The sequence below is a fragment of the Apis mellifera genome, linkage group LG1 (assembly GCF_003254395.2).
Source record: "Apis mellifera strain DH4 linkage group LG1, Amel_HAv3.1, whole genome shotgun sequence".
Lineage (NCBI taxonomy): Eukaryota > Metazoa > Arthropoda > Insecta > Hymenoptera > Apidae > Apis > Apis mellifera.
Window position 1 is genome coordinate 27073729 of NC_037638.1, and position 69310 is coordinate 27143038.

Consider the following 69310-nt stretch of genomic DNA (forward strand, 5'->3'; position numbering starts at 1 on the left):
GATTCAAGCGAATTTCCGCGAGAATTCGACGAATTATCGATGACGGAACGCGATATCGAACTTATCTCTTCGCGTTAAATAACGTAGTAGCGGCAGAAAGATAATCGGTTCACGTGAGTGAGTACAAGTGAGTGCGATTAAGGGAAGGATGAGGGGGGAAAAAAAGGAAGGAAGAAAAAAAGAAAAAGTGAGTTTAAAGAGAAATGGAAGGGAGTCGCTGAAAATAATTCTTATCTATATCATCAACATTCTATCTATGAGCCATTAAACTCGACTTTTATATCTGATAGCCTTGGTAATACCGATAGAGATACGAGAAGAGGACGAGCAGGACGAAAGAATGGGCGCAAAATAACGTATGATTACGGGCGCGTATTTGCGTTCGGGAGGGAGAAAGAAGAAGGAAAGGGGGAAGGAAGGGAAAGAAGCACGGGAGGAAAAGGGAAATATCGGGTTTTTCGCGATTTTCTCACGCAGATAATTTCGACGATTAGGGCAAAAAACGGGGTCCACCGCGGGGAGCGTGAGCAGGAGAAAACGAGAGACAGAAATTGTTTTGCCGTGCCGGGTATAATTTGCAGGGCCATCATGTATCATTTGCGGAAATTATAAATTCATTATTTCACAATTATTATAATGTATTTGCGAAAACGTCGATGATTTCGACAATTTCTGCCGATGCGATGCGATACGCGAAACGCGCACACAACCTTGTTGCACGATCGAACCGAATGTTATTAATGACATTTCGCCTTGGTAAAAATCTCCAATTACTACTCTTCCACGATTTCACCGAGTTGCGAAATGCAACAAATGCGGATCGATAAGATTTAAGAAGAAAAAAAAAAAAGAAAGAAAGAGAGAAAAGAGAGGATTCGTTTTCATTCGAATGAATGGAAACAGAGTGGAAATTTACCAAGCCACGCTGATAAAGAGTCTAGCAATTTTTTAGATTCGAGCAAGTGCGACAGAGACGTCGATAAATCAAACTTAAATCGATCAACGATCGATCAAGATCGGCGGAGGAATTTAATTCTAATTCCGTGTACTCGCGAGCCATCTCTGGAATATATCTATTTAGTCGTCGCGCGTTAAATCGACGTTTTACCAAGTATACGTATATCGATGGGACATCTCCTCGCGGAAGGGTCGATCAGTGGCGAGGATCGTGAAGGATCGCAGCGCGTCCCGACCAGTTTGCCGTAGTCGTCGCGACGGGAATTAATTCGTTTCGCGGTGTGAATGCGCGCACGCGTTCGCCAATGCGTTATTAGACTCGCGAAAGGTGTGCGTTTTACGAATAACGCGTCGAGGAGATGCGAGAGTTCGTTGGCTGATTTTACGAAACGGCAGCGGCTCGAAATAGCGCGGTAACAGGCTCTCGTGGAAAAGTTGGGCCCCGCACAGCCCAGGTTATTCGGGTGTACGCCACTGGACATAATGCGCTTCTTCGCCGTCTATCTTATCGCCGCGAAATCCGGCCGGGTGAAAATAACGCTCTTTGTGCAGCCCACAAAGTTTTATCGATCTCGCTTTTCGTCACTGGTGCGTGAATTTTGCCCGCGTTTCTCAACGCGCCATCTCAACACCCGTTGTGTGTACTACGAATGCACTACGACGAGAACGTCGTGTTTCGTCAAATTGCAACCCTCTTTCCCTCCCCTCCTCCCATGCGATAAAAATTTCCGCGCAGGAATTTTTCGAATAATCGTATCTGCGTGCCGTTGCGAAATCTGATAATTCTTGCCAGCTCTTTGCACAACATTTTTATTGCGTTGATTCATCCGTTAAAAGCCTTGCATCTTTTCTCGAGGCGAAAGAAAAAGGCAAATACGAATATTTCGTTGCATCTCCGTCCATAATACGATAAACGACGACGACGACGACGACTCGACGCGACGGTTCGACGCTCGTCGTAAGAAGACAAGCGAGTATTCTAAAAACCTTTCTTGCTTATTTAATCTACCCGGCTCGGCCGCGCTCGTGTCACTGCTATAATTCACGGTGGACAGGTTGACGCGGGCCAAACCTCACGAATTTGAATATGAAACTTACGACTGTCTACGGGTGGAATCTGCATTCATATTGCCCGCGCCGTCCTCCCTCCATCGCGAAAACGAAATTATCATTGACGCGATAAAAATTGCCGTGTGAAAAGTTATGCAAACGTATTTATTCTTTCGATCGTAAACATGGGAAGGCATTCGTGTATTTAAAAGACGCGCGCGTTAGACATGGATTCGAAAATAGATCGAGAGTTGAATCATGAAAGTTTCGGGAAAAAATCGATAACTGTGATTTTGGATAGGATAACAAATTACGTGGCAAACGTGTTTCTCTCGTCAATGATGTTTAGTTTAACGTTTAGTCATCGGAAATTTTCAATTACGCGTATTAATATCCGGACACGATCCAACTTGGACAATTGATAAAAAGATAAGTGGTGTCATCGCATTTCTGGTTCGACGTATTCTTCCAATTATGGGAACGCAGGCATGTATATACGCGCGGTTAAATCTCTTCCCGGAAGATTCGACTCGATCGAGAGAACAAATATTTGGACACGATATTGCCACGCGTTTCCGACGTCATCGTCACATCGTGTGAATCTTCGATGACATAAGCGAGTTGTTCTATCGAGCAACGAACCGAATTATACGCGTATATACGCTTTCCAGCGTAAGTCGAAAGAAGTATCGTATTCCAACGATGAGAATTGATTAATTCGTTCGCGACTAATTACGCGTTGAAATTTAGGAAATTTATCAAAGGGGGGATATTTTCTCGTCTCGAGAACGATTTTTCACTCGGTCACGATCGATATTCGTATACACTGGGATGAAAAATACTCGTTATCGAGACGCATATACATGATCAATGCCAAGCGAGAAGCGAGGAAACTGCGTGGGGAGCAGGGCTAATGGATGTGTCATTTCGTTATTAATCGCACCCGCTGCCGACCTAATTCAACCACGTAATCGGTGCCTCGGTCGAGTTTTGACCGGTAGATAATCGCGGTACGGGCCACTTAATATGGACCATTAGACATCGTGAACGTCGGAACAACGTCCGATACCGATGGCATCCCACGTAATCGGAAGGAATGAAATTCCCTCCTCTCGAGTCGTTCGAAAAGACCACCGAGTTACATACGCGCGCCGATAACGATTCTCTTTTTTTTTCACATCAACAACTTGTCCTCGTACCGATAACCTTGAAATTATTATATATTGAAAATTTACTTATCAGTAAATTTACTTATCAGTAATTATTAAACTATCTTATCCGTTCTCGATTCATGTCATGCACCATGTTATCTCGTATGATACGATTATATCTTTCTTTCTTTTTTTTTTTTTTTTGGTTCGTAATTTATCGATTGTTGAAGAATTTATTATCGAAAAAATAATAAATACTTATAAATATAAGGTTTATTACACAATAATGTTTAAACCGTGCGCGCGCGTAAACTAGTTTTTTAAACTCGCTTTCTTTTTCTTTCCCCCATTTACGAACGTACGCTTTCACGATCGGCCGATATCGAGCCGATGAAATCGAATTGGCCCTGGTACGCGACACGAGTGTGGCACGCATACCCGCGAGCCGGGTTTCTTTTATGCAGGCCGTTCCGCGATGCTTTTACCTCCCACTCGAGATCGAACAATTCCCACCTAAGAAGAAACACTGAATTCATGAATGGAAACGCTGTACACCTCCGTGGCTGTGGTGCGAGACACCGCCCGCGTAGCAAAAGTTCGCGGAAGAGAAAGTCCTCGATCACGATGACATCATCGCTACCATGGTCATGGTCTCCACCGAGATCTGGATCAGTGATTCGCGATAAAAATTTTTAAAAATAACCAGAAACAGCGAAGACGATTTTCAACGATTTTTTTTTAAGCATTTTCCGATTTAAAATCGTACAATATTATCGATCGACTATTGAAATACAAATATGAGATACATCTACGAAATATCGAATTCATTACTTTTCTTCGCAAGATTTGAGATTTTTTTTTGAACTTCTTATTAGACGATATTTCTTTACTTGATTTAACGATTTCAGGTATATATATATATATAAATATTTACAATTGTGTTCAATTTTATTTGCTCTCATAATATTTACTTGTCCATCGAGTTGTTAGCAATTTTTGTAGGTGGACAATCTTTTACGGTCTTTGACGTCTTACTACAATAGATCCATAAAATAAAGTTTCTCGTACAAGTTTAACGCAGGACAGAACTACAACTATTCTTCCTAAGCTAAACTCTTATTTATCTCTGATACTGAATAAATAGTCGTAGTACCGGTTTGGCTTATGTCATCTGAAACCCACTCGCGCGAAATTTTACTTTGTCCAGCTCATCCGTACTTCCTCCCATCCTATTCCGATTTTATACGAATGGAGTGGTATCGGTTCGAAAACGAGCGGTTCCTAATTACGGGTGGTCAACTATCGAGGATCGATCGATCCTCCGGCAGCAAAAGTTACGTAGGTAAGGTGTACTTACAGCCTACCAACCTACCCTACTCCTCCGCACGAACCTACCGGATCCGCCGCTTCCAACCTCGATGCCTATTTCCTCCTTCTTCGCCTAGCGCGTTGTCCCTCTGTTCTTTGAACAATGAAACCCCAGAAAAGTGGGTGACGTCACTGGTATACGGTGTCCACACGAATCCGTACCTTGTATGGATTTCGAATCTTACTTTCCATGGTTGAAGTCGCATGGCGGCAGTCGCAACTCGCAAGGGGAATTAAAGGAGAAAAAGAAAGCCGCGTATCGCGATCGAAGTAGATTTACGAGATCGTAAATGTAACCAATGGTTACGTTCCATGTTTATGCAACGGTAATGGTTTAGACTCGTCGCGAGCCATACGATAAAATTGTTAATGCTTTCTTCGTACCAACTCCCGTATTCTCGGGTGAAAATCCTTTCCGTTTAACGAAAGTCGATAATTTTTCTTAACGGTTAGAATTGGTAAACGCGTGTTTTTAGTTTCAATATGTTATCGCGCATCGATCAAATTTTATATAATTTTCGATTCTATTTAAGTTGTAAAATCTTATTTGGATTAAGGAAGGCTGCGACGAATTCGATGAATCGACGAGTTCGAGAAATGTCGTTTGCAATATTATCGCAACATTTTTTAATGGGAGTTTACGTTATTTACAATCCGAGTATAATCTTACGTAACGGAATCGCGGCGATTGGTCGGCAAGGAATTACAGGAGTTGGCGACTGTAAACAGCCGATTGGTGGATCGCTGTCCACGCCGATCTACGAAGAAGAAGAAGAAAAAAAAAAAAGAAGAAAAAATCGCAACGGATCTAGAAGTCACAGTTATGGCGACTCGGTAATCCATGCCTCTGTTTCTCTCATTAGAGAACTGGACGTAGAAGGTAATTGATACTTTCATAAACTGCCAGCATTCCCACCTGCGAATAGCTCGAGTTTTTTGTCCCTCGCCTCGTTAGAGGTGACAATAAGTAGTTACCCGTTTCCAGCTAAGTCTGTCCAATCTGTCCTCCTCCTAAAATTATATTAAAAACGATATAGAGAAATTCGACTATTTTTTATTTATTCACGTATCGTTGAACGAGACGCTTTGCATACTCGACGCATCTTAAAAATAGGCACGCATGATTAATCGATCTGTTTCACTTATATACGTAAAACCGGTAACGATAACTCGAGTCGCTCGATTCTCGAATAGAAATAAAATAATCTCCGATCCACGAGCGGACAATTAATAACGAGTAAACAGAGAGATATTTCAATACATCGTTAATATATATATATGGGCTCGATGATCCAGCCATTTTATCCAAGGTTTAAATCTATGAGTAAGAACGACGACGCGTATCAGGGATACAGTTACGCTTCGTATTGACTGCACTCAGGAGTAACAACAATTCTCCTGTATCCGCACGAACGATCCTATCTAATTATGTAAGTTACAGCCTATATACAACCTATCTATCTTTATAGATATAAATATATATATATCTATATAGGTATATATATGTGCATATTATATATATATAAATATATATATATATGGCGGAGTTTACAAATTAGCTGGTGGTTACGAGACGGCTGTAGACGAGCGTCGGCGAAACACTAATCACGGTGATTGCAGGGGAGTGGAAATCGTCGGATAATATTCCGCGTAATTGGTTCAGCCCCTGTCAACCTGTCTAGCTACCGGACGATGTCTTAACCCGACATCGCCGCATACGACACGTAAACGTGCGGGATGTACTACACATTTTCGCAAGGTATCACCTGGCATGTCTGTTCGTGGAACCTATTACGTATCTACCGCTCGGATCCAGTCTTCTACCGGTCAAATGTACGATTCCGTGTTTCTTTTCCGATTTACCTTCCGTCTCGCGTGAAGGAAGAACGAGTGAAAGATCGTAATTAAAGCGAATCGTCTATATGTATATATATAATACGGAAAAGTTTATTTTTACCGAGAGTTTCTTAAAAGAACGAATTTTGCGGAAAGTGTTAACTCAACATTTTCCCGGAACATCTGCAAGGATAAATAAATAAGTAGTAACAGGGGGAAAAACCGCTTTATATCGGTTACTAAGTAAGTACACACGCCTTGTCACGTACGCGCACACATTTATGAATGATCGATTAAAAATTGGGAACGGAAAAGGAAGAAATTTTGAAAATTTAGATGCATATTCGAGTGCATTCTGGCGAAAATAATTAATTAATTATCGCAATGTATAATTTGCCAGAGATATTCTTTTCGACGCGTGCAATTGACCAGGTATAAAAGTGGATCGCGCAGTTACGTATTACCGAACGTTAAGCGATTCTTTGGAAAGAACGTTCCAGTTTTCTCGCGGGATTCTTTCTCGGCGCGCGCGCAAGAAATTTCCAGGAAGGTGGATCCGCACCTGTCGAGAATACTGGACGATGCGAGCGGCGCGTTCGCATCTTTCAGTTGCGTTCCATCCACTTCTCTCGCCGCCGCTCATCGCCTTCCGTGGCGATCCACGTTCCCACGGGAGCGCGGATAAACGACACACTCTCTAACGCCCCTGCGGATTTGCCTACCACGAGGATGAAACTTTCTTCCACATATTAATAAGTTATAGCGGGTCGATCGGTGTTTCTTCTGAGAAGGTAGACCCGAGAGGGGCAACAATGGCCGAATTCGCCACGGGGGACCGGCCCTCGGAGATAGACTTTGACAACGCGATCGCCGGTGTTCCGTATTATATGTCTATGCCTCTAGACCGCAGATCAGATAAGAGGGATGCGTTTGAGAAACCGACCGACCGACCGACCGACCCACCGACCGATCGACCGACCGATTTCGCCGTGCTCCAGCTTCGCACGTATTTTCTCTGCGCCTTTTTTACCAAGCCGACTCGTCGTCGATCGCTATTCACCAGCGTCGCGACGCGTGAAAATCGACGAGGGAGGATCGAAGGGAAGGAAAAGGACTTGAAAATTCTGGAGACGAAAGGATCTAAAGGTAATCGGGCACCCATTGTTTTCTCGCTTTCGCTTTCTCTGGTTAACTTTCGACGAGTTTCTCGCACCGTTTCGACACCTTTTCCCGAAAGATGCACGCGAGGATTTACGCGGCTGTAAATCAAACGAGAACGAGAAAGTCGCGAGATAAGACGAATCCTTTTCAACCGAGCTTCCAATTCGAACGATCGATTCGATAAAAGAAGTAGAGATTTCGAGCGCTGAGTTGTAACGTTTGAATGAAACTCGTTGAGATGATTGGGCGCGTGTATACGCGTTTTATACGCGAGAAATGGATCGGACGCAGGGGGAAACCGAATGATTTAATTAACTTTCCAACCGGTCTCGATTCGGCTGGATTACCAGCGGGAGACTTTGTGCCCGAAAGTCCTTGGCGAACGGGCCCCGTTCGAAAAAGGTCGGTCCCCGCGACCGACGACAGAAACCTCCATGTTACCAATAATTTGCGAGACGTCGGTCGCGTCGGTGCACACGCGACTCTCCGGGAACGCGCAACGACAACGTTACAACGGCCAGAGTTAACCACGATTTCACATTCACGAGATTTATTCTTCTCGCGGGAAACACGCAAAGTTCAGTGACGCTTGCGTCACCAGCCTCCGCTTCCAAGTGCCGCTCTTAATGTCTCCTTGCTCCGATTTTTGAGCGTAAATAACTAGCTTGCTTGGCTAGAGAACCATTTGAAATGGCAGTAGTAAAATATTCCGGCTTAGGAATGTCTGTGATTTATAGCGGTACGAGTAATAATTATCGCGTACGTGGATGCAATAACCAGCGATCGTATCGACGTTACTCGTCGGGTTGTTAATTTAAGGACCGCCCCCCCCCCCCCTCTTGTGTACCCTCTATCATGCGCGATGCGACAATCAGTCACGGTTTCATCATTTTTTCCCCAAATTTCTAATTATTTCCTTCGAAAATATCCATGTATCTCGCGATTATCGCCGCGTCGCTTAAATAATGATGTAACGCGATAAAAATTGTATCGTATCAGGTTTGCTTCAAAAAACGTGATTCATCGTTCGTGGATTAAAAGACGAAAATTTTTTACCATCTCCATCCCATGTTACACCTTCGCTTCGTGATTCTCGATTAATCTCTTTTTTGATCGCGTAGAATGATCATGCAAAAAAAAAAAAAACGATGCATCGTATTTTTAATAAATTTAAAGATCGGTTTCGGTGTAACTCGACGGGTAAATGAAATTCGAGTCGCTTTTTCTTCCTAGTTCCTTCTTCCATACCGTTTTCGTTCCTAAACAGGTAATAAATAAGAAGTTGTCGAAATGAAATACCACTTTCAAACAAGTATGCAAAGTAGAGAAGAAAAAAAAAAAATCAAGTAACATTTATAACGAGTCGTCACTTTTATTATACCATTTATCATATCGCATAATCAGAAACTATACAATTTTATCTGTAAAATAATTTTAATGTAACAATTTTATCATGTCTTTAACAATTAGATACCTTCGTAAGTCTGTCATTTTCCATTTTTCAACGAGTTTTAAAAAAATGTTAATGATTACGAATTAATGATTATCCTTATCTTATCCTTCCATCGATGTGCAAAAATTTGAAAAAATTTTTTTAACAAAAAAAACGAAGACGAAAGGTGTTTCGTTTATGTTATAGTTTCTTTTTATGCATTATGGATACGAAGAGTGCAAAAAAATAAAATAAAACAAACAACGAAAATTTTTCTCAAAAATAAATTGAAACGGAACACTTTTCCGTTTAAAATAAATAATGTGATGGAATAAGCTACGATAAGATTAAGATTAAGATTATTATCATTACACTTATAATTTATACCATATACGTAAATCTCTGAAAATGCAATAATTGAAGTTCCGTTATCAGGATAATTTATTCTAATATGGATCGAACAAAATATTCGCTTCACGATGGATATATAACGGAAACTATTGACAAGTTCAACTGTATCAACAGACTGTTGTTAGAAATGCAAAATGTGTCTGAGCGACCGATTTTCCGGAAAAATACGTTCGCGCGGTTTTTCCAAAGCCAAATTTCTAGTCACGAACGAGCAAGAACTTTTTGCCAACGAATTATCAAAAGTGCAACGGTCATTTGTATATAATTATATTTTTTTTTTCTTTTAGAAAAATCGAAGAGAATCGAAAGAGATGAAAAGAATCCTTTAAACGAACGAAAAAAAAAAATAGAGAACGTTATTGTTGGTTGAGTAAAAAGTTGCAACAGCTAATATAGTGGGAAAAACGAGGTGAATTATCGGGAATAAAATCAGAAGGAATGATGTCAGAGCACAGGTAGAATTAGAGATAAACGAAAATGTTGGGAGATATCTAACGATCGAAGGCACCACCTTCTGAATTGTCAATCAGCTAGTAATACTTCCAAGAAAGTGGCGGCGTCAAAGACTTAATCTTATTAGAACGTGTGCAAATCGCTGCACGGGGATCTTATTGGCCGAGAGGAGAAGATAGCGAAGACGCCCACAACGTGCACGCTTATATAGTACTCTAGTAGTGCTATGCGGTGTTCATTCATAGTTCCACTCCAGTCTAGTCATTCATTAATCCGATACGGCGAGAGTGTCCTTACAGAGCGTGCGCTGATCACGACTCCCGATCGTTCGAGTGACCCCCTTCGAGTTCGCGCGCCCGTGCATGTGTGTGTGTGGGTGTGCTACGTCCTACGATATACTCGTGAAATCGAGAAGTACCTACCTACCTACCTACAGCTCGTCGACAAGGTGGATCAAACATCGAGCACGGAGAATGCGAATAGGTGAGAATGACTCACGATCACACTCGATTTCATACGAACGTTCTAGGAAACGAAGGAGGAGAGCTCACGCGTGGCTCCGTTTAAAATAGCCGATGCTAAGGAATAATCGATCAGCCTCGCGCCGAGTTGTAACGTCGTACAAGTAACGTCTCGATATATGTTCCTTCGTTTATTTATTTGTTCTTCAAATATTCGCGAAATATTTCGTTCGAGAAAAATTAAAATATATTTTCGAGAATTATTCTTTCACGATTTGGTCGTCCGCTTTCAAGGTGAAAATATATACGTACGACGAATACAAAGAAACAGTTAGCTAGAGAGATAAAGAATAGATTGCACGGATATACGATTTATATGTTTGTAAATGTGATAGTTAAAAGAGAGATAGTCGAGGCGATTGATTAAAGAAGATATTCCAGTTCAAGGCATGCAAGTTTCATCGATTTTTAACATCGTAAACGCGTGGACGGCTATTTTTACTTTCTCTCGTCGTAGACATCAATTTCCCGCGTCATAATCGTCGGTATATACGCGCGCAGCAGCAAGCTTTTGAAACGGGTACGCGTGTTCCATGGAGCGGAATCGGACGAGGAGAGAGATCCTTTTTATAGTCGATCGATGCTCTTTCGGGGCAGGTGGTTGATCCTCGTCGTCGAAAGTTAACGGAACTAATGGATTTCAAGCTTCTGCTCGCATCGAGGAGGCGCAAAGTCGCCTGAAGCAAATCGCTCGTGCCACGGCCACTCTCGAAAGGGAATTCAAAACGCCATTCGCGATGCTCGGCCAAACACGCGCTCTGTCCTTTTATCGTTCTTTTGTCGTCCACCACTCGATTCCCTCGGAACCGAACGAAACAAGTGGCGCTTCTTTTACGGTTTTTCTACCACAAACCAGAAATGCGACCGTCCGGTAATCTCTCTCCGAGTTCGACTCTATTCCCACTGACTTTACAACAGCACAACTGGATTTAATCCCTTTTCCACGATCCAATTACGCTTCTTTTTATTTATTTTATTTTTTTTCCCCCTCCCCTCCTCCTCTCTTTTTCCTTTGTCGTTTCCTTCGACCGCTCTCTTCTCCCACGGCTTTTTTTTCATTTTTTCTTTACGCTTTTTCCTCTTTAACTATACGATTGCACTTTTTGCCCTTGCGTTGCAAATAAATCTGCAATAATTGATAAAAGATAAAGATCGCTCTTTATTACATTGGATAAATATTCATTCACCCGCGAACAAAACTATATATATATAACGCGTTATAGATAGTTATCAAACATGAATCATTGGCTATTCTGATTGCTACTTGTCTGGTAGTAACTTTATCTTTGAAGCGCCAAGAATGACATGATGTCAATGCTATTTATGATTACACGCTGTATATATATAGCCGTCATTCTGAAAAAAATTAATTAAAAACAAATCTACAAAGATAGTTTATCTAAAGTTAAACAAATTATAATAAATTGATTGAAGAAAGGAGAAACATATATATATATATATATATATATACGATAAAAATTAAAATATCTCGAATATTTGATTTTCGTTTCTCGAGCTAAATTATAATTAACAAGAGTGATATATTCGTATTGTATTTTGAAAAAATATAATCTCAACGTGATATTTGAACGAAACGTAAGATCGAGCCTGGCGAGCATCGTAACGCTTGGATCGGTCGATTTGCTTTCTCGAGTTGAGCACCGAGTTGACGAAAGAATGGGCGAAGAAACGTGTCCGAGGCAAAAGGAGAAATAAGTGGTGCAACGGTGCCACGTATTTCCGTTCTAATGACTAGCAAAAACTTGATACCTGCATCGACACCGGTGTCGGAAACAACGACCGAGAAATCGACCGATTTCAGGAGTTAGCCTTGCGTAACGAGAGAATTTTCCATTTTTCCGAATCGGCCGCGTCGATTGTATTCGAAAGAAGAGTATATGCGCGTTTCAACCGCGTTATATAACTTAGAAAAATGTGAGAAAAGAATGAAAAACTCAGGGAAATCCCTTCTAACACACGCACGCGCGCGCGCACACTTCTTCACTTTCGATTCTTATCGAGAGACAAGTCAGTCTCGGACAATGTCAATGCAACTCGACACAACGGAGTATATCGTTTAAATAAAGCAACGTTACACGAGTATATACTTATGTGTCACGCATATATTATAGAAACTGGTATATAACATTATCAATCATTCCAACTTGTGTGAATAAGCATGACACGGAAGAATAAATAGACACATTGTCGGTGAAAAAAATTTCACAAAGTAAATATCGTTTACCGCTTTCACTTTTCTATTACCTCTCTGGTTCGACGACGTATCCCGACATCGGTAATAATAATAATCTTGTTTCGATGATTATTTATAAAATTTCGTCGAAAAAAAGAAAGGAGTACGAAAATACGATTACTTACCAAAGAAATTTAACCAAGATTTGATCAATTTATCGCATTCAATCATTATTCGATCCAAAGCTAACCGATTCAAGCGATTCGTATTCATCTGGAATGAACGAACGAATCGCATGGCGGAAAGATGCAATTCTTCCTGGACAAGTATCGAGTCAATTGACGACGCGACACGTCATAATTGGGTAACTCGATCCTTTCGAATTGACGAATCCTCGCGGTTAAGCACGGCATTTGGTGGTGTGGGAGCAGGGTTAAGACAGCGCGCGCATCGTTAAATTAAAATCCCGAGGCGAGCGGCACCATCGTCTGGCCCACCTCGGCGGTGCCTTCTAATTTGCAGCGCATAATATTCGAATAATTTGCACGCGCTAATAGGAGCGAGAACGCGGAGAGGAAGACGGCCGGCCTTCCTATGCATATAGAAAACACCTTACAGACCTTCTCGATGCAAATGCTTCCTCGCCCTGAATCATGGGCCGGATAATATTGGCCGTATCGTATGATGAGTCGTCTACTCGTACAATCACTCGATCAAAGTATGCGACGCGATTGCATCTAATCGCAGACATAATATCTTATCAGTGACGTATCCGAATATAATAAAAGGTATCGAGTGCGTTCATCGTGCGGTGTATTCGTTATCTAGATAATAATAATAATAATTGTTTGCAAATTTGCCAACAAAACTTGATAGTTTTGGTCGCGACTTCGATCGAAAAGTGTCGAAATTATTTCGTATTTATTTATCATTTTCTTTTTTTTGTTTAACTTTTTGAACAAAGTATCGTTAAATAATTGAAAAAGAGAAGGGAAAGAAAGTTTCAAAAATAATTTTTACTTTTTTAAATAGAATATATCTACGATGTTTCGAAATGTTAAAACGATCGAAAGGAGATGAATTCGTATCGAATTTAATCGATAAATTTAAAAAAAGAAAAGAAAGAATTAAGTTTGACGATACGACGAAATTCGATCAAAGATTAAGAAGCGTAAAGTCGAGTGATTCTTTGCCAATTAACGCATTTTTCACGTTTTTTTATCGATCGTAAAATCGGATATTTTAATTCTCATTATCGAGATCACGAGGTCGATGATACTATTACGTACAGACGTACGTTTCTCGCCTTCCTAATCCTTGAAGATTTCCGTCCGTTTTATTATTTCGCGATTAATTTTGAAATCGATCGTTCGCGTTATCGTACAAAATGAGAAATATAAGGTTAAACGTTGAAAGTACAAGGAAGAAGCGTCGAACTCGAACGAAATTAAAAATTTTTATCGCGCGTCACGGTGCGAGCTCGATACGTCACTCCGCGTCGAATCGTATCACACGCGTCCCTTATCAGATGCCGATCGAAAGTGCAAATAATCGCGAGAACCGCGTTCATAATTGGTTTCACATCGGTTTCACGCAACACGTTCGAATAATTCATCGATGAATCGGTGGTCGATCGTAAAGGAAAAAAAAAAAAAGAAAAAAAAGAGAAAAGGAAAGGAAAGGAAAGGGAATTGAAAATTTTCGACAAGAGAAGGGGGTTAAAGGGAATAGGAAGGTGGAATACGCGGTGCTCTATCCCCCACGCGCGAGGAACGGCGTAGATATCGGGGCGAGGGTGGCGTGCAGGGTTGGGTGGGGAGGGGACCGAAAGGTAGCCGGAGGAGCAGAAGGAAAGCAGCTGGAGAGAGAGAGAGGAGGTGGGGTGTCGTAGGAGGTGGTGGCAAAGAACAGGAGGGAAAGAGGTGGGACCGAGCGTGTGGAAGAGCGAGAGGACGAGGTGAGTAGCAGCGAGTCCGTGAGCCCGAGTGAGTAACTGGGAGTCGCAACCGAGGACCCACTCAGTCACCACGAGATCGGCAAGCCGAATGGTCAACCGCGCCGGTTCTCCCGCTCGGAACTCTGCGCACAGCTGAAGGGACAATCGAACCGACAAGGACACGTTGCGTTCCTTCGAATGTCAACTAGCGCGTTCCTTGCTCGACGCATCGTCGCTCGAACCGTGCCATTGCCGATCGCGCATCCGACGTGCATCCCACGATGTGGAGATTTCTGGTGCGCTGTTATGTCACGTTGACATCGATCTGACGCGTCTCGTTTCGTTTCGTTTCGTTTCGTTTCGTTTCGTTTCGTTTCGTTTCGTTTAGTTTCGTTCCGTTCCGTTTCGTTTCGTTTCGTTTCGTTTCTTTCTCTCTCTCTTTCGATCGCAAAAGACAGAGGGCAACGTTTCCGCGTCTCGCGTCCGTTTCTACCTACCGATTTCCCGAACCGAGGACTGACTTTCCCGGGGAAAAGACGGAGCCAAGGTGGGACCGGAAGTGCGTGAGTGGATGCGAGCAAGAGGTATCGACGGGAGGAGCCGAAGACTCTCCTGCAGAAGGCCGAGGAAGAGATGATCTACGAGCTGCTGGTGGCTGGAGCGTTCGCCCTCGCCACGCTAAGGCGGTGTGTGTACATTGCTAAATTCTACTTCCACTTTCTCTCTACTCTATTAACTCTATTTGCCTATTCTTCTTTGTACCTTTCAAGAGAAATATATTTTCGTTCCGCGATCGAGTCGCGACAACGAAACTCTCGCTCGTGCGACACGAAAAAGAAGAATAATCTCGAAATTGAACAATAATCGATAATTCGATTTTTCCGATGTTCTCGGTCGTTGTTCGGATTTTCGAGCGCGCACCCGTTTCCTCGTGCCCGCTCGTTTTTAACCGTACTTACTCGGAAAACTGCAATTTATTTCTATCATGAACATTTCGTGGAATCACTCGCAGGAAAGAACTAACGACAAGGTGCATCTAACTTCGAGTTTTGCCGTAATGTACATAATGATGCAGTGACACGTGAGGATTCCTCGCGATGTTTAAGCCAGTTTTTTTTTTTTCTTTGTTTACGCGTCTCGCACGATTAAAAAGGAATCATTAAACGAGTATATACTGTTGCGGAATTATAATTATTTCCGATGTTGAGTAATAAAAAAAAAAAAAAATTCCACGTGTCATTTTTTATTTTTTATTTTTTATTTTTTTTCTCTTCTCTTCTCTTCGAGATTAGCTTTTGTTTCGATACATTCCTCCCCTCCCTCCGTTCCCCCCCTCCCCGATATTTATGACAATTTTGATAACAACGACCGAAGTCAGTACGAGTAAACGAAATAAAATAAAAAAGCGATCAAAGATGCCAATATAATTAAACGTTTTTCGTTGTTATATACGCCTTATAACAAATAACTCGAATCGTTTTAAATGAACTCGTTAAATGAATTTATCTGACGATCTTATCGATTTCCTTTTTCATTTCTTCTCTTTCACGATTATTATATCTATTTCATCAGTTTTACGTGCAATATAAAAATTTCATTCAACTCATTTTAAAAGATTAACCTTTGATCGAGAATCGAGGTTATTTTTATCTCTCTTACACCTTGTAATTACACCTACTCGTAATTCCGTGTCGATAGATTAAGATAGATTAGACCATCGAATTTACTATCGCACTCGTTTTTAATCGGAACCAGTCGATTTTTCGTTTAACTTTATGAAAAGACTTTGAGGGAAGAAAAAAATATTCGCCTTTTAAATCGTCATGTGTAACTTGGCGATACGTATCTTTATCGATCAGTTCGGTTAAGAAAGAAAATTATCGGATATTAGACGGTCGAGTTTCGCTCGAATTTCGGATTAAATCTAAATGGATTGTTTCGCGTTATCTGTTGCGCGAATCGGACAGTAAATCGAACTTACTCGCGATAGTTATTTAAAGTCCGTTTCAGAATTAATATAAATACCCGATTACGTGATCGCGACGTGATAATTGATCTTGTTGGAAGTTAAAAAAAAGAAAAGAAAAAGAAAAAGAAAATTCGAGAAGATCGATTAACGATTCGACATCGCGAATTCATCTTCGACTCGTTTCGCTTTGAAATGAATGCGGCCAACAATTTAGAACGATTACGTCACGTATAAACACATTAATGGAAAACTTATCTCGACAGGACAGAAGGTACTATTTCTTTCTTCAATCGTAATCTCGAGTTTGGGATACAAACGAGCATAAGCGTTATTTTTCACCATGATAACGATGCGTGTGCTTTTCGTGCATTATACCATACCGATAACGGAAAGATGTATCGCTTCTATGCGCGTTATATACCGTTTCACGTTCGACCGAATAATAATCCGAACCACGGTCAGTCAATCATCGACAGACATCGGAATAAGAGAAATTAGCGGGGGAGGGGGAGGGGGAGAGTTATCGTCCGTTGCAACCAAACACGGCGTTTCTTCGGCGTGTTTATTTGGCTTGGTTATCGATGGCCAGAGAAAGAAAGGAAGGTACTATCGTATCCATCTACTTACAATCCGATCTTTTTCCCTTTCGCCCGGATATATATCTCGCTCTCGGTTAAGTTTATGTTATGATTACGAATCGAGAGGCTAAAACGATACGAAAGGCTGAATCGAATATATTTCCGATCGGATCGATTGGGGGAAAAAAATGATCTAATAACACGGTTGTAAATTAACCATCGTGGTTGGATAATACCGATCGTGTACGATTATTATTAGAGTCGGAATTCAATCCGACGTATAAATCGCCTTGAAAAACATAAATTATCTAGCAAGAGGAACGAGCCTCGTGAAACTGGTCCTTTAAAATAAATACAAATCAAAAATTTTCGTAAAACGATACTTGGATCTTGAATTTCGTGCGCAACTTATCTTTCCATCTTTCTTTATACTCCTCGAGATCCCTGTAATAGTTGACAGATTTTTTTCCTTTTCTTTTTAACTATAAAATATATCGATCTTCGAGAAGGATATAAAATTCCTCGAGATTCCTCGATATTTTCCTCCTCGAAAATTCGATCTACTTTTACCGTACACGCGTGAGAAACGACTAAATCATCATCGTCTCGGTTAAATCCATTCCGATCGAATTTCCATCGAGAGACTTTCCCTCCGCGTTTCGTAATAATTATTGGGCCGGTGTCGAAACGACAAATCCGTGGCGCGTTTGGGTCGGTTTCCCGGATTATTATCGGGCGAGAAGGTACGGTGAAAAGTATCGGTCCGGTATTGTGTGTTGGCGGTCGGTGAGCAGGCTACGGTCACCGATAGAGGCGTGCGCCGTGTTGATCCGGGACACACACGGACTGTTTGCTCGGGGTACCATCGCGGACCCTTTTTTCATGTTAGCTCCGAGTCGAGTCACAACACTAGTAAAGTTACAAAAGCCAAAGGCAAACAGATCCGGGGACGGGCCTTAACCGGTTTATCAAACACTCGTGCGGCCCGGAGGTGGTCTCTCCATACCACGTTGCTGAAAGTGACGACGAAGAAGAGACGAGAGATCTCTCGAGGACGACGACCAACACCACCCCAGCGTGCGTCCACGTACGTCGACGTACCGCTTCGTCATCTTCCTGGACGCGCACGCCTCTCTGTGCCGGCTTACCCACGTTTTCGCTCATTCGCGACGGAACGAGGAGAGAAGTTCACCGCTCTTAATCACACACGCGAGACGAAACTGATCGGAGGTGGAGTGAAACGAACGAAGGAGGAGTCGAACAAGTGCCAAGGCAAACCTTCTTTCCTTTTGTCAACCACCGCCGTCCAACCTTCCTCGATCCGTGTACATCGTCTAATCCGCGTACCTTACGCTTTCACGCTTTATCACTCGCATCGCGCCAATCCGATTGTCTCCTCGCCGATCTCGATCGCCCGTTTACATCCGATATTTCCGTACGATACGTGCTCTTTTTCCTTCTTTTTCTCTTCTCTTTTTTCATACGCGATATGCACGAAATATTCTTTTGCGAGAGTTTTCATAAAACGGGGAAGGAAATAACGATCTTGATACTTATTGTTCGAAGCGAATACACGGAACGGTAGAGGTAACGGTAACCTGTTGCACTTTAATCTTTTAGTGTGTATATATATATATATATAAACGTGTTTCTCGTAAGCATCGACTGTGTTTAAGTGCTGGCGTAAAAACGTTTGGAGACAAACGCTTAAATAGAGTATCATGAGAAAGCGCGAATAACGCGCGATGACTTTCGAGCACGTATACGCGCGGGTTTCGATCGCGATACTTTTGCGCACTTTTTTCTTCTTCTTTTTTTTTCTTTCTACCGTCCGTGAAAAAGCCGTAGCGAAAATTCACGAGTCAGGGGTGAAAGTAATAAAGCAATTTCACCAACTGAAATTATACGCTGCATTCCAATCACCGAAATAGGGTCGCAAGAGAAAACCATTCGAAATTGCACCAATCGCAATTTGTCCTTGCATCCGACCCCTTCACTTGCACGGAAAATTACACGAAACAACCGAAAAACCATTCCGTATCCGTTTTGCTACACGATGCAGTCGTAAAATTAAAAACACGATTCCTCGTTGAATCGTTACGCGTGCACCGTGTTACGCGGAGTTAACGTTGAGAATCGGCGATTCGCGCGTCGTTTTCCCAAACGACGACGATCTTTTCGCGTCTTCGCGTCTTTGATTTACCGCAAAAGAAACGAAGAAAAGAAAAATGGCGGAGAGACCAGAGGACGACTGGAACGCGTACCGGGTTGCGGTTTCGGGTTCATCAGGGTTCACCGGGCATGTTATATGGGACATATGGCCATTCCAGCGTGAAATCAAAATATTAAGCCAGTCTCCAGACTGTAGAACGACAATATCGAAACGTTATTAATCGGTGCGGACGATTTATTTTTCCACTTACTCTCGACTAGGGGATCGGTGCAAGTGAAAATTTTAAAACGCGTCACGACTTTTCATTCGCTCGCGAGAATCTAAAGAAAAAAGTGAACCGCGAAAGTATCTTTCTTAGAGAATTCTTTTCGAGATTTTACGAGATGCCGAGGAAAAAAATGTTCGATGAGCAAGAATGTTTCGAAAATGTAACATCGAATATAAAATGTAAATGCTCGCTAAAAGTGCTCGCATAAACCTGTCGTATACCGATCCAGATCGGTCACAGCATACATTTGCAAATAGTTGAATAGAATTGGTTACGCTAGCTTAAGTGCTAGCCAGAGTTTATTTAAACACCGTGCAAAACTACATTTCAAAAAAAAAAAAAAACAACGAGAGATAAATATTTATGATTATATTATATTATGTTTCGCGTTCCAATTTTTATTTTAATACAAGTATTCTCTCGTCTCTATACTTATCTCGTCGAAAATTCTTAAGACGGTTTGTATTAGCTTCGAAATAGGGGGGAGGGAAGGGGGGAATAAATAAATAAATAAAAAAACGAAAGCGATACACGATATCTATCATAACGATCTCTTTTCTTCTTTAATATTAAGAAATTTTACAACATAATGAACAGCTTGGAAAGAAAATAAACGATAGGTTTATGCGTTCGGCCGCGATCGAACTTCTTTATCGTCCATTACACGTATAATTCCGTATGCAAGGAAAAACTCCGCTAGACGTACGTCATTCGCAAAGCCAGACAGACGTCGAGGTTTACTCTTTGTCGCCTTTTTCTCTTTGTCCGTTCCTACGTATCTCCGTCTCCTCGATGCCAAGTTTTTCGTTGCTTCACATATAAAATTACTCAAGACGTGACAAACCGAAGCGTGGTAGGCGGTGGTAGACGTGCGTTCGATCGACAAGATACGCAGGCGTAACGTACATGTGTCTTCGGTATGTCATCGTGTGTCGATTCTCTCTCTCTCTCTCTCTCTCTCTCACTTTTTCCACCAATTTGTTAATCGCGAGAGCGCTCGCTCGGTTTACTAACACGGTGGAGGACGACGCGAGGCTCGCCCCAGGAGAGAAGGATCGAGGAAACCGGGCTCGAGATAAATTCAGTTTCATGCATTCTCGTCTGGTTTCCTGACGGGTTCGCCTGTCCGACTACCGACTATCGGCCACCGCGTCCGATCTCCTTCTGCCTCGAGAGATACACGGACGGACGACTGTGTTGAAACAAGGGCGATCTCGAGTCATTGTTTCAAGATTTACGACCGAATCGATAATATCAATTTGCCCGTCGGCTTATCACCGTCGGCTATACCATACCGCCATTTCGTATTTCGCAAAATACACCGGAACTAACGTATCTCTCTCCGCTCGCTATTCTCCTCGGCCGATTTTTCTCGAATCTCGACGCCAAACAAAAATATTTGCAAAATATTTCTACGATTTTTGCGTCGGTTGTAATTATAATATCAATAAAATGCTGAGATCCTTGTTCGCGAGCAAATAAAAAGATAAGAGGACGATATGTTGGCGATATAATTTATCGGAGACATAAAAAGTCCATCCCGAAATGTGAAATTTCTTTTGAAAAGCGTATTGCTCGTATCTCGGCCGAAAAGCATAAAAAGTTAATACGGAACGGTCGAAGCATCGCTATCAAATGGAGATTTATTGAACGTTAAATGTTGTCGCACACGTTCGATTATTTTTCGCGTATCTTCATTCAACTCTTCCATAATATTTACCCACGATTATTCGCGATGGCGAATTTGCCATCGCTCGGTATTTCGCTCGCGCCGAGGATTAACTACGAGGTTTCGTTGTTCCTAATGAGCCGCTAATTGCAACGATTCTACTTCCAACCAGTGGCTAGCTAATTATCTCGTATCATTTTGCTTCCCCTCTTTCATTTATACAAAAACTCGATAACCAATAATTTCATTTCTTTGATACATTTTACAATGATCGGAAAATTATAATTTCGGAATTGTAATTTTTACTCGAAACGGAAGCGCGTACAGCTTCTTAAATTTTCACGTTTCAAGAATAATAGAAAACAATTCGTAGAAATACGCGTCGTAAGAATTTTCAAAGGAATTTTCGCCGGTCGAGCAAATTCTCTCTCCGTACGTACGCAAAGATTTGAAAGTTGGTGGGAGCGAGGCGATGTTTAAATTACACGCTATACGACAAATAGCTCGAGCTTTACGAGGCCTTGGTCAACCATCTTCCACGATTATACGGCGATTATTTAACGCGCGGAGCGAGTGATGACGCGATAAAAATATCGGAATACTTTGAATCGAATCGACTCGGTTGAAGTTTGGGAAAGATTAATCGCGAATCGAGAGAGCGGATATTTATAAAAAAATCGGCGAAACTGAGAAACGAGCGGAAGATGGTGGAAAAGGACGGGCCAGAGGATGGCGAGCGTGTAATTGGTCGTATGCCGAGTTGGACGACGGAGGTATGCCCGAGGTGTGTTGATTCTCAAGTCTGGCCAATTACGAAACGTGCAATAAGCAATGGTCGTACGTAGAGTCCCAAGACACGTGGCCATCTACGATCTTTCACCACCTGACGCCATCCATCGTGCGGTTGATTGCTATTCTTTACCTCGGGGGGCCTTGCGCGCAATGAACGATGCGTTCATTCATGTCCAACTACAGGGTTGTTTGCGCCGCGAGTGCAACGCCGGATCGCGTTCCGCTATAATATAGAGACGTACGTAGCGAGATATGCCGAGATCGAGGAGGGTAACGCGAGATACGATTCGAGATGATAAAATTCGAAAAACTCGTTCTCGGGGAAACGAGAAGAATGTGTCCACGCTTCGACGAGTGAGGTAATTAACCAAACGTTGCGAACAAATTAAAAGATATGTTTTCTTTTTTTTTTTTTTTTTTTTTTTTTTGGATTAATACGCGTCTACTTTAAATTATTACCGATCGTGATAATATGAATATTTATATTTCGCTACCACTTGGGTGTGTTTCGTTATGTAATACAGCAGCTCGAGATATATATACTCCAATATGTATATATATATATATATCCAAGGATACGACACGTTCGTCTTAATTACCCGTTACGTTGCACTTTCAGACGAAATCGAAAGAGTTTATCCTTCCGTTTATCTTTCTCTACTCGATTTTTCGCGATTCGGGTTACAAAAGATTCGGGGCGATACTGGCAAATTATAATAAATCGAGCGAGTTTATCTCGTGCAACGAAACTGGTTTATCATTGGGTGAGCATTCGATCTCGCGGCCAACTCCTCGCTCCGACGGATTTCATTAATTAATTATCGAGATAAGGATCGCCGTGTAAACGAAAATGACTTGCCGTTTAACGTTGGCGCATGTATGTACCGGGCACATCTATCGATCGATCGATCGATCGATCGATCGTTCTCGCGCGTCCTTGACGAAAAAAAGAGAGACGGCGAACAATGGAGAACGCGTCTCGAGCGTGGATCGTGGGTGGAGCGAGCGGGTTTGTGCCTGACCACCGACAACTCTTTGATTCAGTGCGATCGTTGCAAAGTCGGTTCAATGATCGCCACCGTTCGCGTTCCTTCTCCGCAACGAGCCACGCACGCAACGCCTCGTAGCAACGTTTTGCCGCGAACAACGCGCACAGGTCACGTTTACACACTCGCCAACACGTGCTCCTCGCAGCTCTAATTTCCAAGAAGACTCGAGACCTAGCTACATCGTCTCGTGTTATCGGGTTACATCGAAATCAAATTTGACCTGAATAATCGATGACAAAATTTCTTACGAGCCAAACAATTCATCAACAGTACACGAGACGTTAGAATCGATCGTATATTTAACGCGAGACTTGAAAAAGAAGAAAGAAAGGAAGAAAAAAAAATCGATGCAACTATACAAACGTGTAACAAAAATAGAAATATATATATAAAATACGTTCTAACGTTAATAAACGTGACCATAACTCAAAACGCGAGACTCTATAGGGAGAGAGAGAAAGAGAGAGAAAATTAAGCGTGCTTTATGTAGACGTCTCATATTTTAATCAGCGGAGCGTAGAGGTGCGATGCGCGTTAAAAGCAATGACGCGACGACACATGGTGACAGAGTCGAGCGACTTTATGACCTCGAGGTCGAGGTCGTTATCGAGGCTTGCCGCGTTCGACAATGCGTGAAAATCGTAAAGATCCTAAAGGGACGTCGAGGCGTGGTACCGCGCGTACCCAGTTTCATCTAAAAGCCCCGCTGACGTCTCTGTATATGCGTTGCACGCCACATCCTCGTAAAGGGTCGTATAAGCTGCGCCGCGAAACTTCGATTTTACGTCCCTTCAAGAGGAACGGACCGCCCGCCGTTAGTCACACAAAAGTCTCTCCCTGCTTTCTTTCACGTGTCACGAGCTGCGCGATTTTACGGTTTCGCGTTCGGAAATTTTACTTAATCGGATAACACTGTTGCCTCTCGCCTCTAAGATTCCACTGCCTTTATTCTCCTTCGTGTTCGGCAAAAAGCCGCGTCTACGCGGTTTCTTCTTTGTTCCACGAGGAAGGGGGGAAATATGAAAAAAAGAAGAAGAGGAAGAAGAAGAAGAAGAAGAAGAAGAAAAAAAAACTCCCGGATGAATTTCCTCTTGAAAGACGAAAATCGTAATTTCGATGCGAATATCGCGAAACGATTTCGCAAGCCTCGTAAGAAAGAGATACTCAACACATTTGAATTTCCTTTTCAATGGCCATAAATTATTATTTCCGACACCGTTAAAACACAACTCGTTGCTAAATACCGTCATTCTGATTAGATTAAACGATAATCGTCCGCGAATGTTCAACCGGCGAGATATAATCCTCCGGGTTTGGTGTGAATGGGACTTTACGACGCCGGTCGTAAAGACGCGTCGCGAAATCGAACGCGCGACAAACGGCAAATTACCCACGGTCACGACCAAGCAAAACGACCACTTTCTTGCCCATTGTGCTCCATCCTGTATCGTGGATCTAACGGCCGAACGGAAGTTTAAAAAAATGTCGGGCAATTCGCTTCTAAACGCAACGTGAAATTCTCCGGGGGGCTATTCCGTCCGCACGATTCCAAATATAATAAACGTGCAAGGACAAACTCGGCTGAGCGTGAATGAACACACGGGCGTGGAAAATATTTTTCCCCGCGTCTTTCTCTCGGAATGCTGGAAGAAAGAGCGCGATCCGGTCGCCGCTGAGAACTAGACTGACGAGAATTCGCGCGCGATGAATAATGCATATTATCGCCCATTAATCACAACGACGTTTCTTTCATTCGCGTTCCTTTTTTATCGCGCCGAACGCGAGCCAATTTCGCAATCCTTCGCGCGATCCGTCTCTCCTTCTTCTCTCCAAGTTCAAGACTTGGAGAGATTCGTCCGATCGACGATAACAGCAAAGAAAGAAAAAAAATTCGATTCTCGATATAGGATTTAGAATGGTTGAATCGTTTGGGTGTTGGTCGTCGGGGATCGCGTCGGCGTCGGATCGGAAGACGCGGCGAGCCACGCCACGATCCTCGAATGGAAAAAAGGGGGAAGAAGAGCGCGCGTTCGTTGGAAGAAGAAAGGAGGAGGCGATACCCGCGCGCCTCGACCGCGATTCACTCGCATACAGAATCGGTCTCTCCGCGAGCGCTTTCTTACGCACGTGTGCGCACGCGTGTGCGGCGCGTATCGCCTGCCGACGACGATTCGAGATAATGTAATCGACGATGACATTGAACGCCGTAGTAGCCGATCGCGTGCATTCCACCGCCCTCGCCCCCCTCCCCCCCTCCCCCGGCCACGGATACGCTCGTGAAACGTCGTTCCCGATCAACTCTTGCACCGATGCCAACGGTAGGCTGTCACCTCTGGATATAAACGATGGGTGACGTCAGTATGACATCAGTGATCCATATCGTCGTAATACCGTAAACCACCTTCGTGCGTGCGTGTGCGCGGGATAATACCCGTGGTACCTTTCGACAACGTTGCGACGACAGGTAGGGAAGGAGGAGGGAAAGGGGGGCCCTCGAAGACGAACATTGAGAGAATGGCGGGAGAGAAGCGAAGCAAGAAAGAAAAGAGCGGACGGAATTGGCGGGAATCGAGGTTAACGCGCAACCCTGCCAACTTCCAATCTGTGGGCATCGCGCGGTTTATATGGGTGGGGTTCGTTCCTCCCCAAACGCGAATCTTCCCGTCCGGCGAATCCGTCACGTCGAATTGCATCGGCGGGTCGAGATAGCGGTCGCGATCGAGCTTGACCCGATTTCCCTTTCGACTCGCGGAAACGTGATCGCATCACGCGGGGAAAAATACGCGTCTGTCTCGCGTTTTATCGCGTTTGCAAATACAGGGAACAGGGATAACGAGAGCCGCTTTTTCCCGTGATCTCTCGAGACGAGAGATTATTGGTATATCGATAGTAAAGGTTAATGGATACACGCGATATCGTATCGTCGGGAGGAGAAAGCTCGACGCCTCTGCGCGCTATACTCGACGACCCTCCGCGCGCTGCGTATCGTATTAAATGTTGCGTGCCGTGCATAACCTGCCTCTTCCTATCTTGCCCACCGCGTATTCGCGCATAGTACAGCGATATTGTTGATCGTAGGTGCGGACGAGGATGGTACACCTTCGAACGCAACATTTCTGCGAGTATATACGCGTACGTATGGAGATTCGGAGAGGAGGTGTAGAAGGAAAGAAGATGCAGGAACGCGTCCCACTTACCATTTTCAATGACATCGCGCTAACCGAATGTATTCGTATCGTGTTCCACGCGTATGCAAGCTTGCCAATTTCACCATTATTTCTATTAATTATATCGCGTGTTCTCAAAAAAAAGAAAAAGAAAAAGAAATCGAATGCACTCGATATCGATGGAATATTCAACGTTTTCCAGCGATATTATTTATCAAAAGCGTATATAAATTGCTTCCTACGAGCCATGTTACTTTCTTTTTTTTCCTTTTTGAAACGCAATGCAAATATTCCTTGTTGTTATCTGTACAAATAACGTTGAGATGCTCGGCCCGAGTACAAGTGTTTCTCGGCGAAGAAAAGTACGCGCTACACTTTTGCTCGTTTCGTTTGCAAAGGTGCAACCTCACATTTATTAATGTCTTTCCGTGACGCGTTTCGCCTCGTACACGCGATTCCTCGCGCGACACGTACGTGTGACGGAGCGCATACTTATCTTCCAGGTCCCGTCGCCGTTACTTTACCAGATCCAAACGCGAAATACTCCCATTGTTGTATCGAGCGACTCGCTCCCACACTCGTGTGGCCGGCAATGATATCGCCGTTCCTTCTTCCAACACGATCTGCCCCCCCCTCTCCCTCTCTCTCCTCTTCCTCCTTTCTCCCTCGTACGAGTCGGTCGAAAGAGGCGAAGGTGGAGGCTAATCACCACGCAATCACCGCTCCCGGTGCGGCCAACTCCGACCCGTTCCGAGAAAGGCAGCAACCGCCTTTTGCCGCCCCGGGGCATTCACTACCGCTGTACCGGTGTATAGCAAAACCAACAATCTTCATCCTCGACTCCGCGGAAAAAAAGGCCTCTCTCTCTCCACCATCCACCCTCTTCTCCGCCTCTTTTCTCCAAATCACCGGAGGGCCGACCGATCGCTCTCGACTACTGGCATCCGGGGAATCCATCGCGAGAATGGCGCCGATTCCACTTTGAGAACCGATCGACGGACACACCGATACCCAACCTACGTATTAAACGCCCCGGTCAGCACCGATCTCTTTCGAACACGACATTGGCCGGAATGCGGATCATTCACGTCCGGATGGATCATCCTCCTCATAACTCGTCCATCGAGTTTCCGATCTCCCGTGTAATATATAAAATCCCGACTCTCGATCTCCAACCTTCTTCGTTCGAACGCAAATCGCGAATCGGATCGATCGAGTAACGGCGACGATTATTGGAGAAGAAGGGAACGAAGGCGAGAAATTAGAGATACGGTTGGGAGCGATGATCGTTAGAGGTATATTATATACGCGATACGGGGTTGCACCTTTAACGGCGGATCCGTACACCCACGCCACGAGTAAGTATATATGTATATACACGGTTGAAATGAACGGCGGAGAGGAATTCCGGGAGAAGAAGAGGAGGCGTGAGTTTACGATAAGATACACACGTGCGACTCGCTCCCTCCGCTCTGGTCGCAACGGGCTAATCGAATCGTGACTTATTGTCAAGCTAAGCCCATATACGAATACGTGCAGAAGGTCACGTTCGTTAGAACTTTACGGTTCCCTTTTAACGTCGCGTCGGTTCGCAAACTCGACTTTACTATACAACTTTCAACGGGTTTCCACGATTGATAGCTCCTCGAAACGTGTTCTCGGTGTACATTGTGGGCTTATTTACTTGTCGTCACAATCTAATTGACCGTATTGAATGTTGACTAGATTGTGCGGTTGATTTCCGATTCGAGACGCGTGCTTCGCCACCTGGAACAGTGTTTCCCAACTCGCGCTCTTCTCCGTCTCTTCGAAGGGGGTTGTTAAAACTGATCCTCCTCTCATTGTTAACGTTGCTGCGCGAAAATCGTATCGTTCCGCCATTCTCCAACGTTCGTTCGTCTCTCGTGGCTGTTCGCGAGCAAGTCGAGGCGCGTGGCGAGGAAAGAGGATGTCGAGGTGTTGGAAAAACGTTGGGAGACGCTGCGCTAAATGCTTAGTAAGTGAAATATCGACGTTAATGATTCAACCGATAATGAGAGGATACGTTGCGAATCGGTTAGGTTCGTGGGTTTGATTTACGACGGAGGAAAGAAAGGAAAGGGGGCGATCGTATCGATGAATCGGTGATTCGGATCGCGAGAGCGAGATCGGGTCCCGGGGTGAGAGATGCGCATCATCGAACGGCACACGTGTGCTCTCGTCGCTGGCCAATGCGCTAAGACGCGTGTTCGTTCACGCGTGACTGACGTGCGAATTGCACGAACGATCGTATCGAATCGGCCGTGACAGCTCGCGTCTGAACACACGCATCGTTTCGATGTACACGCACGCACGGGGCAATTAACGCCCGTTAATTACCCTCGTGGTGGTCCACGAGCTCTTTGTCGGCACATTTTATAAGCCTGTCGATCCTAAATATTCCCCTATCGTAGATAAATCGGGGAAAAGCCATTCGCACGAATTTGTGTTAACTCGAGTTTCCACCGAGTTTTTCCGGATCGACTTGTGCGCACCAAGTGTGTGTGTATATACGTATACACTCGACGCGTTCCGAATTTCCGATTATCCGATTATCGTTGTTTGCGTTTCGCGAGATAAATCAGATTTAATCGACGCTTGGCCCCACGTTTACGGGCAGAATCCAAGGATAACGAAGCTCGTGCGAAATATATTAACCGGCGGGGGTCTGGCCTCGTAAAAATGTTGGAGAGATCACCCCCGCACGCCTTCGGGGTGAAGTTCGGTTCAATACGGAATCGCGAAGGAAGTCGTAAGCTGGGACGTTTAATTGCGCAATAAATCCTGATTCTCCGATTTGCAACCCATTTCCTACTGCGGGGGCGACGATTGGTCGCTGTTAAATTGGCGCGTAGGTGCAATGGTAGGTACCTACTTACGTGTACCCGTGTAGCTACGCCGATTGTGAAAGTCGGAAGAGCCTCGATTCTCCCTTCTCCCCTCTCTTTCTCTCCTTCCGCTTGCAAGATTTCTCTGTCGCACCCGCGAGGCGACACGCGACCTTTTCCATCTCGCTATCCCTTCCATCTCGAGAGATCGCGCATCTCTTCAAAATTCGTCCCTACCTTTTCCTCCCTTTTCCTTTTTCTCCACAACTCGTACTTCGAAACAGCGATTTTTATTCACGGATGAAACGAATGGCGAATCACCGATGCAATTGCTATTTACGTTCCGAGGTGTCGTATTTCAAAATCGGTGAAGCGATACGAGATTTTTATTAACGATGTACCGTGGCGCGTTGCTTGAATTCAGATTGAAATTAACTCATTCGCCGCTTATGCGTCGATTGTTTCACCGCGATTCTTCGTTCCTTCCTAGTCGGCCACGATATCATACCTTTGTCATATAATAATACACGAGGCGACGATCGAATTTCATCAACATTTATATTTACTATCGCGTAAAGTATGAGATCTGACGTTGGGGGATTTTGGGCTCTGTTACAGATCCGGTGGGACAGACGATTACCTTCGCGTTCCTTGCATCGTTGCTGAGCTCGGGGCTGGACACGGTTTCAAGCGCACCCGCTTACGGCCCCCGCACAGCCGTATCGAACGCGAACAACATGGACCGGTGGTTGCAACCATGCGGCAACCCGGTCGCGATGCAGTTCAAGAAGATGCCACAGAGACACAGCGTGCACAGAACGTTGAAAAGAGTGCGGACGCAGCTCCGCGTTGCCCAGAATCACTTCAGAAAGCATCTGGATGATGTGCACGAGATATACTCGAAGGTAAAGCGTCACGTTCGACCTGACCGCGATTCGTAATTAATCGCGCTGAACCGCACCGCGCCGCGCCGCGCCGGGGAGAGAAGAGAGTGGGCGGCTCTTTCACGGAGACTCGCACGTGCGCAAAACGTCTATCCTACTTTCCGCTCGCTCTGTAATTTGCATTTGTTACGATGTTGCGCGCCACGCACCACGCTTAATTACATTTTTCGACCAATAGCGGTAGTGCGTACCTCGTGTATCGCAACAATTGTCCATCCATTTCGATAGAATCGCCGCGAGTTATATATCCGCGTTGATTATTGATAAATCGTTGGCTGTGACATTGGCTGTGAAATTATCTTTTTTTTTTCCTTTTTAAATTCAGCTATCTCATGCAACAATATTACTCGATGAAAAAGTTGAAAAATTTGATAGGAAATTATCGAAATTATCGTCGTTGCAATAATTGTTGATCCGAGTCGTTCCATATCGATAGAATCCGCCGCGAGTTATATATCCGCGTATATATCGATTATTGATAAATCGTTGGCTGTGACATTGACTGTGAAATTATCTCTTTTTTTTTCCTTTTTAAATTCAGCTATCTCGTGCAACAATATTATAATTGATAGGAAATTATCGACGAAATTATCGAATTGAAATTCGTTCGTGAACTTCGGCGAGGAAAAAGGACGCGAAGAAGTATGGAGCGCGTGCGAATTGTATTGAAAAAAAATATTTAGACGAAACAATATCTCAACTTTCACTTGCAGGTTTACTCGTTGAAGGGGCAATACAGAATGCCTTGGCTCCCGGAGAAGGAGTTCGAGTGGTACTACAGGGAGGTTTGGTGTCTCGAAAAGGGAAAGAAAGCTGACCGCGCGCTTCCACATCTCTACGATTCGCTGCAGAGGTTCGCCATCACGTTCCATCATCTGAGAACTTTCCGCCTGAAATCTAACATCAACGTCGACCTCACGATGGACAGGAGGAACGAGATTATCAATCAAATGCACAATGAGATTCTTAGGGTATGGAAAAATCTATCTTTGGCTTTTAAAAATTCCTCTTTATAAAATAATCACGCTCTCCATCCATCGATCGATCCTCGATCGATTTTCTACGTGATAACTATATAGAGGAGAGAAGACGGATCGAAGACAATTTGGCAATCTCTCGTTTATAGGTATTGTGCGAGGTGGAGACAGCCATTCTAAACTTAGGGTTACAAGTTCCCGCGGCGCATACGGCGAAAATAGTGACGGAAAGTTCAAATTGGGCGAAGGAAGCCGACTTGACTTCGATGTTGATCCAAGATTGGGGCGTGATAAGATTATATCAGGCGTTCCTAAAAGCTTGGACGAAAGCTTTCCGCAACGCGACCACGCTCGGATCAGGGACATGCGATCCTAATAGGCCGAATCCAGGAGCTAAGAACATTAACAAAGGATCTGGGCCAAAGGGTAAAAGGATATCGAAGATTAAGAAGCAAAAAAGGCCAGTTAGAAAGCATTCAGAGGGCGGTGGCCAGAATAGTTCCTTGCCTCAGGGACCAAAAAAGAGTATTCCGAGGAACAGACTGTTGAAAAACAAACAAAAGAATGGGAATGTGATGAAATTCGCCTCATAAGGTTTTCTTTTCTTTTTTACCGGATCTACCGATTATTTTAAAGGGACGGTTAACAGGCAACTTTTTCGTTTTGCGTGTAAAGCAATTCTCTCTCTTTCTCTCTCTTTTTCTTCTCTCTTTATTATTACGACTGGAATCTTTATCGCGTTTTCATATTATTATTATGTTATTAATTTAAAATCGAATTTAAAAAAAAAAACATTTAACGATATCTAATGCTTTGTGTAAGAAACGCGTAATTTCTTAGTTCCTTTAAACACGTCGAGATTTATTCGTTCGTACGTATTCTTTTTTTCATTTTTTTATAATTTCTTTATTTAAATTATTATAGTATTTGTCATCACGATCAAATTATTTTGCCTGTCAATCTTCCACGATGTATTTCTATACTCTTCGAATTGTCATTCATCTTTCTTATTTATTTTTCTTTTTTTTTCTTTTTTTTTTTTTTTCAATTATTTACGATCATTCATAGATGCTTAGTATTTTGCAATCTTGCCAGTTTGTTCCGATGGTAGAGCGTTAAAAATAGAGTTTTAGGGACAAGATTAATCGTATTAAAAGATAATCGCCGTTTTGTTTTCGATAACTGGTGTATTCGATAGCTACAAAAGTGTTTAATTAAGAATCAAGCTGTATACTAGAGACCAGTATTAAGAAATGTACTTCAGAACAGTATTATGTCATAGAACATACTTAAATAATTAGAATAGTGATTAACAATGATAAAAATGTCCGACTCGTATATGGCGCATATCGATCGATTTGTTTTACGAGATGATCGAACGATTGAAGATCGTTGCGAATATATATATATTTGAGAGTAAAACTATGTGGAAACTTTTATTCTTACTATTGCAAAATCGATCGATGAAAAAATATATTTTCTATAGTTTTGTTCCCTTCAAATATGTATCAAACATCGCACGATCTACGATCATCGATACTTACGCGCTTGAAATTTTCAGTTATATTATATATTTGTGCGTGCGTGAAAAGACAAAAGATAGTAGAAAATTTGCGTATCGAAAAAATTATTAAATCGATGCGTGAAAAATGCGAGGAGAGTTGAATTTTAGAAATTAGGGAAAACAAGATAATAATAGAAAAATTTGCGTATCGAAACGTTTTTATTGAATCGATGCGTGGTAAATGCGATGAGAGTTAAAAAAAAAAAAAAAAAAAAATTAGAAATTAGATAAAAAGTAACGAAAATCGCGATAATTGTGTAGATCGCTGCTTTCCTCTTATTGTTAGCAAATATTTAGAAAATTTGTCTAGAAAAGACAATCTCTTCGCATTGCACGCGATGCGCGCGCATTCTCACACGATAATAATTCGATATTTGACCAATCGTGACTGATTACGGATAAAAGCGTACTTTATAATCGAGAGGAAGCCCAATGATTATATATCGAGAATGATTTCGAAACGAAAGTATGCGAAACTGATGTGCCGTAAACAGTCATCGATATTAATCACCGAACAGACGATTCGTCAAACTTTATTTATTGTAGCTTTAACGTAAGCAGACGAAAGCTTAATGTCGTTTAGCTGTGATATCTTTGAGCGTACGCGGACGTACAGAGTTCCTACGTTTTATACATAGGCGCATTATATATATTTGTAAGTGACGTGCGTTTACGCGTACAATACGTACTTAGATTTAATGCAATTATTTTTCTTTTTTTCCTTTTCTTTCTTACTTTTTTTTTTTTTTTTTTTTTTTTTTTTCCACTTTTCTCCTCCAATTCGTAGAATCTCGTCCTATCGCGAACATGACAACTTTATCTTAATTTTGCTTTTCACTCGCTTTCCAATCGTACATATCGACGATACTTACCGGAATGGAACCGTTTAAGACGAGACGAGTTCGAGAATTTTCGTTCCCTTAATTCCATTCTATTGTATTTGGGCCAGATAATGAAACGACGGTTTCTTTGAAATACGAATAATATATACGAGGGACCAATTGTCGCGATTCGTATTCGCGCTGAAGATACAAGGCGATTCAAGGCGCCGTGTTTTTCTTCTTCGTTAGAACAGAAATATATTTGTATTTATAAAGACAATCAATGTTTTTGTATCGAACCGGTATTTAGCTAATACACATTGTACTTTAATAATTTTAGATATTTTTGTACTTGGTATTCACACATGACGTGATACTAAACATTTTATACACGCACACTTAGTAATTAAGGATTTCACTTGCATTTTTATCAAGTATACGTAGTAGGTATATTTATTATGGCGTACACGTAGGCGTACATAATGTTACGATTTATTTATTATATCACGTTACCATTGCGTATAATTATTTATTGTCATTTCTATACTTATGTAATCGTCTTGAATAAATTCGATGTTTTTGTATTGAACAGTGATTCAGCTTTTTATATTTCCTCAATTTATCTATAAAACATACCACACCTTTTCGATATCTCTTCAATTGTGCTTTAATTGTAAAATTTTTTTTTGTTTACTCGCAACACCGGAATTTAATAAATTGTATCAGGTTTTTATAAAACGCGCATTCATCTTTAATTCAGTTGACGTATTATTGACATTTGTCCAGGGAATAAAGATATATTACATACGATAATATTCGAGTAATTGTAATCGCAATGGATTGGCAATAAAATATTTATTAAAAAGTAATAAAATAAAAATTGACGAAGCGATAGATTTATCGGTAAGATCGGTAATTATTTCAAATAATGTGAATAAAGGTCAGAGTTCGCTTGAATGATGAGATGAGTCGAGTAAAGGAAAAATTAAACAATTTATTTATATATTATTTATATATATAAATATCGAACGTATAGATTTAATACGAATCGTTTAAACGGCTCATAATCAATATTGATTGAATTAATAGTTATTTTGATTTTACTTTTGAAAGATTGTAATTATTATTATTATTATTATTATCGCAATAAAACAGACAATTTATATTAGATTGAAATATAACGTAATAATAATCTTCAATGTATCGTTCGTTATTTATAATATTAATTTTCGATAACGTGAAATATTATTACTGATAATTTATTATTAATCGAAACTTTTCGTCATTGTCATTTAATTTTTACGTGGAGCTGTTCGGGCCTTTTATCGAAAAATAACCCGAACAACGGATCCAGTATCAGGCGTACACGAACGGTAGGAAAGTTGTAATTTATATTCATTACTATTTCCGCGCTCGTAAATGTTTGTACATGTAATGATGCGTCAACGCAACAATTTTTCAATGTATCGTATCTTTTTTTTAACATTAGATTTAAAAAAACTTATTCCTTATTTACAATATATATACATAGTAGCTATATATATATATAGATAAAATCAAAAAATATAAAAAATCAATATATATGATAAAATCAATAAAATTAAATATGAGTAATTTATATTTAATATTATGATATAATAATAACGATTTAAAATTGTTTCTGATTAAACTGATTAGATAGGAAATACAAATGAAGTACTTTCATTTATCATTTCACCTATAATTCTAATTTTAATTCCATTATTTCATATAATTGTAATCTTAATTTTGATTGAAATTATTTCATTCGAAATTGTTGGGGCAAAGTTAAAAAGGGATCGTGTGTAAATGAATCTATCGTTTGTTTCGTTTGGATATTGATGCGCGCGATTATACCCGGAATACCCGATGGCGTTAATTCAATCTCGTGTGAGAAGATCCAATTTTAGTTCGATAAATCTGCCGACGGTCTAATTATAGCATCACCATATATGGTACATATCTCTACACTACTACGTACCATATGTCAAGCGTTGATACAGAATGCGTACGCTGTGAGCGAGTAGACTTCATTCACTAGTTTTTACGTACACGTTCAACTTAATCGTTCAGCTGTCGATGCAAAAGTATTGACATCTTTGACGTCAATTTTTCCCATCGCTTTCTTACGTTCCTTTCGTTCCTCTTTCGTACCTTGCGAATATACGGTTCAAGCTTTCCTACAAAATCTAGCCGATACTTTCGTTTTACTGTTAATTTAATTTCCCCCACGAGAAATTTTGAAACGATTCTTTCCAATTTTCAATTCAAAATATTCACGAAGGATATTATTATTTTAATGTGAATCGAGTCATGAATTATGAAAGGAATATTATCTTATTACAACCGGCAAAGTTAATAATTCACGGTACGCTTCAAATTCAATTCAATCCTATATTGCGGTCTTTGATTTAAATTGTAACTCGAGCATCAATATTTTTTTATGTCTAACGCGTGGATTTCCAAAAAATTGCTACGAAATCTGATGGATTCGCGAATATGCGCGATCACGATCGCCGATTTTTCGAAGAGAATCCAAGAGATCTATAAATACGGAAGAAAGTGCGAAATTATCTGGAATTAATACATATTATTACTTACTCGAATTTTAATAAACACATCATATATATAAATTTATAAATTTATATTATAAATTTAGAAAAAGATACGATGTTATCTTGTTCTCATTGAAAAATCGAAAGGTCGTTAAGAAATTAGAAAGAATCACTAAATCGAGTTATTATGTAATTATAAAAAAATATATAGATATATCAATATAGAAATAAAATAAAAGATGATAAAAGGAAATAAAATATATAGGAAAATATATAAGATATAAATAAGATGTAAGATATAAGATAATTAATATATAAGAATAAATATATAAGATATAATTGTATAGATATAAAAATATAGATATAAAGATATTTTATAAACTATAATAAACATAGTAATAATTAAGAAATAAAAAAGGAAAAATAAATAAAATTTCGCGAGATAATTCATCGTAATTGAGAAACAAATATTTGAAACGACGATGGTGATTAAAATTGATTTAATCAATCATGTGAAGCACCGTTTCCATTGCGAAACTCGGTGAATACCCGCGGCACTACATTAGACATTTCTACCAACTGTAAAAAAATTATTCGAGAACAAATTGTGGTGAAATTATGCGAACCAATCTGGACGTAGGTGGTATTTTTGAAAAAAAAAAATCGTTTCGAAGAAGAAGACTCGGATGTGATTCCATGGAGTTTATCGAAACGGCTGAAAAGTTCGACAAAATATAAGCCGTCGTCCGTCCGTCTAACGTGCGTAGGTACGCTTGATTGTTTACACAATCTGGTATATAAGAAGGTTTGAGAATTCGACAATCTCAGTTCACAATCTCACGCCAATCGGTAGCATCGCTTTAACGAAATTGTTCCTTTCGATCGATTTTAATTATAATTTCTAATCTAAATTTCACCGAGTTCGCAAATCGTTCGATTCGTAAGAAAAAGTTTCTAAAAGTTTAATTCACATTTCTAGAAATTTCAATCTTAAACATGTTCGTTTCGCGTGGTTGTCTGTTAATCTCGATGATACTCGCCATTGCTTCCGGTGCACCTAGAACACGAATCACCAAATCGAGCACACCAACTTGGTATTTACCATGTGGCGAGACTCTTGAAATCGACGTGAACAACGAAGAAGCTAGCACCGATATAGACATGAAACTTTATATACAGAAGCTCGAGATTCAGCATAAATTGACACTGAACGATTATTTACTTCAAGACTACGAGTACTTGTATGAAAAGGTTCGAATCGGTGTTAACGAGCGTCAGTACATCCCAAACTGGATTCCTGGCAAGAAAGACGTGAACGCAATCGTAAGACTGATCAAGCCGACCTTAAGCTTGCAAACGGTGAGTATTGTTCGTTTATCATATATACACATATATATATAGAAAATCAATCGCGCGACACTCCCTTCAGATTTTCTGATAATGATTGACGATTCGATGAATTTGTTTACAACCTGTTCTATCATATATTAAAAAGTTTCTTTCTATTTATAAAAGCGTTATTAAGAAAAGTGATGGTAAGATAAATTTTTTTCTTGAACGATTTTAATTATTCGGATTATTAATCGCCGAAAGGATTAAAGCAAAAAGATCGATCGCGAGAATATTAACAAATTCTAAAAGTTATAAACTGATTAAACAATCGGGTAAAAAATTTGAAAAGTTTCGAGACGATAAAGAGACGTGTATCCTATTGATCGATATTATATTACGAATATATCTCTCCTTTCGTTCGAAGGATCGCGCGATTAATAATTAATTTGCACGGCGCGTTAATCAAGATCCTCGTTTAAACGGTTAATTTAACGGCGTTTAAGCTTACATAAATATTCATGGAGCGTGGAAAGCTGGGTAAACGGAAAGAAGGGAGGCGCGAAACTCGCGGGAACAGGTGAGAGAGAAGGTGGTCGCGCGTATTTTCACCGGCACGGCCAATTGACCGAGCACATCCCGATGTTGCAATTAATTAACGCAACGTTAAATAACAAATTTTAATGAGACGGTAATTATTATAAAGTAGCAGGGAAACAGAAGCATGCGCGACTGTTCGGCTGTTTGCGCGCGCAATGCAAGTTCGCGGGTGTACACGGTTGCTCATGTTAGCCGGGTCGGGCGGCTGCGTAATCAAGCTTGTTCTCAGCTACGATGCGTGCACACTGATAACGCATCCGTGATAACGTACAGAGCACTCTCAGATGTTTACCGCGGTTCTCTTAATTTTTTTTTTTTTTTTTTTTTTCCTTACTTTTACCACTCGATTATTTTCAACGAGTGTTTGCCTCGTTTTTTCATCTTTCGTTGGAAAAAAATTTCGAGATATATGTACACATTAGATCGATCCAACTTGTGTGAAATTCACAAAGTGTGATTCGAATTAATTAACGTATCATTAATGATTACAATATTACAATACGAGATAAAGATAATAATTCGAAAATTTTATTTTTTTAAAAATCGAATTCTACGATCAGGTCGTAGATAGAATTATTTTGAATTTTTCAATAAAATTATTTACTACATGTCATCATTCAGATGAATAATTTTGAACGGCACTGCGGCAATGAATATTTATTATATGGTTGGCGATATTCAACGTTGCGTTAAGTGATTGACAGAAAGTGAGATATAATAATTTTTCTTATAGATCGTGAACCACTTTCCAAAGTTGCACATGGACCTACAGAAATTCGCGGTAGCCTTCGAGCAATTGGTGGAAGACGAGACGGATCCGAAAATTTACAAAGCTCTTCACGCAACGCAGATCGCTATAAAGAGTATGCTGTGCGAAGTAGAAATCACTATCATAGATCTGCCGTATCTTCAGATTCCATCGCGAGTGGAAAGGACTATCATGAGCAGCACGGAAAGAGAGCCCGTGGACGAAACTAGAAGGCTCGTTCGTGACTGGGGTATACTTCTCAAATACAAAGATTATCTTCATGCCTGGAAGCACATTTTTGATCGTTGAACTAGCGCCGGAAGAAACGTTCGATAATATTATACGGTATATTCGAATCCTATCGCAAAAATGTCAATGTTGTTACATTTGTGATAATACAATGATATAGAGGAGAACAATACGACGATTGCAACAAAATTGATCGAAAATGTATACACTTCTCGAGAGTGCGATCAATGAAGAGAAATCAAATCGTGTCACAATATATGCATGGCTGACACACCAATGGATACAATTGTGATAACAGAAATTGGAGATCGTTGCGATCGTTGCGAAACTCAAATGACATTATTTAATTTATTTATTCGTGAATTTATTTATTACGATCATTGTGCATTAGCGTTAGTATTTATTATTTATTGATGGAATTATTTATTTGTAATATTTATTGATATCAATTGTACCTTCCAAGCTACCTGTTTAAAGACGATTTGACAACTTGTGATAATTATTTATTTAAGGAAATCATGTTATATCTTCTTGACAAATGACTATTGTCGATATATGAGATTATTAGACATCAGTGAAAGACAATAATTGATTTTTATATTGTTCAATATTATCGAATAAATATCGTAAGCAATAAGTGATATATTTATATATTCATATTATATTTAATAATTTATTATTACGAATTACGTATTATATTTCATAATAAAAGAAATTAAGAATTAAAAGTAATTGCGTTTGTTTTCTTACCTACATTGCAATGTTAAGTATTCTAAATTCTTTCCGAAAGATGGCTCTATAAAAGATGGCTCAATTTATTAACCACGAACGAGATAAAGAACTGACACCATCTAATTCATTTTCTTCCTTTATTTCTCTTTTCATCATTTTGGTAAAAATTTTTAACGTTATTACGGTAATAAAGAATGCAATTGTAATATTGCAATAAATAAGTGTTTTATACTAATGAATTTAATAAATTGTAAAATATTATGTCGATAAGTTAATTAATAAAGAGAACTACTCGAACCATTATTGATATAATAGTACATGACTTTGCCCGCTAAACTATCTACTAGAAGGCTTTATTAAGTAGTATCAGTAGCTATATATCGCATGTTCTAACATACCGACTTTAAGCAACGTTTGTCACGCCATCTAGCATGCAATAATCTAAGGAATAAGTACATCGAATGTATAAAACTTATTTTTTGAAGCAAATGCTATGACTTACTGTTTCAAATCTAGAAATTTAAAGATTTTTTTTTACTCGACAAAAAGTCTAAAAATAATCCACTTATCCAAAAATTTAAAAAATTATATTAAACGAATACGATATCTCATTAATTTCAACCATGAATTTCTCATAATATTAATAAACGCGTAAACTGTAATATAATCCAATTCTAATTCAATTATTGATCAATCGCAACGTTAATAAAAAAAACTCCGATGCTAATGATCGAATCTGTTGGCAACCAAATAATATTATACAATAAATCATACAATAATATTATATATTACTAAAACGAGCATAGTGACAAAATAGTAACAATGACTTCCCATTCTTTGGATCCAGACAAGATCCAAAAAATGAGAAACCATTCGTTGCAGCCCTCTTCGTGACAGTTTGTCGGGCCTCTTCGGTCTTCCTCCTTCGGGCGCGATGCCCGCTGAAACTTAAATCTAGGCTCGAGATTCACTAAACCGAAAAAAAAAACGATCGCAGCTATCATTCTCTGTACGCGCAGAATCTCGAGCGCAACGTTCGTTTCGAAAGCAAATCGCGACCGCGACCGCGAAATTCGAAAAATCGATGAGCAAAGCCAGATTGACGAGTGACATTTGTCGCTCGTCGATTTCTCAAATTTTATTCCCTGAAACAAGTTGTCACGCGAAAACGCGCCTACCCGATCAGAGACTGTGACAACCTGCCTGGCCCTACCTACTTATGATTAAACAGACACACCAGAAGTATACTACCTATCCTGCCTAGTCCTATATTTAAAAAATATGGCAAAACAGGCACACCAACACACTCATTCCACGATTCTCACGCATAACGCTCGGGCGCAAAAGCCTACACTAGGGAAAGCGTCCCGGGACGCCTCCGACACCCGAGCTTGGCACACTACTCGCATACTCTAACTTTACGTACCATTTTCCTGAAATCGACTGACGATGGTTAGCTACCATTGCGTGAAACGTGAAAAAAAATGCGTTTTAATCAATTTTAATTAATTTTAATATTTATGAAGAAAGAAATAAGTAAATGGTTAAATTTTCGTTATTACAATTTGAAATTAAAGATTAGTAATGCTAGTATTTATTGTTACATTCGCAATTTTAATTACGAATGTAATATTGCGATTATATATTGTAATTGAATTAATAATGAAGAAGAAGAAAATAATAATTGAAACGACGCAATTCCACAGACCTAACCATACACACATACACGCACAATGTGAAAAATACGTCGTGCACGATACGCTAGCGAATCGTCAATCGCTAAAAAGTTTTTATTAGCTTATGAACTAAGGTCATCATGTCCATTGCCTTTCTCCCACCCAAGTAGCACCTGGGCACGTGAGTGAGATTCTGGCAACAGCATGCAAAGTGTTAAACCTGAAAATCCTGAGCTAAAAAAAAAAAATTATTTATTTTTTATTTAACGGATTAATACTCCTTTGTAAAATTTATTTACTTTTATTTTAAACAGTAATAAATTTACTTTACATATTTAATAAATTATTAAATGTTAATTTTAATTAAATAAAGATATTAGCAAAGAAGTTATTTATGAAAATTTATTCATGAAAATGAGTAATTGATTTTAAAAAATAACCTCAGATGATTCTTTCATCAAAGCAAATTTTCGAAAATGCAAAAATAATGTTCACAACTTGTTGCTCTGATTCAAAAATCTATCTGTCGCGTAATGTCTTCTTGTATATAAGATTTGGTACATTTTTGTACAAAAGAAGAATAAAATATTTATATTTCAAATCATACTTGATTTGTAATTAAAAAATCGCGATACAAGAAGACCTATCCTAATCTAATAAATAAAATAAAATAAAGAAAAAAAGAAATGTTACTATTCACGAGTAAAATAAATACCCGTGGTCACTATGCTCGTGTAAAATTCTATTTATATAACCAGTCATTCATATCGATTTGGATCTTTCATCTTATGACATGATTGAATGACCGGAGGAACAGAAATGCATGTGACTTACCATTTGATGAGAAGAATCGTTGTTCATGGGAAATCATTGTGAAGACTGGAAAATATCTGTAACAAAAAATGGAATATTATAATTTACTAATGTCATGTTAAAGATTGAAATTCTAATAAAGTAAAATAATAATGAAAATTGGTATTTTTGAATTGAAATTTAAAAATTTAAACTTTGGCAGAATAAAAGAAGTTTAAATATATATATTTAAATTTTTTTTATTTTTCCTATCCAATATTTATTTAAAAAAATATTGCTATTTTTAAAAGAATTGTACTGTGAATGTTCCTTGTTGAAATTAATAACACCCTATAAAAATATTTGAAAATTTGTGAAAATATAGAAAATTCATAAGAAATATACAAATCATGAATTATTTTATTAATTTAATCTTTTCTTCTATTAATTTGAATCTTTATAATCTCAATTTCAATGTAATAATTATGAATTATTTATTTGCAAAAAATGTATATATACTATATCAATAATTTAAAAAAAAAGAAGTCACTTTTTTGATATAAGAATTTAAACTTTACCTCTTCTTTGTAAAATATGAATTATCATCATGGTACTCATATTGAAAATCCTTTTTCTTGCTCAAAGTAATCTTAGCAGTTGGCTTCTTATCTGTGCAAAAAAAAAAAAATTAAATCTTTAAGATAAATATGTAAACTATATAAGATTAACTATCATATGAAATAAATAATCTAATTCAAATTCTATTTTATAAGTCCATAATAAGAGTCAAATAAATGAATGAAAAAAAAGTAATAAATTATTATTCAAAAAAATAACAATTATAAAAATATTCAATAAATAATCGAATAAATGTGTATTAATAAAATAATAATATAAAAAGAAAAAAAATAACTATCAAATAAATATTACGAAATAAAAAGATCATAGCACTAAAGCAGAGTCTAATTGACACAAGTTTCGATAATAGAATACTTTGCGTAACGATTTCGATATATCGAATTATAAATCGAAAAGAAAAAAGGAAATATTCAATTCGGTTCGATAAATCGAAGTATGTCGAACATGACACAAACGCCATTAATTTCTCGAAAAGACTAAATTGATGAAAAATATTTTTGAATTTGGAATCTTGAAAAACAAAAACAAACGTACAAAAATAATATACAAGAATTAAACATACGAACGAATAAATTAAAAAAAAATTTAGCAAAGAATGTAAAATATATAAAAATATATATATAATAAAATATATAAAAATATATAAATATATGACCTGATTTTAATGAAAATTTATTACTTCTATTTCAGAATAAATAAAAAGATAAAAGAAATTTATAGTAACTATATTTTTATTAAAAATAAACAAAAACTTACCATATTTGCATAAAAATCATCAGATTCTCTTTTAATAACCATACTATATAAAAAAATTATTTCACTTTCCGTCTTCAATCAAAATCGACAAAAGTTCAAAGTATTGCTTAATTTTGATATAACATGATTAAATAAACATGTATTAGGTTTAGAGTTAATAATTAATAACAAATTTTTTTGTAATTTTACACTTCACTGGTAAAACGTGACTCGTCACCACGATTTTCAACTATAGACTGACGCCATGCGCATTACAATGCGCATAGATTCATAATGAGACTAAATTTTAACAGCTTTCTGATTGGCTAGAAATATGAGATTCATTATTTTAAATTGGCGCGAAAATTCAACTGTATTATATAATAATGTTTAATTATGAATTGTACACAATAAAAAAAATTAAATTTTACTATTTCTTTATAGCTTCCATATTGAAACACTTCCTGTTTTCAAAGTAAAACTAGTAATCAATTAATGACTGTAGAAAAATCAAAATATATAGAGTTATATTAATTAATAATATATTAAATCATTAAATTAAAATAAAATAATAATAAGGATAAATTTTATCTTAGAAAAAAATCTATCTGCAACTTAATTTTCATTTCGAATTTTTAATATTTCAAAATTTCATATTGTATAAAATTTTTTAAATTTGTACACAATTTTTACATAATATAAAATTTATTAATTATTTTATAATAATGTTATAAAAATACGAATTTGATTTCAATTTTAAAATTTTCCTATAAAAATTGAAATATAATAGAAATTTAATATAGAAATTAATTGAATTAAATCTAAAAAAATAAATCAAAACATTATAAAAAAATTATTTTTTACATAATATTACATTATTCTATTGATTGTATGTTGATGTTATTGATTATTATGGATTGATTGTATTTTATATAAAAACAAATTGAATTGAAAATTATTTTTTATTGAACATTTATGATATATAAATGTTAATTGTAATTAATTTATATGTTAATATATTTGAAAACAGTTTTTATTTTTATAATATTAATTTCTCTTATAACTGTTAAATTTTTTTCCATTAGATCTCTCTTTTTTATCTTTAAACAACAATTTTAAAAATGTATAACATTTAGATTGTTAATTTTTAATCTAATTTAGTTTTTAATTTTTAACCTATTTTTTGATTTCTAATTTTTTTAATTTATTTAATTATTCTTTCAATTTATTTAATTTATTAATTTTATTTAATTTTTAATTTTTAATTTTCAATTTAAAATTTTAATATCTTTTTTCAATTTTAGATTTTTTAAATGTATTTATTTTTTTCATTATATATTTTTCTTATTTCTAATTTTTTTTAAATTTTTTTTTAATTTTGTTTATTTTTATATTGCATTTTCTTATGTTTTATTAGTTACTTTTTTTTTTACATTGCAATTTTATCAAAATTAATTAATTGTTAAATTTTTTTTTAATTTAAATTCTTGATCTAAGCTTAATTTTTTCTAATTTAAAATAATTATCTCTTATTTTAACTTTTGTTTATTTATTTATGTTATATATATATATTATATATTATTATAATAATAATAATAGTAAATAAGTTAAATTTTTCAATATCATATATTAAAGATTTGTCAAATTTATTTAATTATTAGGATAAATTTCTGTTTATGTATATATTTTTTAATTCAATTAATATTTGTGTTAAATTCTTTTTTGATGTTTTAACTTTTGTAAATTTCTTTAGTTTTTAATTTAAATTCTTTTCTTATGTTTGAATTTTTGTTTTATGTTACATTTCTTTTATATATTTCTATATTTATTCATTATTTATATATTATAATATTAAATTCTTTTTTTATATGTTACAGTTTTTTTAAATTCCATTATGTCAAATTTTTTTCACATATATATTTTATAATGTTTTCTTAAGTTAACATTTATATTAATGTTCTTTTTTAATATATAAATTTCCTCAGATTTCTTTAAATTCTGTTTTTCTAGAATCTTCTTTAGTTTATAGTATTTAATTTTTATATTATATTTCTTTTTTATGTTTCTATATTTATTCACTTTTTATGTATTAAATATGTATATTCTTATATGTTGTAATCTTGTTACAATTTAATTAATTGTTATATCAAATTATTTTTTTATACATGTTCTTTTTGATTCAGTTAAAATTTATATTAAGTTATTTCTTTTTTTATATTTTAGTTTCTTTGAGATTTCTTTAAATATTAGGTTAAATTTTTCTGCTTTTTCTAAAATCTTTTTTAATTTATAGTATTTATTATTTTTATCTTTTATTTTTTTTATGTTTTTATATTTATTATTAATTATATATTAAAATGTTCAATGCTTTTTTTATATATACAAATATAATTTAAATATAATTAAATGTTATGTTAAATTACTTTTTTATATTTGTTTTCTGATTTAGTTAATATAATATATTAAATTCTCTTTTTTTATAATTTTTTTCTAAATTTCCTTAATTTCCAAATTAAATTCTTATGCTTTTAATTTTCTCAAATCTTATTTAATTTATAATATAGTATAATATAATTTGTAATAATTAATAACTATTATTATTATTCTCTTCTCATATTTTCATATATTTTACTCATTATTTATGTATCACAATATTATACAATTCTTCTATGTTCAGTTTTATTAAATTTAATTAATTGCTATAATAACTGTATTTTAAAATTACTTTTCTGTATATGTCTTTTGTGATTCAGTATGATATGTGATTCACATATATGTTAAATACTTTTTTCATATCTTAGTTTAGATTTCTTTAAATTTTAGATTAAATTTTCTTCTTTTTTTTAGTTATAATATAAACTAACTCTAGTTTATAATATATAAAGTCTTTTTTAGTTTATAATATTTATTATTTTCATGCGACATACCTTTTTCATGTTTTTATACTTATTCATTATTTATGTATTACAATGTTAAATGCTTCTTTTATATTTATCTTAAATATAACCTTAAATATAGTTAAATATTATGTTAAATTATTTTTTGTATATATTTTCTGATTTAATTAATAAAATATGTTCCTTTCTTTATAGTTTTTTTCTAAATTTCTTTAACTTGTTAATTAAATTCTTTTTTTATACTTCTAGTTTTCTCAAATCTTATTTAGTTTATAATAATTAACATTATTAAATTTTCCTTTTGTGATTTTCATATGTTTTACTCATTATTTACGTATTACACTTTTAAATTTCTTTCTTATTATAATTATAGTTTTATTTAAAGTTTTTTATTTAATATTATTTTAACATTAAAGTTAAATTGTTTTTCTATATTTTTAATTTTCTAAAATCTTTTTTAATGTTAATTATTACATATAATTACATTTTCTTATTATGATTATTCATTATTTATGTATTATAATGTTAAATTTTTTTTTTGTATCCTTATTTTTATTATTATTTTTCCTATATTTTTAAATTAAATATAATTAAATATAATTAATAGTTTTGTTAAATTATTTTTTATATATGTTTTTTCTAATTCAATTAATATTTATGTTGTATTCTTTTTTTATGTTTATTTTTATTATCTACTTAATATATATATTAAATTCTTTGTTTAGATAGAATGTCTTTTGCATGTTTTAAATTTTTTAGATTTATTTTATCTTTTTTTTTAAATTTTTAAATTTTTGTTTTATTCTTTAATTTTGTTCAGATTTTATTGAATATATAAATTTTTTGTTTATATTCAAAATTTTATTCACATTTTATTATTTGTTATAATTATTGATTATCATTTCATGTTTTAGTTTTTTTTCTATTTTGTTGATTTTTATGTTTATATTATTTAATTATGTTTCAGATTTCTTAACATTATTTAACTTTATTTATGATTAAATTCTATTTTTATATTTTATTTATATATTTTAATTTTATCAAATTTCATTGCTTTTATATTAAATTCCTTTTTTATGTTTCAATTTTTATAAAATAATTTTTGTTTTTTTGTTAAATTATTTGTTAAATTTATTTTTTATTTTGTCATTTTTATTTAGGTTTTAATTTTTATATTAATTTATAACTATTTTATTTAATTTATCTATTTTGTTAAATTAAATACAATAATTTTATTACAAATTTTTATAATAATGTTATTATATTTCTAGTAAATAGATTTTTAACAATTATATGTATATATAACAATTAATATGTATATATATATATATATATATATATATATATATATTTTAATTTTTGGCGCGATTTTAAGCAAATAAGTAAACCAATCATAAGTAAACCATGCATCAACCAATCAGAAAATTATTAAGTTTTAGTCACAAAATGAATTAGTGCGCATTACAATGCGCATGGTGTTAGTCTTCAGTTGAAAATCGTGGCAAGAAGATGTATCGTCGTGTATTATACAATGCAGTAAGTTAGTTTATTCTTATTATTACAAAATTTATCAATTATTACTAATTCAGTTTTTTAAATAATCCATTCAGTATAGTGAAAACGAAATTAATTAGTTTTTTTGTGTTAATTAGTGTTTCTTTGTGTCTTTTTTTTCGATTGTTCACCTACTGCGTCATTAGTAGCATTACGTATCGAAATATTTCGAGACAGAATTTGAAATCGGATATTGGTTTCTTTTAATATAATTTTAATTTTATACGTTTATTTTATGCTCTTGATCTTTATTTTTATTATATTATATTAAAGTAAAATAATTTTTTTACGATTTGTTATGAATTCATTTCATGAAATCGAATTATTAAAATAACGTATATATTGTATATATATATATATATATATATATATATATATATATATATATGAAAGGTTTTGTATATTATTTATTTTATTTTGTTTTTTTTTTTTTGGTACATTATTTATATTTTGCACGAGGTTGAAAACATTCCTTATGATATCATGTTTCCAAGAATTTAGATTCATGTTTAAACATGTTATGTCGAATTGTCGAACGTATCCCATATCCTCCATTTTGTTATTCTATAGACGAAATCGAATTGCGCAGTAACAATTGTTCGTTATAGCAATTAGACGTTTGAAATTTTCTTGAAACGTGTGTTCTATTTAGTGCGTATATTTTAATATTTTTTTTTATAGTTATTTTTTATTCATTTTTTTGTGCATTTTTATTTAATTAACATATCTTTATTCTTATTGTTGAATATTTTATTCAACATTATTGATAATTCTTTGATAATTCATTTTGAATTCTTCTTTTATCATATAATTTGAATGTCGAATTGTAGATATCTGATAAGTTTTTATTTGATTTAATTATTGTGATACTTTAACGTAATCTAATTTCATACATTTTATTTATTTATTTATTTAAAAGTTTTTATTTTTTTCTGCGCAGGTTTAATTGGTAATGATAATTCTTGAAGATGAGAAAAATTCCAACATGGACACCATGTCTTTTTTAGACTTTCTTTCGTGGTAAAATTTTACATTTCGTATGTATAAATTTTTATTTTGTTTTATTGGATTTGATTAGATTGTTGTTAAACAATTCATGAAATTATGTTTTAGTTAAAAGAAAGTGAAAAAATTAAAAATTTATGAGAAACTTTCATAATTTATCATTAGAAATTAAATTTTAACATTGATAATGAACATTTTATTAAATTTCAGATAGGAAGAAGAAAAATATCAAAGACATTGCTTCTTCTATCACTCTCCATTTTTTACTAATTTAATATTAATTTCAGAAAATATTTGTGACCGCGCGCAATGCGGTTAATAGAATCAGTGTTTGCTTCGTTAATATTGTAAATATTTTTTATTTATACAATAGCTCTGATTAAATATAATTAAAATAATCAAACGCGAAGAAGTAGAATCAGTGTTTGTTCGCCGATTATAATTTATACGGACGTGTTATTAGTTTCTTATTTTTTATTTTCATTTTATTTTTTTATTTTAAATATTCGTTTTCAATATAAAGTCAGTGCTTCTTTCAAGAGAATAAGGCGATCATCCATTACGTAAAGAGGTAATTATTCTTTTATCTATCTAAATTTTTATTTTTCTAAATAGAAATTACTGGAATTTCATATCATTATTATTACGTATTGCATATTAAATAGTTTCGTATTTCAATTTTTTCAAATAATCAGAATCGTGTTTTTAATTATAATGTTTTGTCATAGATTTCTTCCATTTTTCTATCTGATGACAACGTTCTTCTGGATGACTTCTGGATTACAATGATAGGATTCGTCGCATCATATGGTGAGTCGCATGCTTTTTGATTCCTCTGGTTGCTCATCATGTCGTAGGATGAAAGATCCGAATCGACACGAGTAATCGGTTGTATACGTAGAATTTTGCACGAGCACAATGACCACGGATATTTATTTATAATAAATATCCGCGAGTAGTAACAATTATTTCTTTTGTGTTTTATTTATTTATTTATTTATTAGTTCAGGCTAGAATCTTCTTGCACTTCGCGTTTTTGATTAATAAAATGTTAGTAATATAAATTTTCTAATACGAAGTATTAGAAATAATAATCATTATTACATAATTATTAGTGTATTACAATAATTAGTTTGAATTTGTATAATTCAAAATCCTTCAGAGTAATATTTTAAGTTATTTGATCAATTTGATTATTGTGATTGTCGTATAATAATTTTAATATAATTTATAATATTGATAGATAGTAAAGTTCAATTTTTATTCATACAAATGTGAATTAAATTTTGTGCAAGAAGACATTTCGCGACAGGCAGATTTTAGAATCAGAGCAATAAGTTTTGAACATTATTCTTATGGTTTTGAAAATATACTCTGATGAAGAAATCGCCTGAGGGTATTTCTATTAATATTTATATTAAATCACAATGAATTCTAATTCCTTTTTAAATTCAATATTAAAAATTTAATATGCTAAAATTTCAATAACTTGTTCAATTAATGAAATAAAATATGAAATTGAATCACAAATAATTTGAAATATAATTTATATAATTATATAATTTAACATATATAATGCAAAGAATATTAGCCCGTTAGATACTAAATGGATACATTAATATCTTTTTAGCTCAGGATTTTCAGGTTTAATCCTTTCCATGTTCATTACCAGGAACTCACTCACATGCCCAGGTGTTAGTTGAGTGAGGGCGAGGTAATGGGTATGATGATCTTAGCTCATAAGTTAATACAAATTTTTTAGCGACTGACGATGCGTTAGTGTATCGTGCACGGCGTATTTTCCACATTGTGTGTATGTTAGGCTGTGGAATTGCGCCGTTTCAATTATTATTTCTTTCACTATTCAATCACACTTGCAATTAAATATTGCGAATAAATAATAAATAATAGCAAGATTATTAATTCTTAGTCTCAAATTACAATAATGTACAATTTTGATTCAAAATAATGATTATAATAATGGTACCGTTTAGTCTAATGACTAATATTTTAGAAAACATTATATATTCATAAATATTCACAATTAAAAAATATAGATGCATTTTTGTCGCGTTTCACGCAATGGTCACTAGCCATCGTCAGTCGATTTCAGGAAAATGGTACGTAAAGTTAGAGTATGCGAGTAGTGTGTCAAGCTCGGGTGTCGGAGGCGTCCCGGGACGCTTTCCCTAGTGTAGGCTTTTGCGCCCGAGCGTTATGCGTGAAAATCGTGGAATGAGTGTGTTGGTATGCCCGTTTTGCCATATTTTTTAAATATAGGACTAGGCAGGATAGGTAGTATACTTCTGGTGTGTCTGTTTAATTATAAGTAGGTAGGGCCGGGCAGGTTGTCACAGTCTCCGATCGGGTAGGCGCGCTTTCGCGTGACAACTTGTTTCAGGGAATAAAATTTGAGAAATCGACGAGCGACAAATGTCACTCGTCAATCTGGCTTTGCTCATCGATTTTTCGAATTTCGCGGTCGCGGTCGCGATTTGCTTTCGAAACGAACGTTGCGCTCGAGATTCTGCGCGTACGGAGAACGATAGCTGCGATCGTTTTCTTTTTTTTTCGGTTTAGTGAATCTCGAGCCTAGATTTAAGTTTCAGCGGGCATCGCGCCCGAAGGAGGAAGACCGAAGAGGCCCGACAAACTGTCACGAAGAGGGCTGCAACGAATGGTTTCTCATTTTTTGGATCTTGTCTGGGTCCAAAGAATGGGAAGTCATTGTTACTACTTTGTCATTGTGCTCGTTTTAGTAATACGTAGTATATGTTGTATTGTATGTTTTGGCCAATTTGCATGCTGGCTCATCGTTCATCCAGTCATCATGGGCAAATCGCGGTTTTGCATTAGTGTTGCGATTAATAAATAACGGAAATAGATAAAATAATAATCGTATTTACTTTTAGCGTTGCGTTAAAAAAAATATCGTGGTTTTTAATTATGCTTTCATTATGAATTAGTTTATTTTTTTTATTTTTTTTTTCTTTTAATATAAATTTGATTTTATTCTATAATATATATATATATATAATCTATAATATAATTACGACGATTTACAATATCGTGAAATTTAAAGTAACTTTTTAGATTTATAAAATAATAATAAATTTTATATTTAATTTATTTGAAAAATTAGTGTTGCGTTGATGAAAGATCGTGTTTTTTATAGTAGTGTTTCGTTTATTTGTCCAAATTGCCCATATTTCTTCCACTTGGACTGTGGAAGTACGTTCCAGCTCCTGAATCACTTACTACAGCCAAAAAGGCTGTACAAAGGATGATTGTACGACCCCTAATTATGGCTGCAATTTTCCGCTATTAGTGTTGCGTCTATAATAAAATAGACATGAGTGCATAAAATGAGTGCATAAATTAATTTATTAGAGTTTCGTATATGTTTTCGCGAATCTTTTATCTTTTTTTTTTTTGTTGATGAAGAATTGCATTGAAAATATAATGAAACACTCTTCGCGTTTTCTTTTGAGATTTTAGCATATTAGTGTTGCGAAATAAAAAAAAATTCCACTCACGGTTTGTTCGGATTTACATCGAGTGAATAATTATTTTGGTAATCCTTTTGGTTACCTTTTCATCGTTTTCTTTTTTTAGCACCTCTTATTAAAAGTGTTTATTACTGAAAAATAACTGTTAAAAAAATATATTTTTTTCTTATCGAGGAATATCTTTCATTTCATAAAAAAAAAGATAATTGCTTAAAAAAATTTTGGTAATTTGATTTTTTTTAAATCTATTTTCCTAGATGTAAATTTTTTAATATAATAGCATAAATTTTTAGATTAGATAGAGTAGATTCTTATTTTTGAGAAATGTAATTTCGCGTATATAATTGAATCAATGGTATAAAAAATATTCTGATCTTTTTTCGGTATTTCGGATACAGGATTTTATTCTGTTTAAGATTTATTCTGTTTCTCCTATGATAAAACGTATAAAGAAAAAGGATTAGGAATTATAGGAAAAAGATAGAAATAGTATAAAAATTGGCCCTCAGCGCTATCTCTCGAATTTCTTCTAGAAATATATTTTTGATAAGATATTTTCGATACTCGAGAGATAGCGCTGGTCTTCAATTTTTATTTTATTCTGCCTTTTTTGGAGAGATATCTTTAGCGCTCAAAAGATGGTGCTTGCAGTCAATTCTTATTCTCTCTCCTTCTCCCACTATTCTTCTTTCTTGTTAGTCTTGTATAGTTGTATAGTTTAATTTGTAGCACTCTTGAGATGGCGCTGATTTCATAATTTTTAACTTAACTTTTTTTTTCTCTTATTATATTCTTTCCAAACTTTTTATTTCTCTACAAATTTATGTTCTCAAAATATGCATTGAATTTTGTACTTTAAAATATTCATGCAAATGTAAGATCGTATTAATTTAATTCTTTAATTAAAATTTCTAAATGTTAGCAAAAATTATAAAGTAATATATCTTACGTATAATTATTTCTTATAGGAAATAAACAAAATAAATCTAATTATATCATATTAAAAATTATAGGAATAAATATTTAATTATTAAATAAGTTTCCAGAAATGAAAATATATGTACATAAGTAAGTAAAAAATGTAGAATTTACTTTTATTAATGGAATGCTTTACGTATTTCCATTCATAAAATATAAACGAAGAAAGATAGTTTTCATTAAATTTCTCTAGTCCTTTTATAATATTCATTTTTAACAAAATATCCATCTTTTTTCCATTCTTAAAAAATGTTTCCATCCTTAAAAAGTTTAATAAACGATTTCAAAAGCAATTCTAAAAAATTAAACATTTTAACGAGTTAATAAAATGTAGTGAAATCTATGTAATTAATTTCTAGTTAAAAGTCATCAGGCTATCACTATCCATTTTCAACTGAAATAATCTTCCCTCAGAAACATTTAACTTTCTTTAACGATAAATATTCCTTGTACTTAAAGCGCGAAGAAAAAAAGAATTAAACGTTAATCTAGATTTTGGGATTTAAATATTCAACAATATTAAATAATAATTATGCATTTCGTATTTTTTATATATTTTTTTTATATATTATAAATAATAATTTCATTTTTCTATATAATATTTCGTATTATTTTCACTTTTTAGATTTAAAGATTTAATTTAAAACATAGTTTTTATTATCCGTGTATATTTTCATTTATCATTAAAATATATCGTTGAACATAGATATCAATTTTCTGCACCGATTATTATATTTTTCTTATTTTACACTTGCGAAACGTATTGATACCGTTACAAAATATCGAGATTAACTTTAAATACACAGATGATCCATATTTTTGCTGTATGGAAACATAGCTCGATAAATTCTCCCTTTCTGTAAAATACGAAAACGGGAGGTGTCGCAATCCCGGCTCGATAGATGCGAGCATTAATGCAACGTCTCGAGAACCGTGCACACAAACGCTAGGAATAGAATAGAATTATTCTGACTCATCACTAAGACGTAACTACGAGAAAGTAAAACTGCCAGGCAGAAAACAGTATGGAGATATTGTTTTCTTATAACGGATGCTTTGGCGTAGTTCGTCGTTGCGAAAATCGATATTCGAATTTCTTCGAAGCCGCGTTCGTTAACGAATCGCTCGGGTCAAAAATCCAAGCATTTTCGATCAAGAGGGACAAAGGAGACGACGAGGCAATGGAAGTCGCAGCTTCCCAAGAGGATCACGAAGTCTTGTGTGTGCCCGATCGTGCCAATCCCTGGCATTCAAATGCCAGCCTCTTTGTTCGCCTGTTTTCGTCACGTGGAAGGATTATACTTTGCCATGGGATTACACTACGGACGCCCGTGGTGGTATATCTTCGTGCGAATCGTAGCTCGAAGCGTGCGCCTCTCCTTGCTTCGCAATAATTAGATAGCGCAGATACGTTGCGAATTGATTCTCGTTGCGATCCAACTTAATCCAACTTAAATTCCCTGCCAATTACCACTCATTATCCAACGTTATCCAATATAATTCGACGGTGATTTATAAGCAATATGAAGCGTGAGAAAAAAGGTTTGCAAAGTGTCGGAACCTTTCTGATTCATCGATCGACGAGATCGCGAGATCGTATTCGAGAATCGACGAGGATGAACAAAAGACGAAGGTCGACCACTCGATTAGCTCGGTAATTAAGAAGCAATAATTGTAGAAAATAGAAGGAGCTTATGTAAATGAACTAATACTATTGACGATTATGACGGGTGATAATAACGCGAAACGACCATGACCGTATTTGATAGATTTTCGAGGGGCACGTTAAAAACGACGTTTGCGATTATATCCATTCTATTCATTCTATTATTTATACATTCTCTGTGTATTAATTATCGTATTGATTGGCTAACTATAGATTTATGTTGTGAGATAAAACGGCAATATTGCTAATACTTATCTATTGTTTCTGGAAAATTATTTATTTCAAAAAGGATAGAGAAGGATTAAAATTATTATTTAAAAAAGAAGAAATTGTTACGTCGAACAATTTTATATAATTCTTCATCGCACTCTTTTATCTTAAATTTAATTACGAAATTAATAATTAGGAAAAATTTCTTCCATTCGATAATATCTAAGAGTTTAGAAATTTAAAAAAAAAAAAGAAAGAAATCACGACCGACTGAAACGAAGCGCAATCGAGGAGATTCCACGAGAGATGAAAAAAAAAAAAATTCCTTTTCACTCAACGTTGAAAAGTTGAAAAGAAATAGATCGATGGTTGGACCGATTTCCTCGAATCGTTCGATTCCTCTTTTTCACTTTTTCGATGATAATAATATTTCAACGCGTCGATCATAGTAATCGTAGTAAGATTGCTCGTCGAATGGTGACGAGAAAACTGGTCTGGTCTTGAAACGCTGCCACGGCGTTTGAAAGAAGAGATGAGACGGTCGATCAAGAGTGGCGCGATTCGTCATACCCACGTGGCTGTCGTTTTGTCCACACCACTCGCATAAATCTAACAAACGGCTCCGTAAACATACAAACTTGAAAACTGGCCTGTGTTGCTTGAAGTGAGAGTAGGCTTTCGTTTAACGTACACAACTCATCAACCGGATGATCGTAATTAAATTACGAAGGTAATCAATTACAAAGACGCGCGAAGCTGTTTCGAATATTCATAACCTGCTGTTTGCTACGACGTAGGTGCGAATAAGTATCGTAATTTATCCACACACACACAGAGAGAGAAAGAGAGAGAGAGAGAGAATCGTCTTCAGTGACGAAGAATATGTCGAGAATGTTGAAATTTCAAGAAGCGCGATAAATCATCGTTTTCTGTTACTGATTAGTATACCGCGGCATAGTACACGCGGATAGTAATTACAATCATCTTTAATTGAAGTGTCTCATTAAAGGACTTAACGGGCAATTTCTCCGCTCTTGCAATAAATTATTATTTAACTTTACTCCGATTGCTATAATGAGAGCGCGATTAAGAATTCCATCCTTCTCTCTCTCACTTTGCTCTCGTCGCGTATAAAACAAGCGAGGATAAAAAAGTATTTTCAAGTATCAATATCTCGATTCATTGAATCGCGATATTGTTTGGAGGATTATTTTTACGTAATTGTCTGATTGGCGACGAGAGCGAGGATCAGTTACAGCACGCGTTTTTACCGCGTGTAATTCGAACATTCCAAGATAAATGGGAATCCTCGTGAGGTAACGAAAAGAGGAAACGATGAAATCGAAAAGTCGAAATGCCTAAACACCGAATTAATACTTATGTCACTTTTCCATTTCGCAACGTTGCTTTCGTGTCGTAAGTAAGAAAAATGCGCTCTGTGCTTGCCGGCTCAACCGACGAGTTTGGAATCCAGAAATCGTGAAAATGGAGCCGGTAGTTGTGGCGACTCGAATTCCGGCGCTATAGGTTGCCGCTACTAGTAGGAGAGGAGGGGGGCTCTCTTATAATCGCGAGGCGGCGTGTGTTTCTCGGGAATTCGATTCTAAAATTTCCAACGAAAGTTTCTCCTGATTATAATTATCTTCGGTTAATTGCATCATTCGATGCGGATTGCTCGACTCTACTCGAGGAACGAAAGCATTCATCCATCTTTCAGCCGCCGAATTCTGCGCTCTTCGAGCCGATTCACGCGCGTTAGAAAGTCTGTCCAAATCGTAGAATTTATTCGCCCGTGGATATATATATATAAAAGCGTTGGAATTTAACATACGTTTATAATAATGTATTTCGAATACCGTAATTATGCAAATATTCATTATAAACCATTATCGAACCTGAATCGAAAGTTTTCAGACGCGTATTTCCTTTCGAGAGAGCAAGTGGGAGAGAAATATTTTAGATTCGCAATAGAAACGAGAGATATAAATGGATAAAGAGACGAATATATTATAAATTGATAAAATTAAATTCTTCCATCATTCGAGAACTATACGTATGATTGGATCCAGTTGCGCGCGCGATAAAACTTTACGCTTTATCTCTTAGAGATCAAGATTGAACAATGTAATAGATAAAGGTATCTTCGATCCTCGACAATGATGTATTAATCTTCGTTTCATCGCGATCAAATAGACGGATTCTTAGGTATTTCAATGCAATTTTGTATTTCGTAACTTTCAGAAGCTTAGCAGATAATGCGTGATAAATTGAAATTTTTTTTTTTTCACCCATTGTGCATCCTACAGGCACATTTTTTACCGGCTATAGAAATCTACGTAATATTAATTTCATTCTCTCGGACGGATTTAATACCCTAATAAGATTCACGAATCGTAAATATAATAAGATTTTATCACGGACATTTATTTCCACAGTTTGATCCAGCGTTCTTAATATCACAATCTCTAAAGGTTTCGCGGTTAAACCACAAATCGAATAACTCGGCCGATCCGGTAATTTGCTTGCCGGATGATCGAAACTCTGGCACGGCAACAAAAGTCGGCGCAAGATTTTGTTTTTCGCCGTTTCGCAACGGAACATAATGCGGAATGGTAGCCAAGGTACCAAAGCATGAAACGATCGATTTCTGCTCTATCCGTTAGTCGGGCGAGGGAGCGCCAGGTGAAAAGGTTTTCTCCTAAATGCCGCCACAATCATCCGATCGATGTTTCGTATTGTACCAGATTTATACAACGGTACTATCTTCTCTCTCTCTCTCTCTCTCCTCTTTATTCTTTCCATCGTCGCAACATTTCGTTCGAAATATTTTCTTTCCTAATATTTATCTTTTCCCTCTTTGCGAAGCTTAGACCAAACTTAGACGAGAATTCTATATTTTTTTTTCCCCTCGAGATTCTTGTAAAATGTCAACTTATTAAATCTTCCACTCCAATTTGTACGTTCCTCACGTACATTCCACTTGTCATTTTCAGGACTTGTAGAGTTTTTTTTCTTCTTTTTTTTTTTTTTTTGCACGTCTCGAGGATTTATTATATCATCGACACGCAAGAAACGCGTAAGAGCGACTCGTTGATATGCGATCCGCGTACGATCGTTACGCGCAATTACGAACAGGACGAGTTCGTCGAGTTATTATCTCGTTATAATCCGTTAATTGTCACCGACGTAACATTAAATAATCGTTTTTTTTTTTAAATTAAACGATGAAAAATTCGTATAAAATTCTCGAATCGAGGGAATCGAGTTTTTCTTCTCTTGAGGTAAACAAGAGAATACCCGTTCCATTTAAGTGGGACAATGGTTGATCTTCTGCACAAAGCGTTGGTAAGGTTAAAGGAACGGCATTCTGCACGTGACTGTAATCACGCGGTTTAACCTAGCACGAGGCAATGCACTTAACACAAAGGTCGCTCGAGACATCGTCCGTTTTATTCTCCTTCGTTGATCCTTGCTCGATCGGAATCACAATCGCGCGAATATCTATCGTTATTTAAGGATTTAAGGGGATTGGGATTCATGAAGGAAAGAAAAGAAGAAGGTGCGTCCTGGCATTTGGGACGGCGATTGTCGAGAATGCAAGGACAAGAGCGCCGCTAGGTTGCCTATCAACCTTCTCGCACAACAACTCTTCGCTTAGTTTCCATTGTAGTGAAGCTATTGTGTACAAATGATTCGCCCGTGTATCCTCATGGAACCATGCACCATTTTCTTCGAACCAAGAGGAGAAACTAGGAAGCGAGTCGATATGTGTTTACGTAAACGAGTCGCAAACGTTATGGATGCTCTTCATGATTTATTCGCTGTAATTTTCTCGATTATATGCATAGGATTTGGAGAATTACGTACGATATGTAAATATCCACTTTATGCGATGCAAGATCAGTTTAGCTCGAGAGACGAAGAAAATTTTTATTAATGTCGATCAACTTTGATTACACTTTGTTTACGTTCGAGTCAGATTCTTTTCGAAAAGTATATGTAATAAAATTAATATTTATGAAAACAATTTAATTATATTATCCTCTTATACGTGTATTATTCTATATTTTAATATTTGTATAAAATTTATCCCTGCTTGTTTAAAATACATTATGTTACATTATAAACAATACGATCGAATAAGATATAAAAGGAATAAAAGTAATGCGAGCATGATAATGAATATTGTACAACAAACAAAACGTAAACGTAATTACTTACCTTGTTTAAACGCTTCGTCCAAGGTACCGGGAATTATTGCTTTTACAAACTGCGCCAGTATTTTATGACTCCGGAATGAGTATATTTTTGCTATACAACTATTAAATTATTATTATTAATTGCATCTTTAACAGATTACAAATCACGCATTTCTTTCTACCTTACACCTTTATAGCTTTCAAAATTTCATACGTACTTCCCATTTCAACCGTGTAATTTAATTAAAAATTAATAAGAAGAAATTTAAATTCAATTGTTGTGTGCAAGCACTACTCGAATTATCGATTAAAAATAAGTCGATTAATAAATCTTTTAAAACTGGCTGAAATTCACATGTTGAAGATCGAAGCTTTAATTTAATCGATTCAATCGCAACAATAAGATGTCTGATAGTTTCTTCTTAATCTAAATCATAGATATATTATATAAATATACAAAGAAGAAATAGGTTATGCAAGTTTATTAAATGACACCATTCGTTATAACTGTGGAGTTATAGTTCACGTGAACGCTATACATAAAGTGTTGTGTATCGATTGGAAGATGCATGCTGACCTATTCGACACTAGATCCATAGTTGATTTATACTACATGCTCGATGAATCTCGCATCTTAAATCTTATCTTGAGGAGAGAACCAGCTTGCGTAGTCACGTGAATATAAATGGATAAATTCTTTTACTTATAAGTATTCTGGATTGCGGAAGATTGCTCGTTGAGAATGCGATCTATCGATGCATCACAATGTCAATAGCCGTGCATAATTTTCCTTGCACATATTTCCAATAACACGTGGTCAAAGCTCGTCCTTTGAAAAAATTTTTATCAATATCAAGTTCATTTAACGCCATTACGATTTTTTTTATCTCGTTTATGATATTAAATTATATATATGTATATTTTTTATGCGTGATTATATTCAAATCGAAGAAGATTTTCAAGTAGAAAATAGATATAGATATATCAAATATACGGATAAATTGACAGAATAAAATTTATGAAAAATTATATAACCGAGAAAGTTGAATTTTTCGTGTTATTTAACACAACGTTTTACAATTTAGTAACGAAATCGTGAGTAATACGATTATGCGATTCGATTACAGTTTTTCAATTTGATTTATTTCCAATTTCAATTTATATTACTCTATTGTCCGTTACCTCGTGACGATCGGCAAATGCATCGCTTGATAATTTCACGTTTTCTTCTCACATATATCTTCGTTAAGTCGAAAGTGTAATCTATTCTATATATATATATATATATATATATATATATATATATATATATATATCGGATCTTTCCCTGTCAGAAACGAAAATTTTTCGTTACATTCCGTATTATCGATGATGCGATAAAGATCCGGCAATAATTCGAGAGATTTGAAACTTAACTCGTGTCAAAAACTCGCTTACGCAACGTATCCGAATCAACGAGTATTATACGCGAGGAGTATCGCGCTACAGTATTGCGATCTGTCATCGTCGAGTAGTTATTTCTAATTTCACGGAAATACTCCTCTAATGACTCTTTTACGATAAACATTTTTTTCCCTCGTTCCCTCCGTCATGCGCATAGCCTATATATATATATATATACGCCAAAGTAAATACATACATCTTCTTGCTTAGCGCGACGTATCACTTGGCTTTTTCTAGATCATTACGCGTGTGGTATAAGGCATCTTTTTATGGTTATTATATAGTAGCGTAACACGAAAGTACACTTTACTCGTGTTTCCCGTCCTTACAAACGAGCAACGTTATTGCGTAACCGTAACAACTATACGTTAAATTTTTCTTATATAACGTATGTATATAAAATAATGGTTCGAAAGTAAATGTTCATACATCTCTATTGTATCTATCCACCGTATATAACGGAATATCGCAAAAAGATATTATAACACGATGATGCTCGCCCATTCCAGTTTTTTCGTGATCGTTAATGTAAAACACGAGTAAAATTTACGGAAATTATTTTCAATTAAATTGTTATTGAGTTTCTTACGCGTTGTATACGGATAATAAATATAAAGCTTAATATTGGTTATTAATAACGAATTTTTATTAAATATTTACAATTACGTACGTTCATCAAATATAGAAATACGTATTCGATCGTGGTTGGAACGATTGGATGGAAAGAAATTATATTTGATACAACGTTGATGCTTGAATATCCGTATTTGTTAGAAGAAGAAAGTTATGTTTCACCTTGTTCGGTGCGCGACATGGATGACCTGCGCGTATTGGATGATTGCTTTCCAGTGACGGCCAGTGAAAGCAATACGTTCGCGTATTTATTTTACACCATATTATGAGAACTGGCCGGGAAAGTATATTATATTGTAAGATGATTATTACAAAATAATTTTTATTTCAGATAAAACGGTAATGCGTGAGAAAATAGTGAAAACCATATTGGATTCGTGCGTTCCGTTACGAAAGTAAAAGAAATTTAACGAAAGTTATAAACGTTCTACGGATCGGTGAATGATTAACTTCTGGTTTATCTCGTTATCGCGTTCGCGTTAAGCTTGAAAACGATCGCGAAGTTACGTAACGTTATTCTCGAACAATAGTAAGGTTGCGTACTCAAAATCATTGTCACGTTAGATAAAGGATAAGCGTCGCAAAAACGTTCGTTTCTTATGTGAACTCCGGAAATAATTACGTAAGGAGAAAGATTCGTCGATACGAAGAACTTAGCTAGCAAGTGTTGTAGAAATGGATGTGTATTATTGTATTCTTCTTTTCTTCCACACTCTCTCTCTCTCTCCCCTCTTTCTATTTCATATCCATTATATTCGTAATTTATTGTTCGAGCGTAGGAAGAGATTAATATTTTTTTTTTCTTTTTAATACTTTTACAACAATTTCTTCGATCATTTATATAGGAAAAATTTAAATATCTCCTGGATATCGTGCCCGCTTCATTTCGTAAATGACAAGGTCGAATTTAATGATATAATGTATGTAATCCGATTGATATAAGATAATATCAATATTACTCGGGATTAAGGATATAGAATCATGGACAATTATTATTTATATAGTCGTTTTTTAACGTTTTAGATAGATATATGAATGATAATGTATAAACAATATTATTTTATGCTAATAATGAAATTGAAAAAGATTAATTATTATCTCGGAAAAGGGGAAAGGGAGTAAAAATTCTTCGAAATCGGATTCGATTGACCTTGTGATAAATATTTTTGCATTTTATGAATTACCACTCGAAGAAGTAAATTTAAAGAGTGTCGTAAAATAAATGATATATATTTTATACGATATTTCATTTTGGAAAAGAAACCGTAACAAAAGAAAATCTCTTTCATACCGAATAATTTTTATTATGAAAGAAACTTGCTTGTATTATTTTTGACATTTTCGTTTTATCATTTTAAAAGATAAAATTATAGAAACAAAGTTAAGAAGCTTCAATTGCGTTATTGTATTTCCGCTTAATATAAATTGAAAACGCGATTTTTCTATTTTTCAAACGAAATTATATTATTTATCGATAAACACTGCAACATGTATCTCGTATATCATTATCCTACTTAATCATTTTAAAACAACATTCTTCTCTAAATAGTCGTAATCGCGGAATCAATGTACAAACTTATTTTTAAGAATGTTAATTGCTTCGTTCGATAGAATAAAAAGGAAAAAAAAAATAATAAAAATCTTTTAAAAGATTAATGGTGACGCGTGTGGTGCAATACAGTTTGTAACACGTTTGTGGATAACGTTTATGAACTTAAATTTACTTTCGTCTTGCATATATATATGTGTGTATATATATATACATGTATACCGATTATCATAACAACAAGACATCGTTTAACGAGAGCAACAATTAACTAAATACTTTCGAGCTACCTATTCAACTTTGTTAAACTAACGATGCTACGAAGTTATTATTACGAGAAAATATTAAGAAAGAGTGATGGTGAAACGGAACTTTATTACTGTTTTCAGTACTTTGAATCTTATTGCAGTTTCTCCAACATGTTTTATAACTGTCATTATTATACATTGTGCTACGAGCGAAGAATGCTGTGAACGAAGCAACAGATATGGAATAGAATATAATGCACGAAATAATAATAATTGGAAATTTATATTCAATACTTATCGTACAATCTTGAGTACAATTTACCTTTAGTTTATTCTTCTACTTCCTATAAACGTGAGCAGGAAGTTTAAGTTTATTTTTTTTTTTTTTAAATAAATTATCGTAACGTTTATGATATTAGGGAGAAAAATATGAAATATTTACCCGCATCATTAACTTGCATTTTCGTTAAACGATGGTCGAATAATCGACGTTTCACCGCGTAATGATGATTATTTTAAATCGAAATGATTACGTGTAATTTCGTAGATCGAAAGGAAAACTCGCGTTAAACGGTTCATTGTGCATCGACTAGTGGTAATTTAGATCGTTAACAACTGTTTCTATGAGCAAATAATAAAACCGATCGCTGAAAAATATTTGCATTAGAAAGCGAGGAGGATGGAACGATTGCAAAAATTTTATGCAAAATCACGGGACGTTTATTTAGAATCGTCATTGCGATAGTTGGACATTCCCTGGTTCGCTGTTTACTCTCTTCTGTTTTCGTGACTATAGGAACTAAGCGCCTATTATGAAAGATCTGGAACGAAGATATCGATTGCATTGTCCGATGAATCTTCTTCCTTGCACAATTTATTCAAGCGGTAAAGTTTGATATATAAAAATAATTTTACATTGACGAGGATGAGAAGGAAAATGATTATTGCAAACAACGCGGAGGAAAAATTAAAATAGTTTATGCAAATTCTTGGTCACATTAATATAATTGTTAAGTGTCGTTATTATCTCGTAAAATCTCGTTTTTCAAAGTAAGAATGAAACTGTTGAAAAAGCGTTTCCAGATACCTACGCGTAATTAAGTTTCAATAGATAATTCGAGTGACACACGTTCCACCTTTTTTGCCACGATAAATGAAACGGACGTTAAATGGTCTTGCAAGATTCGTGAAGCATGAAATAATCAACGCACACGCATAAAAATAATTACCACGCTAGTGGCGACAAACGTTGAAGAACGAGCTTCCGTGTTACGGTTCTGATCACCGCGAATACCAACCGTTTCTATCTTCTAGTTTCAAGGTTCTTCCCATACGCGTTTAAATGCAACGTGTAAGAGAGAGCGAGTACGTGTATCATTGCTCCGCTCCATAAAATATAAATATCCTCCAGTGTTAATAAAAATAAAAACGATAAAAATTCTTGGAATTTAATTAAAGCGCTATATCGTATCCCCTAACGAGATATCCTTCCTCTTCGATTTCCTATCGAAAATACACGCGGAATATAAAGGGGGGGGGGGAGAAATAGAGGACGTTGAAACGAAAGCAATTAACGTCATTAATCAATGCAAATATCGTACAACGACCTTAGAACGTAATATTTAACGTTGAAACCGAGTAGGTCTCTTTATACACGTCAGAAGAACATTTACCTTATACGATTTATTGCCCGGGTAATAATTCAGATTTCTTAACTCTCCTCTATTCAGGACAGACACCTTAATACGTATCGCGTTTTGGATAATAAAGATAACACAGGCGTTTCCTCGAACCGTGCCATCGATCTCTCGCTCTACTCTCCCTTTTATAAAAACTACAAAGTTGTTTATTTATTAAAAATATCGTGTAAAAAAATATCAATCCGTTAGAAACGAAATATATAATGTTTCACCGAAATTCAATTTCACTTTTTTTTATTTCACGATACACGAAACGAGTAGTGGGTTCTACTTCAAGGAATCGTAGAAAAAAGAAATAAAAGATATATATATATACCATTTACCCGTTTTCCGTGATAGTAGAACACGGAGGCACGGTAATAAATAGAGTTCGTAACAATCCTAACGTAGCTGCTTAGCTTTTTAATTCCTCGGTTAAAGTCGCGGTGACCGGCGACCGAATACAATTTTTCATAGGATAAAAATACACGAGAGGAGAAACGAGGTGAAACACCCGTATATTCATTGTGCGAGCGGTGACTTTAAATTGCCGCTCGTGGAACGTATCAAAATTCATTAGTGCGTTACAGCAGTGGCCGTTTCTCCCCTTCGGGAAAAACGAAATCGGAGCCTGCATCACACGGAGGATTAATAGGTGAAGTAATGATCGATCACGGTAGGTCGAGCGCGAGGAATGTTCTCCGGTCTTTGAGAACGGTGGAAATACGCCGATAGTGCGTATCGATCGCGGATCGATCGGCCAGAGACAACGGCGAGAACATGCAAGAATTCCCGCCAACTCCCATAAGATTTCCCCGATTTTTTACACTCGACGAGGTGTCGAGTGTTGCGGATCGTTATCGCGATTCTTGCCCGAGTTTTCGTGCTTTCAAGTGAAACGGGGGGCCAACCCGTTACGTTTCTGTGCTCGTTGACGAAGGGACGTACAAAAAACGAATCGATTATCGCGATTTCGAGATTTGTTTTAGAATTCGCTCGTGAATTCTTCCGAGTAATCGATATTAATTGACGATCGATCGAGTATTCAACAACAACAACGTCCAGATGTCGAAACTTGAGCGAACGTAGCTCAACAGATTGATATCACGGTCTATTGGTAACGATGCTTGTAGATGTTTATCGGGTGTAACTTTATACGTACAAGTTAATCGTTGCAACCAATTTATGCATCTTTTTGAATTTATTTTTTTCTGTATATTTTTTGTTATTTTAAAAGCTAGGAAGTTGTTTCGTCTCTTATTATAATATAGCGGAAATTCTAAAACTCTAATCAGCCAAATTAGCTAGGATATGAGGCATTCGAAATGCAATATTTATCGAATCGAAAATCGATCTTACGATATTCCTCGAAGTGTAGACAAGAGAGCGATAGTTTGATTGTTATTTTCTTTTTGATCTTTGTGCTGAATATTTTTTTTAAAATCAAAAGACTTATACAGAGCATTCGAACGAAATCGTATTCTTCTTGAAAAACACGATCGTTGTTCGACTTAACCTTTTAAATCTTCCATAATCGGCAATTGTTGCACCGGTCCGAGAATCTCGCATTTCTAATTGTCTATTAAGGGGAGCGGTGTGTGGACAGATTCACGATTTAAACGCAATTATCCCTTTTGTAGTGGTAACAATGAACGGCTACGTGGCAACAGCCAGTAGACGCCTCGGGTGTAGGCGGATAACAAGCGGTGAGCCGTCGTCGATCGATTGCCAATGAACCATTTAACCGTAGTTAACTCGCCACCATTCTTTGCATCCAGCTCGAAAATGATCCAGGCGTGAAAGATTCGTCGTCGGTTTACCAAGCGCGAAAAAAGAAAGTAACCGCCTTCACCCGACGTGACAACGAGGAATCGGCTTTTTCCTCAATTTCTTCTTTCCTTCCCGTTGATTGTTCTATTTCGATCGTTCTTACAGCGAGGTTAAAAAGCAAAAAAGAAGTTGGGAGAGAGAGAGATTTACACGGTTGACACGGCTTGTATATTTGTTTACAAGCACGTAAACGAAATCGATGTTTTACAAATTAACAAACGATAAAAAGAAAGATCCCATGAAATTCGCATTCCTTTACGGACATTCGCATACCTTTGTTATTGACTTTATCGTATATTGTTATTTCTGTCAATTAGCACAACTTATGTAACTATACGGCAAATATTATTTTACTACTTCACAGTTTGCATAATTGTTAGCCCATTGATGATTAATGGTAGCGCAACATTAGCTTAGAATTTCCAAGCGAGTAGATCGGAAATTGTTCGTCAAGAAGCTTTTCACGAGTGTGTACAGATATAATAAAACTGTAGCACAATCGATCGAAGCAACATCGTTAAATGACTCGTGATTGAAAATCATTTACCATTCACGCGCCGTGGCGCGAACGGTTACTTAACCCACGATTCGCGTTATACATTCTCTGCCTTTTTTTCCCAAAAGCAAACGGGAGAGAGAACAATTCATCCCGATCCAACGATTCGGTTTTCACGACGGTTAATTAATAACGATCTCGTCCTGCGGCCAACAGCGTTGGAACGCTCGGCTCTTGATGAAGCATTGGTATCGTGACGCGTGAAAAAAAATTGTAGGAATCGATTGCCCAATTTAAACAGCCAATGATTTATACCGTGAACGGAAGATGTAAGAATGAAAGGAGGAGAATGCTCGAACGACAGTGTTCGATCCCGAGTTTTATCCGTTCGGTGTACACGTTCGATTAATGGCAAGTAGAACGCGATTCCTTTTGCACGATATCTGCTCCCACTATCCTTGGATTATTTATTTCTTGATCGTATCTACGGAAAAACTATATCATTTTCTTGCTTTTGTTGTACCCTTGACGAACACGCACGATCAATTTGCACGATACATGCGATCGTCGAGCGTTGCCACGATCGTATGTATTTTTTCCACGTATCGTTATTCCATCGATTTCTCGGAACGAGCGCAAAATTCTACTTTATGATTCGTACTTGACGCGTTGAGATACGCGTTCGAATTCGTACATCGGAAGCGAATATTACAACGGATACTTTTAATTAAATAAAATCGCGTATCAGTTTCCCTTATCTCGATTTCGATCGATTGAATGGCACTTGAGATTGATCAACCGCGAGACCAACCAACGGACGGGAGTTGGCACGTGCTCGTAATCCTGCTGATATCCAATATCGTGACCGCACCCACGCTCGCCGCTATTTCACGTCCACCCACGCAGAGGCATAGATTTCGATTCGAGGAGCATCCCGGAAGTTGGCCGGTTCATATAAAAATGTCGCGCGTATGAGTAATGATGGATATCGAACGCTGTCAAATTCGCGTCACAAAGGCGAATAATTAACGACTCGGTTCAGATTATATTGTTGTTTCCCTTCCGCGTCGATGATCAGTGAAATAAGACGATAGCCAATGTGAAACAACCTATTGAACGCAACCTCTCGCGTTCAATGTCAAGAGTGAAATTCTTATCGAGATATACGAATAATACGTCTTCTTCTTTTTTTTTTTTTCTTTTTTTTTTACGATAATTGATTTAGATACATTCCGTCAAAGGCGATGAGAAATAACGTAAATCGGGTTTAATGATCCGATTATCTTCACGTTCCAGATATTTTCTGATTTATTTTGCAACGAGTATCGTAATTCAGGATGTAATATTCGTCGGACGAGAATATTTTCAACATTATTTACGCGCGTTTTTATTATTCATAATTTCGAATTCTTAGCGAATTCTATGCCAAAATGATTTATCATTTAACGTAAAATTTTACGGCTATGTGATATTTATATATATATACGCGCGTGTTTTTTTGTCACGATCCATATACGAACGAAGAGAGAAATTATTGGTGTGATAAAATATGTAAACGATTGGCTTCTGTTTGCACGTACGTGAGAGAACTTTCGCGTAAACCATCTTCTGATGATATAAATTTAATTGAATGTCAGAAAGCGTTTACTCGTAGTAATGAAAATTGGTGAAAATTAATATTTTATTAATTTCTTCTAAACCCAATTAAAAATGAAAAACTACGTAATCTTAAAATTGAAAAAATAATAATTATTCTTTTTATTGGATAAATATAATATATTCCATAATATAGACGAATATTAATGATTTAAATATAGCATGAATAATCTAATTAAAAATGGGAAACCACATAATTTTAAAATTGAAAAAATAATAATTATTCTTTTTATTGGATAAATATAATATATTCCATAATATAGAGGAATATTAATGATTTAAATATAGCATGAATAATCTAATTAAAAATGGGAAACCACATAATCTTAAAATTGAAAAAATAATAATTATTCTTTTTATTGGATAAATATGATACATTCCATAATATAAACGAATATCCT

At 36.3% G+C, this 69310-nt stretch overlaps 2 protein-coding genes across 3 annotated transcripts; both read left to right on the forward strand.

Moving 5' to 3' along the window:
* Positions 1-9735: 9735 nt before the first annotated feature.
* LOC100577882 lies at positions 9736-33876 on the forward strand. Of its 2 annotated transcripts, none has more exons than XM_006571724.3 (4): positions 9736-10302; positions 29600-29886; positions 30639-30896; positions 31052-33876. In XM_006571724.3, exons 1-4 carry the CDS (start codon positions 10182-10184, stop codon positions 31493-31495), a joined length of 1110 nt encoding a protein of 369 aa, XP_006571787.1. In that variant the 5' UTR covers positions 9736-10181; the 3' UTR covers positions 31496-33876. The 2 variants fall into 2 exon arrangements, with proteins under 2 accessions (XP_006571787.1, XP_006571788.1); XM_006571725.3 differs by lacking the exon at positions 9736-10302 and adding an exon at positions 14362-15158.
* Positions 33877-36575: 2699 nt separating this feature from the next.
* On the forward strand, positions 36576-39413 carry LOC102655202. Its single transcript, XM_006571726.3, has 2 exons — positions 36576-37219; positions 38523-39413. The coding sequence occupies exons 1-2, from the start codon at positions 36857-36859 to the stop codon at positions 38844-38846; spliced, it is 687 nt and encodes a 228-aa protein (XP_006571789.1). The 5' UTR covers positions 36576-36856; the 3' UTR covers positions 38847-39413.
* The last annotated feature ends 29897 nt before the right edge of the window (positions 39414-69310 follow it).

Bases quoted from the DNA above. Each gene is read 5' to 3' on its own strand.
- LOC100577882 (XM_006571724.3), top strand. From the start codon at position 10,182: ATGTGTGTGTGTGGGTGTGCTACGTCCTACGATATACTCGTGAAATCG. The intron at 29,887-30,638 runs GTAAAGCGTCAC...TTTCACTTGCAG, and splicing joins TGCACGAGATATACTCGAAG to GTTTACTCGTTGAAGGGGCA. The intron at 30,897-31,051 runs GTATGGAAAAAT...TCTCGTTTATAG, and splicing joins TGCACAATGAGATTCTTAGG to GTATTGTGCGAGGTGGAGAC.
- LOC102655202 (XM_006571726.3), top strand. From the start codon at position 36,857: ATGTTCGTTTCGCGTGGTTGTCTGTTAATCTCGATGATACTCGCCATT. The intron at 37,220-38,522 runs GTGAGTATTGTT...TTTTTCTTATAG, and splicing joins CGACCTTAAGCTTGCAAACG to ATCGTGAACCACTTTCCAAA.